Source organism: Cebus imitator, unplaced genomic scaffold (genome assembly GCF_001604975.1).
Source record: "Cebus imitator isolate Cc_AM_T3 unplaced genomic scaffold, Cebus_imitator-1.0 Scaffold0, whole genome shotgun sequence".
Lineage (NCBI taxonomy): Eukaryota > Metazoa > Chordata > Mammalia > Primates > Cebidae > Cebus > Cebus imitator.
Window position 1 is genome coordinate 2,092,178 of NW_016107315.1, and position 69,093 is coordinate 2,161,270.

The 69,093-nt window shown below is 57.2% G+C and overlaps 2 protein-coding genes across 5 annotated transcripts in view; both read left to right on the forward strand.

Moving 5' to 3' along the window:
* The window catches only part of POC1A (POC1 centriolar protein A), a 78,636-nt gene extending 62,667 nt beyond the window's left edge, over positions 1-15,969 (forward strand). For all 4 annotated transcript variants that reach the window (XM_017545568.2, XM_017545704.2, XM_017545649.2 and 1 more), the window contains one exon: positions 15,233-15,969. In XM_017545568.2, coding sequence (XP_017401057.1) covers positions 15,233-15,331 — 99 coding nt within the window. In that variant the 3' untranslated portion in view covers positions 15,332-15,969. The remainder of the gene's footprint in view (positions 1-15,232) is intronic.
* Positions 15,970-35,112: 19,143 nt separating this feature from the next.
* Positions 35,113-41,548, forward strand: DUSP7 (dual specificity phosphatase 7). Its single transcript, XM_017545827.2, has 3 exons — positions 35,113-35,817; positions 37,280-37,714; positions 40,608-41,548. Exons 1-3 carry the CDS (start codon positions 35,301-35,303, stop codon positions 40,913-40,915), a joined length of 1,260 nt encoding a protein of 419 aa, XP_017401316.1. The 5' UTR covers positions 35,113-35,300; the 3' UTR covers positions 40,916-41,548.
* Positions 41,549-69,093: the final 27,545 nt, after the last annotated feature.

Genomic DNA, 69,093 nt, shown 5'->3' on the forward strand with positions numbered 1-69,093 from the left:
AAGCACAGCAGTGGGTGATGTTTTCTGGGGAGCAGTATGGGAAAGGACCGGGACAGGCTGGTGGCACCGGAATGACAGGAGTGGGCATTCCATAGTCTCCATACCGCTGGACTAAAGTCCCAGGAAAGCTTTTGAGTTGCCAGTGAGACTCTAGTGCCTGGCTAGGCAGGAGGATAAGAGAGGTGAGAAATAAGTCATTCCCCAACCCCAGCAAGGAGGAGGACACAGGAGGTGACAGAGGCACTGGGGTGCACACAGACGCTGTTAAAAATCAGGCATGGGTCATAGGGCCCATTAGATTAGAGCTTTGAACCTGGACCTAGGCAACAGGGGCCAAGATGGAAGCTCTTCAAAGATGTGTATTGTACTTCCTGTGACAGCCGTTTTTTGAATGTAGTTATTGTAATGGTTTTTAGGGAACATGTATTTTCTAACAACGGAATTGAAGATTTTCTTAGGAGGACCTTTTGTTCCTCAAGCTCCCTATGGGAATTCTCAGGAGCTGCTAGGCCTGAGGTCAGGAGCGTGGGCATCATGTACTGTGAGCTTTCTGCCCCACTGAAAGATGGCACACTGGTCCCTCAAGGTTCAAGGCCCCTGCTGTGAACGTGTCCTGAGACCCACCCCTCCCCTGTCCCCTCTGGAGAGAGCACACGCCTGTCCTGTGGCTGCCCTGGGGTCACTCACCTGCTGGGCCTGCCTCAAGTCTTCTGAGAAAGTTGGCTTAAGCCCAGAGGCCCAAGGGGTCCAAAGGAAAACCCAGACCAGGAGTCAGAAGCTGCAGCTGTTCAGACCCAGCACTGCCTCTTTTTGACTTTCCACCGAGGGGAGATTTTAAGCACTGCCCCTCTGTCTGTCTATCCCATGGGGTGGGCAGCAGAGGTCAGCCTCTTGAGGGGTGGGGGGTGCAGTACTTCCCCAGGGACCTTGTTTCATCTGCCTGCCCCCAGGCCAGGCTGCTCGTTTCTGAGCACCCCTAGAGGACTCCAGGCTGGACCCCAAGGCTGCGAGGCCCACCTGCTCAGGAATGAGCGCTCAGTGTGTGTGCAGGCAGAGGCCCTGGCCCTGACCCTGGTGCTCTTGGGGGTGCTGCCAGGTGATCTAGTGGTCTTTTTCACAGATGTCGGAAAACTTGCCAGTGAGCAGGGAGAGGCTATTTCCACAAATAGCACTGCTGTGGAGCTCACCTCCATGCTGGCTCCGTGGCTTCCTTCATAGACCCTCAAGAGACCAGAGGGCTGCTGTACAGTGCTTGGCTGTCCTCAGGAGTAACAGAGGTTCCGGTGGTGTCTGGAAGTTGCAGAGCCCCTGGGTCTTCCATAGGGCAGGGGGGTGGAACTCGGAGGTGTGGACAGTGACCCAGGAGCTGGGGAGGCTGCTGTGAGGGGGCCCGGTGCAGGCCCGACACGTGGCTTGGTGGTTTTGCCTCAGAAGCCCACAGCAAAGTTATTTTTGACTCCAGTTTCACGTCTTGCTGCTTTTTAAAAATACCGAGCCATGAAATTCCTGCTCCAACTGTTTTTTTATGGCACCCAGTGTTTCAGGCTGGCCACAGCAATGCTGTGATGTCACGTTCCAGTTCCTGTGACTCATGGAGGCTGCTGGGCTCTGGGACTTGAAATGCATGCAGTGGGGAGCAGGCAGGGAGCAGGCCCGCCAGCCCTGCTGGTTTGGGTCTCTTTGGCGTTTGATTTTCTTAAATGTTCAAGTCATTGCGTTTTGCTGTCCTAACTCAGCAAGGCCAAGGAATTTTGCCTGTTTGCTTTGGGAATAGACAGTGGCCTTATTTGCTTCAAGATACCTTAAACCTGTTGTCCCCCACCCCATGGTGGTCCTGGAAGTTCCTGTTTGACGGGCTGCTCAGGTGAGGCATCTGGTGCCACACTGGCGGGGAAGGTGGCAGTACTTGGCCCTGATGTGGGCCAAGCTGCCTCACCACTCTCAGGGGTTGTCTCTATCCCTCTTTCCTGGGAGGGCCTGCTGTTGCTTATGGAAACAGACCCCCAGTTTTATAGTTTCACCCTTTTCCCTGGGGATCAGTCCTCCCACATGCGCCAGACAGAATTTGCTGGGAGAGTGTAGCGTGAAAGTCATCCGGTGCATCTTCCCATGATCCCAGAAAGGCATATGCAGCCCTCCTGACACTGCTCCCACTTGCAGGTAGGGCCATAAGGGTGGTGGTGGGTTGTTTCTGCAAGATGGGTCCCCTCTCTGCGTCAGCACCTCTAGCCAGCTCACCTACTTGGTCCAGAGTGGATGTGGCCACCCTCCTTGTTGTGGACCTGCATGGCTGCCCCTTGGGCCAGAGTCATACTCAGGACAGGCTGAACTTCTGTGTAGGGGTTGGGAAACAAGAGGCTTGTTCTCCTTCTGGTAAGAGGCTACTTCCTGGGGGACAAGGGACTCAAGACTGACTGGTGTGTGCCAGGGACACACTTGGTAGCAGAGGGACTGGGGGAAATGTCTGTCTGGGCCCCTGGCCTTTCCCCAGCCCTGTTACTATTTTTGGCATTTTGCCCAAAGGCACCTCTGGCTTTGCAAATATGGAAGGACGGGGAGCCTGCATCTTCCCCAAGTCGCCAGTCAGGGCCAGTACCCTGCCTCCCTCATGGCATGCAGCCTGTGAGCAGCACTCAAAAACGGGCAAGCTCATGTTTGTAGGGTGACTGGATGGCAACTCCCTTGGGAGTCTGGCAGAAAACTCTTGTTTTCCATCTTCTATCCCGTCTGCAGTTGCAGCAGAAAGCACCCCCTTCTCAAAGAGGATGCAGATTGAAGGCCCCTGCCTGCCAGATGGGCTCGGCAGTGGCTGTGGCTACCCCTGGGGCCTGGGAATGTTCATGGTTAGTTGTATGAGATTTCTTCTGTGAAGCTCTGAGCAGGCCTGGAGATGGGGGAGAGCTGGGAGATGGCGGGCAGGAATGGCTAGGGGAGAGCAGAGGCTGGGAGCAGGGAGAGAGGCCCATGCAGAAACATCTCATTCGGGCTGAATCTAGGCTTGCTCTGAGAGGAGGAAGGGAGGGGACTCCAGGTGATTTGCTCTTGCTCCTCTAGGACTTGAGGGCCCTCCAAGGAAAGGCCAAACACAGGCCGCAAGAAAGGGGCCTGTGAGTGTTATGACAGGAGCCCCAAACTGGCCTGCATGGCTCTGAGATTAAGCAAGCCACAGCCTTGTTCATCACAGCTGACCCCGTGGCCACTTGGTGCTTTCCTGAATGAAGCACCACCACAGCAGGGCCAGGAAGGGTTGCAGTTGGGCTTGCTGCTTCCTCCCTGGCACTCTGTAAAGGACTCTGATCCAGGCCTGTACTATGGGTACAGACCCTCATCATGCCCACAGTGGCCATGGCTGAAGAAGCAGAGGAAGCCATGAACTTAAGCACGGCATTTGGGAAGCAATCATGTGCCCCCTGCCCTTCTGATCTGGGCCCAGCCAGTGGCTCCAGAAAACCCGCCAAGATGATTGGCCAGGTTTCCCCACGTGGATCGGTGGATGCTTGGCAGGACGAGGGAGGCTTGAGACTCCATCCCTGGTGGCTTATGCCCTTCTTCCTCCCAGAGGTGGTCTTGCTGGGTAGTAGCTGCAGCCCAACTTGCCATGCTATACTGAGACTTCCAGGCCTCCAGCAAGCTATCAAGCTGTCTCTCTGGCTTAGAATGATCATGTTTTACTGAGTTTTGGGAAAGTAGTTGACTAACTATATGGATTGTTAGAAAAGTCAGTCTCTGAAGAAATGGGATGCAGAAGGCGGCCAAGGCCAAGGTCCACACCCCATGCTCAGCCCTGTTTGGACTCACCCTGAAGTCAGAGTCCAGCAGAGTCTATGGCCAAGCATGACTGCTGTCCTACACCTTGGGGCCTATCTCTGTCAGACACTTGGCTTCCCTGGTGGCCTGTACATGGCTGGCAGAGATGTGCTTGAACCCGCCCCAGTGTCAGTGGGGCTGTGGCTCAGGTCTTCCCTTCAGGTGTGAGCAGCACCCCCATGGGTCCCAGGAGCACCCAGTTTTATGAATGGTCTGAATGGACCCACTTTTTATAGCTTCTCCTTTTGGGGGAAACAGTGATATGGAAAAGAGAGCTGTGTTCACTTAAAAGAAGTTGCTGTAAAACCATGAGGAAGATAAATAGCTAAGATTCTTTAATCTGGTGGCTAATCCACTAGGAGAAAATAGTGTTTCATATACTTCCCGAAGAGAGCTAATCTTCACTAGAGGTGGGGGCTGGGGGACATAAAACCGTCAGAGAAATCCTATATCCCTGAGATAATGTGAAACAGAACCACGGATTGTAGGCTCAAGGGACCGAAAGCTCATTCTCTGCTGTTTGCAGCAGACTGTGGGGTTAGGGGGAGTTGCTGAACGCAGAGAGATTGGGAGGAATTTTTTAGAAATTGTTTTTTGTGAATTGGCTGTGTGTGATCCTGGGCCTGTTAGCACACCAGACATCAGCACGAGAGGGGAGCTCCATTCCTTCCCCTCTGAGGTCCAGGCTTTGGAACTTTTAGTCATCATCAGACCAGGACCGAACTGGGAAGGGGAGGGAACTGGGCTGCTTCCTTGACTCCCGCCCCGACTTCCTGCCAAAGCAATGAGGCTTCCTCCCTCCCAAGACTAGCTGTTGGGGGCTGGCCCCTCCTACCTGCTCGCCCCCCTCTCCCTCTCCCACTATCCCTTCAAGTCCACCAGGTCCAAGGCCCACGCTGGGGTGAGTGTTCCTCACAAGTTGGGCGGGCCCATCCTCAGATTAGGGCTGCCCTTTGGCCTGGAGGACCTGGGCTGGCAGGTCCTCAGTGTGCACCGACTGTGTGCCAGGTGCTGTCTAGGAGCAGGAAGACAGTCATGAGCAAGAATAGACAACAACTTCTGTCCTCGTGGCACTGGCACTCAGACTGACTGATGTCCACAGGCTGCTCCGGGGGCATTGTTTGTACCCTCTGACATGAAGGCCTCTGAGCTGCAGACCATTAGGTGCTGGGTGGTGGCTGGGGCCGGGAGGCAGAGCCTTGGGTGGTGCAAAGGGCTGGGCTTAGACCAGCAGGCCTTGTGCGCAGAGGGCTAGGCTGGCCACTCTGGCCCCCCAGTCACTGCTGACGTGGTAGCAGGCTGGCCAGGGCATCACTAGCAAGGCAGGGCCCTGAGTGTGCACACACGCAGGGGTACACCAAGTGACAAAGCTGGAGTTGGGAGGAGACAGCGCAGAGCGAGGGTAGGCACTGGGGCCCGGCAGCCCTGCTTTGTTTTGATAGCTCACGAGACCCCACAGCAAAGAGATTCCCTTTTTATTGCATCTGTTTTAGATCTTCAGAATCTGAGTGAAGTCAAAACCATGCTATAGTGGAGATTAATTCCATATTTTCCATCTTTGCAATGAAGCCAAAGGAAACTTAGACATTTAGTGCAGCACAGAGGAGACCAGGGGTGCTGAGTCAATGGCCAGCCCAGGACATTTGCCCGGCCTGCCGCAAGTGTCCTCAGTGGTGTGACTGGGTGACTGCACCCTCTCCCTGAGACTCAGAGCAGCTGGGGCCACCCTTCCTCTGGCCCAGTTATCTGGCTCCTGTGTTGGTGTGGAGGAGACTGGAGAACTCCAGCCCCACCAGGGAGGCCTCCTGGGGGACCCCAGATCAACCACAACCTGGGAAATGATTAAAAGGAGCTTTCCATCACAGGAGAGCTTTAAGAATCAGCCAGACCACCACTGAGGTGCATCAGTGGCTCAAATCTGACCACATCTGTGCCCATGGCTGCCCATGGCTCCCCAAACATCCCAGAGCTCAGCCAGGGCAATGGCTAGGGGAGTCATGTTCCTCATAGTGCATGCCTGTGCCCAGCCAGACAGAGCAGGTGCTACATGTGTATTAGTTATTAATGTGACCATTGCCATGACTATGAGAGAGGTGTTTTACAGACCAGGAAACCAAAGCCCTGAGTCAGATAACTTGCCCAAGGCTGCTCGGCGAGTTAGTGGTTAAGTTTACCTTTGAGCCCAGGCCATATAGCTAAGGAGTCTGCGTGCTTACCACGTGCGACAAAGGTTCCCCACTGGGAGTCCCTCAGTGGCATTTTCCAAGGGTCTACACCCATGAGGGGAGGAAGGCAGGTATCCGAGCACTGGGGCCAGGGCAAGGAGGCTCCTGGGGTAGGAGAGTGGGCAGGCCCTGAATAGGCGGGGTTGGGCAGGGAAGGCAGTATCGATGGTCAGCACAGGGCCTGGAGGGCCACAGAAATGCCATGCCTCGGTCTGGCCTTTATCCCTAAGCTCTTGGGTAGGAGAGGGGCACAGAGAAGCAATGAGGAGGCAGAGGGTAAAGGGTGTCCCAGGAGTAGGGCAAGGGGAGTCACCAGGAAGCCTAGGTCCAAGGATGGGGACTGAGGAGCAGGCAGGAGGGGCACCTGAGCCCTGCCTGGGAAGCCCTAGTGCAGAAGGAGCCCAGCTGGGATGGGGGAGGGGGGCCTGCCCGAGTCTGGCAAGGACAATTCTCTTACCATGGTACCCTGATCAGCCCAGTGTGGCTACCAGGGGGGCCTGGGACAGTGTGGCCCTGTGTGCTCACCCTCCTACAGCCTCTCCCAGGCTTCACCCAGCTACTGCCTCTACCTTCTCTCCATCAGTGCGGCTTCCCATCTTGTCCCATTAGCCGCTGATGCCCCATCTCCTGGCCCCCCTGCAAGCCTGCCAGCCCCGGACAGTTGCAGCTCCCCAGCCCAGGCAGAGAGTTTGGTGGGACACATTGCTGGATGTTGGCTCTGCCTCCATCCATCAGTCTGGCCCAACCACCCTGTCCACCTCCACACCACCTGTCTTCTAGCTCAGAGGAGGCTCCCATAGGAACCAGTACTACGCACCCAGGAAGGCCCCAGGTACCAGCACCCAGGGCTCTGCTAAGAGTAGGATGTGGACATGGGGAAGGGCCCTGGCCAGGGTGAGCAGGAGGCCCTGGGAAGACGGGCTGCCCCAGAGCTGGGGGGCAGGGGGATAGAGTGGGGAAACCTCAAGTGAGGCCTGCACTTGGGGAAGTATTTTTAAGGATCTGGCCACCCTTGTTCTTTCCTGCCCCCAAGATGTTCTTTGCTGTCAATAGTGGTGGAGTAGCTTTCCCCCAGCCTAGACGGGACTGTGGCTGCACCAGTGCTCGGAAGCCCCCAAGAGCTAGGGTCCCTTGTTTGCTGTCTGTGATGGGTGTTGACAGATGTGTGGGAGTGAATGATGTTGTTGGCTACCCTTGAGGAGGGTCGTGAGCGTCCCACAGCTCCTCAGTTTTGGAGGCACTTCCCCACCATGTTTGCACATGAGTGCATGAGGGAGGCCTTCAGCAAAGGTGGTGACGACCATGGCCCTGGGAGGAGGAGCAGCTGCTGGAAGGGACCTGTCCCTAAGGGTGTGCCCTTGGTTTGTGCTCTGAAGTACCAGTCCATTCCCTTCTGTTTCATGGCCTGTGGGACCACGTGGCTGTGGTCAGTTCCTAGGCCGAGCCTCCTCTCCCAGAGTTTATTCTGGAACCAGTGCTCTACAAACTGGCCGCAGGCACATGGGATCAGCATCCTCCCTGGCTGTGGCTGCTCAGACCCGTGAGCCTGGTGAGGCAGTGCGAGGGAGTGGAGGCTTCTCTGTTCCCTTTCGTTTTGAGCTGAGGGCCCTTGGGCCCATATCTCTTCCCTGCTCAACCTCTTTAGGACAAGCACACTGGCCTCCTGACAGTTCCAAGAGTGTGTCTCAGGGCCTTAGCACCTGCTGCACCTAGTACTTGGAAAGCACTCGCACCAGCCCATCTGTTGTTTTCTCCCAGAGGCCTTCCTGTCAGAGCTGGTGCTCTCTTTCCCAGGCCAGGCAGCCCTGGCATCAGCCCCCTAGCAGGTGAACTGTGTCAGGGGCCTGACTCCACCTGGAGCTCAGTCCCAGGGGGGCAGACACACATTCTGCTCCCGTTCCCCTTGTCCTCTCACCAAACAGTGAAAAGGGAATGAAGAGGCCTTGAAAGGAAATAGAAAGAACTGGGAGAAAAGCACTAAGAAGAAAATGCAGGACAAGCCCACCTCAAGAGGAAACCAGGCCAGGGAGAAAAAGAGGCTGGGGCTGAAAGAGGGGGAGGTCACAGCAGGAGAAAGGAAGGACAAAGGAAAAGCCCGCACAGGCCAGGGAGAGTGCTGGGGTGTAACTAGACCTGGGGGGAGAAGGTGGGCGTGAGGAACTGTACGTCACTCCACAGGGGGTCGGGCACAGCCAGAGTTGCATCTGTCCTTGTTTGCTCTGTTTCACCATGTCCAAGGGTGGGGCGGACCCTCTCAGGGAGCACTAGACTATTGCCTCCTCTGTTCCTGTCCAGAGAAGAACTCTTCCTGCACTTCTGCAGAGCCCATGGGAGCGTCACACCGCCCATGCCCCTCACCAGCTGAGGGGTCATGCAGATGCCCCTCTGGCCTCTCTTGATGCTCCAGGTGCCCGAGTCCCCATCACACACCTCGGAGGAGCTAAGGCGCTCCCCTCCGCCACCTCGGAGGCTAGCAGAGCTACATAAACCCAGGCTCTGTCCCAGGCAGGAAACCTGAACTGGTCAGTTTGGGTCATCGGTGGGTGTGGAGGATGATGTGGCATCTGGCTCAACTGTTCCGATCTTGGAGCCCAGTGGGTCCCATAGCAGGCTTTCAGCAGACACCTAATAACTCCGTCAGTAGAGAATGATGTGTCTGAGGTAGTGAGGTGCAGAGTGGGGGTGTCTGTTGAAATGTCCCCAGTGTTCCTCTTCTCCTTGGAGTTGGGGGCGCAGGTGCCAGACATGTCTCTGAGGACTTGTATTTCAGTGCAACTGCTTTGGGCATCACTACAATTTTTAGGGGGCTAAAAATAAAAGCCTGTCACTTTAAAATCAGTTCTTTTTATACCACGCTCAGAAGGCCCTTTAAGGTGTTACATAAAACGTCTTACACGTCTCGAACTGTGAGGGAGAGAAGATACACTCGCCCTCTGAATGTTGCCCCAACGGGACAGATCACAGTGTCTTCTCTTCCCTGAGCAGGAAAATTAGGATTCAAATAGGATGCCATTGTTCAGCCTCTCCCAGGGGGATGATTTGCCTTGGAGAGCTCAGGCAGATGAATCATGGCTGGAAGCCCTACTGCCTGGCCTGAGCTTCTAGACCCAGTGTCCAGCCCAAGCTGGCTGGTCACCGTGTTCTTGATTTTGGTCCCCAGCATCTCAGCATCCTCCCTGTTGGGTCACCTAGGTTGGGCAGTCCCTCCTTCGTCCCCACTGAGGAGCTTTCCAGGGGGGTTCAACCCATCGCTGACATCACCCTGGGACTTGGCAGGGCCCTTGGCTCACCTGCACTGGACTCTGCTTTCCAGCCTGCAGGGGCCTTGAGGGTCCACTGCTCTCCTCAACCCCTCCTTCCCTCCCTGCCCACTGGCTGCCCCCCGTAGTGAGGATTCTCAGTAGTGCAAGTCTCAAAAATACAGAGCGACTCTGCTGCTGACTCAGGCCTCTCAGACCACCCCATGCCTGCCAGGCTCTCTCAGCTCTCTTGGGGGTCCTCACACTCAGGCTGTGCAGTCTGGAGCCCGTCTCTGCCTCTCCTGCAGGGCCGGTCCTTGTCTTGTGTTCTTGGCCTTGCAGCACATCTCCTCCTCTCTCAGACCCCTATCTAACTCATCACCAGGTGCAGGTGCTTTGTTCTTTGTGGCTATCTCTGGTTCTGTCCACTTTCCTTCTTGGCTTCCCCTGACCCCAGTCCAAGCCACTGTCATCCTCTCACGTTCTCTCTTGCCTGCACCTCACCTTCCCACAGTCATGCAGCCACTCCCAGACCGTCCCCAGCAGCAGCCAGAGGGGTCTCACATCCCTTCAGCCTAGTGGCTCCCAGCACCCTTCTACCTCTCTGAGGGTGAAGATGAAGCTGCCAGGCATGGCCTGCAGGGCCCAGCCCCATCTCCTGCCTCTCCTGAGGCCCCCTCTTCTCGCTCCAGCGCATGCGCCTCCTTTGATCCATCCCTCCCTTTCATTACCTTCGCAGCCAGCTCAGGGCCTTCGTGCACACTGTTCCTTGGGTCCTGATACTCTTCCTGCCCCTCTTGCCCTCTCCTCCCCAGTGCATCCCACTGTCTATGCGCCTGTGTAGCATCTGCCTCGTTGAACTGGGGTGTAGCCTGTGGGTCCAGCTGAGCCTGTGTGGCTAGGTGCAGGCCAGCATGGGGAGGTGCTTGGTGAGGGTCTGAGTGAGGGAAGAGCAAGGGCAAGGGTCAGCAGATTTAAACAGTAAAGATTCTAGGCTTTGTGGGCCAAACAACCTCTGTCACCACTACTCAGCCTGCCGTTGTACCCAGAAGGCAGCCAGAGACCATATGGAAGCCAGTGGGCATGTCCATAAAACCTTATTTGCAGCTGTAGTTTGCCAACCCTTGGTCTAGAGAAACAACAGAACATGACAACATTCGATGGCAAACAAGTGATATGAAAGTCAAGGTTTTTTGAGAAGGGTCATGGCTTCCCAGAAATTACCGGTAACAGAGTAGGAAAAGGTGGTTCAGAAATGAGCTCCCTGGTGAACCTCGGGCAGATGTGACTTCGAAGATAAAACTTCTGGAGCCCTGCTGGCCATACCCCATGAGGCTTCCTGACACTGGCCCTGAGGGCCTTGACCTGGGAGGTGGACAGTACTGGGTGAGGAGTGACAGTGCCCAGGCCATAGGGTGCTCACTCTGGCTTCCTGTCACTCCGATTTGGGAGGGAGGCACCTTGTTTACAAGTGAACCTTGTCTTTGAGGGATGGGGCACCCAGCAGTGACCCAGGTGAGTTCCACAGCATGTTTTGGGACTGCTCACTTAATGCTGCAGTGGCACAAAGCCCGCTGGAAGAAGGCGTTGACAGTGAAGCCACTGGGGCAGTTTCTTGTTGCGCGTCCAGTAGGAGGTTCCTGTCAGTGTGTCCTTTCGGTTCCTATAACATTGAGTTTTCATGACTCAGGTGAATTATTCTTATGACCTTTGTCATAATTTCAAACCCGAATGTTTAGCCAGGTAAGAGACTGCTTTTCAGGGGGAGGTGACATGTGAGGCCCGACAGTGTGAAGGGGTGAGTGACCCTGGGGGCTATCTATGGCCACTGTGGCTGAGGTAAGAACTTCTGCTCATTTAATTCAGAGCAGCTAGGCCCAGGCAGCCTAAACCAGGATAGCAGGTGCCACTGGGTAAGGACAGGGATCCCTGAGTCTCTCCTCAGGCTGCCTGGGTTTGGGCATCAGGGCTGGAAGTGGGGTGGGACACCAGCAGGCCTCTCCTTTGACATTCTTGACAGGGACAGAGCCAAGATGCACACTGCTCTGTGCCTTAGCGTGCACACTGCAGCCAGGCCACCTGGGTTCATCAGCCTAGGCTTGGCACTGATAAGCTGTGTGACTTTCGGCAAGTTACTTAATATCACTGTGCATCAGTTTCTTCATCTGCAAAATGGGGATAATGAAAGCTCCTACCCTGAAAGGTTGTTGAAGTTTTTAGCACAACACGAGTGCTCCGTGAAAGTCAGCTGCCAAGAGAAGCCTGTGGAGCAGAGGGTGTCAAGAATCATCAGGGAGAACCCCCCTGAGCCCAGTCCCAGGACCTCCTACTGGGTTCCCTTATGTCAAAGCCCCACACCCCAACTACACAGAGACTTATGAATCATTCCAGGGCAGCACCGGGTCCGGGCAGAGAGAATGAGCTGCCTGGTTCCTCGTTGGCAAATGAGGTTGGCAAACAGAAGGGACCGCATCGTAGGGGAGTTGGACTCCAGCATGAGGAAGTTTTGGGAGATGGGCCATCTTTCCTGGCCACTTTGCCCAGGCCGGCCACCCCCAGCAGTCAGAGCCCTGGACTCCTCAACCCCTTCTTCAGGTTCCCTTTACCCTGCCCCAAAGCCAGAAGCCATGGACACTTGTATCAGGCAAAGCAGTTTCCCTTGTTGACGCCTGGCACCCGACCCGGCCTGTACCTCTTTGGGGACTTTCTGAAGCTCTGGGACCAGACCTCTGGCTCCTGCTCCTCTGTACAGAGCAGGGTGAGAGGCAGGGTGATCAAGGAGCTGTTGGGAAGGTCAGTGCTCATTTGCCCTTGAAAGTCCTGGCTGCCAGGCTGTGGAGTGTGGACCCAAGGAGGCTGCAGAGCGCTCCTCCTCACCCTCCAGGGTAGGTGTGACCATGTCTCCAGCCTGGCGAGGACAGGTGCTGTGTAGGAGGAAAATTCCTGGGGTGGATAGAGCACGAGGCCAGGAGAGCAGCCTCCTTAGCTGGGCTTCGCTGGGGGTTGGGTCAGTGGGCAGCAGGAGGGAACAGCAGCGGCCTGTGCACACTGAGGTGGCATGTATTTTCTGAACCTTGGTATGGGGATGTCCTTACTTTTTGTTCTGAACCAACAGGTAAAGGTCACACATGTTCTGAACAAGGTCACGTGATGTGGCTCCAAACCAGTCCATGCCAGGGATGCCCCCCATGTACCCCTTCTGCTGTCTCAGATGCTCTGCCCTCCTCCCACAGCCCCAGTGCAGCTGGGGAAGCACAGTGGTACTGTGGTGGCCTGTCCTGGCTGCTGTGGGCCTGTGGTCCAGACAGACTCCCTGCAGGTGGCCTGCCAGCCCTCCTGCCTGTGTGTGCCACCAGCCCTGAATGTGTCTCCACTTTGCCACTTGGATGCCCATTGAGGCATTTCCATCACGGGGGAACCCCTTCCTTCCCCTTGTAGGGGGAAGGCACAGCAACAACATCTGAGAGCAGCAGTTCCATGTTGCACTTTCCATGAGGAGTCACCATTTTCTGTGAAAATGAGGCCCTATGCTTTATTAAGAAAATTTGAATTTTAAGAAAAATATAAAAATATTTAAGAAAGTAGGATTTTTTTTTAACTACGTGGAGCAGAGAATGCCAGACAGCATTCTAATGTACAGAAATCCAGAACGCATCCTGCTCTCCCAGGCCTCCTCCTGCTCAAAGTGGGCGTGGCTGGGATCACGTGCTGAGAAGGGCCTGGTAGACTTCTCCCTGATGGTGGCCACCACCCGGCACCTTGGCAGAGGAACAGGGGAAGCTGAGACCAAACACAGAGACGACAGGGCTCCTCTGAAGCTAGGCTGGAGGGGGAGAAGCGGGGGAGGTGCTGCCTTGAGGGGTGTCGGGGCTCGTAAAAGCCTGTTTGTCTACTGTGCTGTGAAGTGATCCTCAGAGCTCTGAGAGGAAGGCCTCAGCCGGGCCAGTACCCTTCATGCAGGGGCTGGTTGTGAAACAGGTGATGCTTCACTGTTGAAAGAATTTAATATAGACAGTCTAGTGGTCACATTGCTACTGAGCTGAAGTATGGGCCCCCTATGGAACTCAGTGGAGGCCCCGGTATTGATGTTGCCCAGCACCTCACCCACATTTTCTGGGCCCACTATCTCCACGATTGGAAATTGGGTTCCTGTGAAAAGTTTGAAAAAAAAATAAAGGCAGAAGAGGAAAAACAGGCTCTTCTGCTGTGGCCTTTAGTGTAGGGCCATCGGAAAAAGTCTGGATGAAGAATGCTTTTGGCTCTGCAAGTTTCACAGCAGCCAGTGGAAACTTCCAGGAATGCTGTCCCAGGCCAGCTGGGGGCCATTTCCGCCACCACTTTTACAAGCTGCACACACCCCCACTGCCCCCGGCTGGCTGGCCAGCACAGGGGGAATGTGAGGGTCTCTTTCAGCTTAGCTCTGCTTCTCAGGGTGCAGTTCGTGTTCCATGGGTAGCAATTTCTCCAGGCTCTGTCCAGTGACAGAGGGATCAGAGCCATCATAGCCCTGATTGGCTCATTTAGAAGGGGCCAGCCACCAGGCAGAGCACCCTTCATGGCAGCTGACATCCGTGCAGGACGCTGCAAGAGTTTATAGCAGGCTTAGAGAGGAAACTCCCTCCTGAAATGTTTCAGTGTTTTATTAAATGTATGAAGGAAAAGTTTCCTTTCCACTGGACCAAGGCATAGGCCTTCATGGAGCCTCAGGGAAGGGGGCGAAACCTCTTGGGGAAGCGCATGGGTGACATTAATCTGGCCCTCCTGATGCCTGTGGGCTGCATGGTGCAGGAGTTGAGGCAGCCATCCTCACAGTGGGCTCGTCCAGTGGCCAGTGGGGGCCTGGTATACAGTAGGCACTCAGCCAGCCCTAAAGAGGGAAGTGAAATGATGGCAGAGGCGTCCTGACCAGCATGGTCTAACCTACACAAGTGATGAGTGGGGCAAGCACGCAGGCTCCCAGACAGTGCTGTCCCTCTGCTGATACTCTGTCCAAAGCCAGAGGAGGAGAGCAGCTTTCCCCAGCCTGTCTGGGAGCTATGTCTGCAAGACGGGCCCTGGTCCATGAAGCACACACAGCTCCAGCGGCTGGGGGCTTTTGGCAGGCCAGGCAGCCAGGTCCACAGGTGAGCCATTGTGCTGGGTGTGTAAGAGAGGCCAGGAGAGCAAGGACCCCGCCTCAGGAAGGCAGCATGATGACAAGCATGGTCAGAGTGGCCAACAGGGTTGAGCTGAACAACTGCTGGGCTGCTGAGTTACCTCGGCCATTAGCTTGGCGTTGTCCTTTGCCCTGGGAGGAGAAAGTGGGCTCAGGGAGATGGAGTTGTCACTGACCTGTGATTGCCCTGGGCTGAACTCCCAGATGACATATCCTAAAGTAGCGTTGGTTGAACTTGAACAGTCAGAGACCCTCCTGGGGATCAGGGGACTCACCTCTCTGCCTTTGTCGCCTGCCAGCCTTGGAGGCTCTTCCAGGTGTGAGGGGAAGGACCCAAGTAGAGTGCTGTCATTTGTGGGTGCAGTTTTCTCACCTCTGGATTGGAGGTGGTTGATGGTCTCTAGTTGTTTATGGACAGAGCCTGGCTTAGACAAGAAGCTGGTTTTGGTCCAGAACTCCATTGTAAATGCCAGGCCACTAGTGCAGGGGATTACTGACCCCTTAGTTCTCTTGGGAAATAACCAAAGGCTGTGGGACCTGCCATCTAGTTTCCCTAACTGTGTCCCTACCCCCTGCCCACAAACATCAGAGATTAGCCATCCAGAGCCTGGAGGAGCAGACATAAAGGCAAGGGCTGTCCCAGTAGCACCAGAGACAAGGGGCCTGACAGAATCCCTAGGTGGAAAGAGCCAACTATTGGCATTTGGGCAGTGGCTGAGGCAGCCAAGTGGCAACTGGCCAAAGGGGTCCCTGGGGCAGCCTGGTGGCCCCTCTGTGTTCTGACCCAACCACTATTTATTTTGCAGACAGTCTCCATCCTGGAGCAGCGGTTGACACTGACAGAAGACAAGCTGAAGCAGTGTCTGGAGAACCAGCAGCTAATCATGCAGAGAACGACACCGTGATCAGGGGAGCAAGAATCAGGAGCTCGGTCGATTTGGGGGGTGGCAGGCCAGGGATTTGTACTGTGGGACTTGGGTAAATAAAGGGGACTGAACTCTGTGGGAATCACATCCATACTGGAGGCCTGGATTTTGCAGTTCTGCCCTCCACCTTGCCATCTGCACCAGGAGGCTCTCCACGTCGTGGTCCTGGCAGCCAGAGGTCCCCCATGGGTCGGGCTCACACACAAATGATGCTTCAGACCCGACTGAGAGGGCCACATTTTGCCTAATGTAAAGGAGCCACTTGAAAATGCCTGCTTCCTCAGGGTCCTGAGAATGTGGCTCCCCTCTGGAGGAGGCGGACCCACAATGCCTTGATTTTGACTCATCATTTGGACATGTGACTGGCTTTTTGCACACCTGGCATGGCATAGAAATTGATTGCACATTGGTTGGATAAGGCAGGGGTTTTCTCTAAATCTGACTAAAGGCCCAAAGTAGGCCCATCTGAGTCACGTGGTCCAGTAACAAGCCCTCTCAAGTGGGTGGTGGCTTTGCAGTGGCCCTGGTTTCTGTTTCACACGTGTTCACTGGAGCCAGGTGGCCTCCTCCTTGTGTGAGGGCAAAGGAATCTGAAAATTAAACCTGACTTCATTGCACTTGTTTCAGGAGTGGCTTATGCTGGGTGAGACTTAATCAATCTTCCCATCCCCAGGGCCCAAACAGAGAATGAGAATGGTGAGTTGGGAGAGCCTCCGCCAGGATCACCTCTGAGGCCAGGATACCCCTGTTTGCAGCTATTTGGGGTGTTAGGGCAGCCAGAGCCCCTGCATGCCACCCACCTCCCTCTGGCTGGCCCCCACTGGCTGCTTCTGTTGGGACTCAGGTACTCACGTGTCCATTGTCTCCTGAGGGCTTCCATAGGCTCCGACCTCTGCACCTGTGCTGAGGAAGCCAGGGCTAGTGTTTTCCCTGTGTCTGTGTGTCGTCCATGCCTTCTGTCTTCGGCTTCTTGGGGCTCAGCCAGCCAGGGAGGTCTTTCCTCAAACACACCTGCCCTGCCCTGGGGAATGGAGGATGGTATTAGATCTTCCCAGGAGCTGTCAGGACCACTTTCCTCTGAGAAAGCAGAGCCTGCATGTCTAAGAGCTTGGACTGACAAGGGGGCAGCTGTGATGAGACTTGATGAACAACAAGAACGGGGACGCTGCCTGTCTGGCCTACACTGGGAGCTGCCTGTTGCCAGCTGTGTGACCTCAGCATTGTGACCTAACTTCTCCAAATCTCAGGTTCTTACTGTGTGAAGTGGTGGTGATGCCCACTCCTCTGGTTACAAGGTATGTGATGCACTGTGCCCAGTGCAGAGAGGTGCTCAAGAGAAGCCCATCACTCCCCATCCCCACCAGTCCCACTGGATTGACCGGGCCTGCTGTCAATGCCATACTCCCCTGTGCTGTCGATGGGAAGATGCTGCTGGCTCAGGGTGCTCTGATGGCTGCTGGGACCCGCTGCTTTTCTCCCATGCGGCCCTGCCGGTGTGTGGAAGAGCCTGGCAAGCAAGTCTCTCAGCTACCTCAGGAGGCTTTGAAGGAGAGTCTGGGCAACTGGAGGTCAGTCTGCTCAGAGGAGGGGCAACTTGTGGGGCCAGTAGTGTTGGTTCCCTCCTGTGCCAGCCCTTCTACCACTGGACCAGTACTAGGCTGCCTGTTGTGGCTTCCAGACCTGGGCTGCACACGTGGAGACTCTGATGATTTGAGCAGCCAGCCCAGGGAAAGGTTATCTCCAAAGACAGATAATGGTCCCTCGCTGGGGGCAGCAGGACATGCGCAGGGTCTCCAGAGCATTGTGTGGCAGCTCTTGCTCTCAGGCCAGACCAACATTGCCATCACCCCTGTCTTCAGTTTACACCAGGATGAAGTTTGGAATCTCTGAAATCTACCTTTTTCTGCTGGAGGACGTGTGGAGTTGAGGGAGGTGGTCTTAGGGGTAGTGGTGTGGTATTTATTCCCAACTGCTGATGCCAGTGGAAGCTCCACTGGTTATTAGATGTAAGCGATCAGGAGGGAGGACTCGCCCCCACAAACTTCTTGTATGATTTTGGCATGCCCTGGGACAGCCTAACATGGGCTGTCCAGATGGAGACAGGCCAGAGCCAGGGCCAGCTTGGATAGGCCATGCTCAAGCTCCACGGACTGCCGGAGGGCTCTGCTACAGTGGTCCAGGTCCCCACCCCTCCCTTGATGGAGCCACCAGCCAGACCTGGAATTTGGGGTCAGGATGTTCTTCTTGGAATGCTGCTCTTTAAAACAGCACAGGCCGGGCGCGGTGGCTGTATCCCAGCCTTTGGCCTGTAATCTCAGTACTTCAGGAGGCCGAGGTGGCCAGATCACTTGAGGCCAGGAGTTCACCACCAGCCCGGCCAATGTGGTGAAACCCCAAGTCTACTAAAAATACAAAAATTAGCCAGGCTTAGTGGCTCATGCCTGTAACCCCAGCTATTTGGGAGGCTGAGGCAGGAGAATCACTTGAACCTGGGAGTCGGAGATTGCAGTGAGCCAAGATCATGCCACTGGACTCCAGCCTAGGGGACAGAGTGAGTCTCCATCTCAAAAGAATTGTAAAAAGCTGGGCGTGGTGGCTCACGCCTGTAACCCCAGCACTTTGGGAGACCAAGACAGGCGATCACGAGGTCAGGAGTTTGAGACCAGCCTGGCCAGTATGGTGAAACCCTGTCTCTACTAAAAATACAAAAAAAAATTAGCTGGGTGTGGTGGTGCGCACCTGTAGTCCCAGCTACTTGGGAGGCTGAGACAGAAGAATCGCCTGAACCTGGGAGGCAGATATTGCAGTGAGCTGAGATCATACCACTGCACACCAGCCTGGGTGACAGAGTGAGAATCTGCCTCAAAAAAAAAAAGTACAGAGCAACTGCCTCCACAAAGCCAGGGGGTCAGTTTGTATTAGCATGCTGAGGGCAGAGCTGGGGTTGGGATAGGCACTAAAGCTCTCACTTGGGGGCTAAGTTCTTCCTGAGTTCTTTTTGCTCATGGGGGGCTTGACTCCGGAGCTCACTGCTCTGAGAATCTAGGGGAAGGGAAACAGGGGTCCTAGGTAGCTGTGACTGCTGTAGACACTGTCCCTCTAGCCTCAGTTCTGTATCCCCACCCCCTCCCCATGGAGATGCTGCAGAACCCCTGAGCTGCACACCACACTGCCTGGGAGTGTAGGGCCCTCACAGGCGGCGAGGAGTGTGGGGCCTGGGTGGGCTTGAGGTGGCTTGGCGAGGTGTGGGGGCCACATGATGGAGCCTTTCTTGTGGAATCTCCCCAAGCGACACTGCCAGCCCTACCCGATGGCTCCCCTGTAGCTGGGGCTGCTACTGATCCCCCACTCTTGCTGCCAAGTACAAAAGCAGCCCTTCTGGAAATGCAAATGCCTCAGCTCAGCCGTCATCTCTCCTAATTTTGGATTTGGTAACTGAGCTCTCAGAAAACCAAATTGCAGGAACCTCTTTTTTGTTAGGAAGATGAAGTTAGGTTAGCATTTCTTTTTGTCAGTTAAGTGCATATCAGCAGCAATTCCCCATTGATCGCCTCCCCAACCCCTTCATGCCCTAATTTTCCCTATGTGAAATAAAAGAATAGATGTCTGATTTAAACTGCAGTCTGCTGCCTACCATTGCCCAGTTTCTATGGGTTCCAGGGATGAACGTGTACTTCCTGCTGGAGAAGCTGAGGGGTGGCTGGGATGACCAAGGCTGGCAACTCCCAGATGGAAGCCACTGAGTCCAGCCCCGGCCTGTGGCAAGCCTTCCCACCTCTCACCCGAGTCACCACGCCCTGGGAGCCCCTAACAATCTGTATCAAGGGGTCACCACCCACTTCGGAGACTCAGGTAGCACACACCAGCCTGCTATGGGAACTCGGCCATCTTGCCACCCAGCACAGTCCTTGGCCCTCTGTCCTGCGATTTGATTGCCACAGTATCATCATTTCTCAGTGGTGGTGGTGGAGACAGGGCTCTGTGGGGCAAGGGCAGAGTCGTGAGGTCAGGAGGCCCCCGACCCATGGCCCAGGTCCAAACCCTGGCTCTCGCCAACTAGTTCTGTGACCGTTTTGGGGCCTCTCTGCAATAGTACTTGTCTCATTGGGCACTCACTACAGTGGCTGGTGCAAGCAAGTGTGGACAGTGTGTGACCATTGATGTTATCCTGCCACCAGCCTAGCGGGTCAGGCCTCAGGCCCCTTCCCTGGAACTTGGCCCCATGTGCCAGTGGGGATGGGGGGGGGCTCGTGGTCCCAGGGTCCCTCTGTCTGTAATGTTAGGTGGCTGGAGTTCTCATCTCTTGATCCCATGGCCCCTGCCATGAGTGTCCCAGTGGTAAGAAGGGATTGGGCCCCTCTCCACCTGAGGTGGCATGCACTCTAAGGCTACCTCTTCTGCTGTTACTAAGGCCACTTCTGGGGAGAGCACAGGCTTGGGGGTGGGTGTTTGTGACTGCCCCAAATCCTGGAAGCCCAGCTCGCTGAGCAAGTGAGGGCATGGTGAGTCACACTGGCCTGTCGCCCCAGTGCCCTGTCATTAACCTCATTTCCGAAATGATTTGCTGGAGATGGGCCCCTGATGGCTCCAACTTTAATTGTTATGTGGCTGTTTAAGGGGGAGCAGAATCCCCCTGGAGAACCCTCAGGAGTTCTCTCCTTACCACCCCTGCTCCGCCCGCCCAGGCTGCTGATGAAACCACACGCGCTAAGGCAGCAGTGGCAGGCCAGGTGGTCCTGGTGCCCTGGGCCATGGCTCCACTTCCGGTAAGCATTGCTGCCCTGGAACAGGGCCTCTTCCTGTTGCCTGATAGGCTCAGCCTGCCCCAGCCAGGCCGCCCTGGCACCCTGGGCTCCCTTACTTGGACACTGTGGGGAGTACCTCCCTAGAAGATCCAACCTGCCTCCATGGCCCCCACGGCCATGCTCAAGACAAGGCTGGAGCCAGCCCAGAGAGCCTGCGGGAGTCATTAGGAAGCGTGTCCTGTGCCAGCCCCTCCTTCTGCCAGGAGCTACTCCTGTGGAAACACTCTCCCAAGAACCTATTTATAGAGCAAGGCCAGCAGTGTTTTCACTTTAGGTGAGGCCACCTAGAGCCTCGTCTGCCTGGAGCGTTGCTTGCAGCAGAAACTCCTGCCCCTGCTGGCTCTCTCCTGCCACCCATGACAAATCAGAATGCTGCTAGGAGGAACCTTGGCAGGAGAGGAAGTGATGTCTTCCTACAGCTTCCTTTTCTCAGCCCTAAGCTTCTCTTAGGCACCAGCGTGTGTTCCCGAAAGTGGGACTTTGGCATCTTTTGTGGGTACCCAGTGGGCAGAGGCCTGGCCTGCAGAAGCCAAGGTCCATGCTGAGCAGTGTCACTCAGCCGCACGTACTGACGCCTGCCCTTGTCCGTCTCCATGCTTCCCAGCTTGGCATCTGGGCTCAACTTGGGAGTCAGGACTGACTTTAGAGCTGTGGGTGGCCCTGAGGAGCTGGGCCCACATTTATCCAGCCTGTGTTGTCCTCCTGGTCTCCGGCCTGGCCGAGGGCACATGTGCCCTGCAGATGCCTTACCCACCTGGCATCTTCTTCCAGACCTCTGCCCTCCCTGGCTAGGCTCAGCTGGGGTCCTTGCCTTGACCTGGAGATCTCTCTAGAACCATCCAGCTCCCTTAGAAGTTCCCATGGTGCCTACTCCACCTCTGCACTGAGCCCCTCAAACTCTGACCCCAGCCACAGCCACCCCAAAGCATGTCCTCGTGCCCACAGTTGGAATAGGAGTGCTGGTCATGCTCTCCAGGGCCGTCACATCCCCTCTCCACCTCAGCTTAGGTCCCAGAACCTCCCTTCTAAGACAACTTGCTCTGGATTTGTTCCTCAGAAGCCTGTGAAACTTGGAGCAAGAGAAGCAATGTAATGAGTCCTCCCTGGCCCTCCGGGCAGCAGCACTCACGCGCCTGCTAACTGGAAACAGAAGGTGCTTTCTGTTGCAGAGGCTGCGATGGTCCGTATCTAGGCTGCTGCCCTGAGCCTTCTTGGCTGGAACTGTGAAGCTGACGTGTGCTCCAGGGCTGCCCCTGGTTCTTGGGGTGGTGTCCAGCTCCCCAAGTAATTATGGTGTGCCCAGGAGCAGGGCCACTGTGAGACCCCACAAAAATGACCGTGGCCCTTTAAGAGGTATCCCAAAATCTCCTGTTGGGGATAAATGCTTCTGGTTTAGGGGAGTCTCAGTTCCATGGTCCCCTCTGGTGGGGGATAGAAGCCTCAGGCTGGGGCAGGTCCGGTGAGCATTCCTGTAGCCGCCCCACCTTCAGGCCTCCCCACCTCTCAGGCTATTTGGAGTGAGACCCTTAAGGAGCCATGACCTGCTGAGATGTCACCTGCTCACTTCCCACCTGTCTCCCGCTTCTGCCCCCAGCCCACCTCATCTGTTCTCAACACAGTAGCCAGAGTCTGCTGAGATGCAAGAGTAAAAAGTAAGACACTTACAAGAGAGCTCGTGCCACCCCTGCTCAACCTCCCGGGCAGTTCCCAGCCTCCTCCAAGCACAGGCCACAGGAGTGATCCCCACAGCTGAGGCCTCGTCGGTTTTGCCCACCCCTACCCCCTATTTCTTGCCCTCCTGCCCTCATTCTCCTCCAGCCACACCTGCCTCCTCACTCTTCCTTGGACACGTCAGGCACTTTCCAGCCCCAGGGCCTTTGTACCCGCTGTTTCTGCTGCTGGGAATACTCTGACTTCACCTCTCTGTGCTTTGGCCTCCTCATCCATAACATGGGGTGAGAGCAAAAGGCACTTCCTAAGACTGTGGGGAAGACTTGCTGAGACAACTGCAGCCTGGCATTGTCCCTGCCGGGCTGCAATCGGCGGCGGAGGGAGATAGGTGGGAATGGGGGCTGACTACCAGCGGGCTACAAGGCCCACTCTAGGCTCACCCTCAGCTTCTCGGCTGGCCCAACCTGGGGCTCAACCAGTGCTCATGGGAGTAGGAGCTGTTGTGCCCCATAAGGCCCTTAGACTTTGCTTAGTAACTGCCATGGGTCTCGCTCACTGGACACCCCCACCCCACATGCCCACATGACTCCTGCACAGCCTTTGCCTATTGAGGCTTGAAACCACCAGGCCAAACCAGGTGCCTTGTCCAGCCTCACAGGACAGAGTGCGAGAGTGGGGCAGCCTCCCTGCCAGTTGCTGGCTGAGAGGGGCAGAGGGATGGAGGGGTCAGTGGCCTCATGGTGCTAGGGCCTCTCAGGTAGGGTGCAGGTGGCTGGCTGGATTCGAGTGTGCATCTCACTGTTGGCTGGCCGACGAGATGGGCGGCACTTTCTCATGCCCCTACAGACCTTCCACCCCACCTGGTTCTATCCTGGCCCCGCAAGTGGCTCAGCCAGCAGAGCCAGGGATTTGGGCTTTTTCTATCTGAAGGAGAGGACTGGGCCTCTTAAGGGGCCTCTCCCACCACTCCCGCAGCAGACCACTGGCCTGGGGCCTCCTGCAGGGGCCTGTGTGCCTGGCAGCCAACCTCGATGGGGATGAGCACCAGAACTCCTGGGGATGAAGTCTTCCCCTCCTCCCACCTCCCACTCCCCTCCACGCTCTCCCTTCCTCCTCCACAAACACATGTTTCCAATCCCCTCTCAGGCCCCCTCTCCCCTCCCCAGCCCCTTCCCATTTCCTCTCCGAGGCATCCACCAGCATGTGGAACTCATTAGGAGACCCTCAGGGCTCGTAACCCAACTCTGGCCCGGGTTTGGGGAGGGGGCCCTGTCCGCAGCCCCCATGCTGAGCCACAGCGGCTTCCCCACATCTGGCCTCTGTCTGGCCCCATGCAGTCACAGGCTGGAGAGCACAAGGAGCCAGCCGGTGCTGGTGGAGGAAGCGTGGCCAGACTGCCTGCTCACCTCACTCCTCTCCTCTCCAGCAGCATCCCAGTGCCTGGTGAGGCATCCTAGGCCCCAGCAGCCAGGACAGGGTGGCTTCTGATCCCACCAGGGCCGCTGGACCTGCATGTGAAAAGCAGACCCCAGGCTGGGCGTGGTGGCTCACGCCTGTACTCTCAGCACTTTGGGAGGTCGAGGTGGGCGGACTGCCTGAGCTCAGGAGTTCAAGAGCAGCCTGGGCAACGATAAAACCCCATGTCTACTAAAAATACAAAAATTAGCCGGGGATGGCAGTGCATGCCTGTAGTCCCAGCTACTTGGGAGGCTGAGGCAGGAGAATCACTTGAACCTGGGAGGAGGAGGTTGCAGTGAGCTGAGATCGCACCACTGCACTCCAGCCTGGGTGACAGAGCGAAACTCTGTCTCCAAAAAAAAAGAAAAAGAAAAGTAGACCCCAGAGCCACTCGAGCAGGCCCCAACAGTATGGAGTTCTTGAGTGATGAACTCAGTGGTCCTCAGCTTCCCATCTGGAAAACAAGAAGGGAAGTCCAGGAGAGAATGTGGTATGTAAAACAGCCACCAAGCAACAGAGGGCCACACCCTCCCTGGAGGACACGGTGAAGGCCCTGTTCCATGGGCCATTAGTGGAGGTTATGCAAAAAAACTGGACAAAGTAAAGACAGCTATGTCCTTGAAGGACTTGTCAGAGCCTTTAATACGCTCCCATGCAGCGCAGCTGGGCCATAGAGTTGACGGGGCTTCCAGACATCTGTCTACATGGCCCTTTTTATTGCAGCATACCTGGCGGGCCTGGAATTCTACAGAACCAACTCTAGAAAATGCTACAGGAAGAGGGAGGAGGCAGTAAGGATGCGTTAAAACCTCACAGCAGGAAAAGCTCCCTGAGGGTCCCATTAGGAATTGTTACCTGCTGTGTCTGAGCAAAGGGTAGGAATTGATGGGGGTGACAGCGAAGGATGGGTGAGCAAGATCCAGTAGGGGCTGGTGTGGCCAAGACCTGGAGGTAGGACCTTACTGAGCCAGCTGGGTCCTGGTGACCCAGAGTTTCTCCCTATGCTGGTGTTTCTTCCCCATGAGCAAACAGGCAGGTGAGTGGGCTGGCATGGGTGCAGAGGCCGGCAGGCAGGGCCTTCCCCAGGAGATGGATGGGACCTGCATGGGCAGGCCCAGGGTGTTGGGAGTGTCCATGTTACCCTCCCACTGCGATATCAGCCTCGGCATGGGCAGCCCCTGGCTCTAGGCTCAGAGAGCTCTTTTGTCTCCATTTCCCTCCCTATGGGGGCCAGCCCCTCTGCTCACAACCCCCACTGCCCACGCTCCCTGGCGCAGCAGCTCACAGGCCCCCTCCCATCTCTCTGCTCCATTGGGCTTCCCACATGGAGTCCTTGCCTACCCTTGAGTCCTCTCCCTACTTTCTGGGAACAAGAGGGTTGAGCAGAAGGCCGGGCCAGGCCCTTCGCATAGCTCCTCTCCTACCTCGCAGCAGTTTTGCGTGCTAGACTGAAGCCCCATTTTAGAGACCAGCAGTCCCCAACCTTTTTGGCACTGGGGACCAGTTTTGTGGAAGACAATTTTTCCAAGGACTTGGGTTGGGGGCATGGTCTCAGGATGAAACTGTTCCACCTCAGATCATAGGCAGTCGATTCTCATATGAAGCGTGCAACCTAGATTCCTCTCATGCGCAGTCCACAGTCGGGTTCCTGCTCCTGTGAGAATCTAACGCGCCGCTGATCTGCTAGGAGGCGGAGCTCAGGCCGTACTCCACAGCCCGGAACTTGGGGACTCGTTATAGAGGAAGAAACTGAGGCTTGGAGAGGAGAGGCCAGTGGTGGTCAAGACCAGAACCAAGTGTCTTGATCAGGCTCCCCATCACCACCCCAACCCAATCTTACCCCTGCCTTGCCCCAACACACATGGCACACTCACACCTGGGTCGCCTGAGGGCCACCTAGAGGCTGTCCTGCTATGCCTGGCAAAGGGCCTGCCAGGTGGTCAACACTGACCTTCTCTGGCACAGGTGGGTCAGGCCAAGGCCACTCCTGCTGCCCAAAGGGCATAGGGGTAGTTGAGGGTCCATACCCCGCCACTTAGGACAAAGAGGCCTTTCCTTTCCCTCTGCTGGGCCCAACCTTCCTGGCTGCGCCATGCTTCCTGAGAGTTAGGGGAGGCAGAAGGTACTGCCCTACTTTATAGATGGAGAGATTGAGGCCCAGGGGCTGGGGCACTGCAGAGGCCCCCAAGTGTAGAACAGGTGGCAGCACTGTTTCCCCAGCTCCACAGGTGCCAGCTCCCTCGGGCTTTTTCTTTTTCCTGGGAGCACTAAGTCTGGGTGGTGTCCATGGCTTAGGGAATCCAGCTACCCCCCAGCCTGAGTTCTTGGGCTGGGCCTGGGGAATGTGGGCTGGCTGATGCTTCGGGGTCTCTGCGGAAGGCTCCAGCTCCAGCCAAATGCCTCCCAACACTCCTCAGCCCACCAGCTCTGGGCTCTCCACTGCCCCTAGGGCTCAGGTTAGAGGGCTGTCCTGTTGGAGATGGGTGTCAGGGCAGTGCCGTCCTCTGCTGGGAGACTACATAAGCCATGGGGAGGGGTGGGGAGGTAGGCAGGGGCCCAGGCAGAGTAGGCCCTGATCCCACCTGTCTCCACCCTGGAGGGCCCCACTAGGAGCTCTGAGAGTCAGAGCAATTGAACCCCTCTTCCTTCCTCACTCCTCCCTCCTCCCTCCTTCTTCCTCTCTCCTCCCTCCTCCCCTCCCAGAGGGCCTGGTCTTTTTAGGAAGGGAGTTGTTCAAATCTTGGGGCATGTGCCCCTGTGGTCGGAGTCAGGCTGGGTGGGACCAGGCCAGGAAGGGGAGTCCCCAGACTATTTCCTGCTGCCGCCTACCTGGGAACAGCCCACATCCAGGTCCCGGCAGGCAGCTGGCCAGCTGAATCATGTGAAAGGGCGCTGGACTATCAGGCCTCAAGTCAGCAACCCTGCACCTGGGCCAGGCCAGCTGGCTCCCAGGCCATTTCCCAGCTTCGCCGTGGTCACCCTCACTGTCACCATCAATGCTCATAGGAAGGATTCCTGAAAAACGGGGCTGCGTGGGCAGGCAGGGAGGGGACCAGACAGGCCCAGGCAGCAGGCAGATGTTAATGAGGCAATTAGGCCTAGCAGCTACAGAGAGACCTGCCCACCCGAGGCAGGCACAGCCCAGGCCCCTGGCACATCCGCCCACTTGGTGCCCTGGGAACTCCTGGCCTCTTTTGCCTTCCCTGCCTCAAAGGTTGGACTATCTTCACTGTCAGGAACCTCCCACTGCCAGCTCTCCCAGGCAAAACACCATAGGCTGGTTTGGCAAAGACAGAACCAGGGCAACCCGCAGCCCCATCCCTGCTTCTTACCGTTGCTCTGGCTGAGCAAATACCTGCCCGAGATGTCCTCTCCCCTCCCAATCCCCTGCTCAAACTACCTGGGCTCCAGGCCCTTCTTGGCAGAGGTGGCCTTCTAAGGATCAGAAACTTTGAGCAGGGGGACCAGGGTGCCATGGTGGCCAGGTGGGCATGCAGCTAAGGATTCCTGCTCCTGCAAAGCCCTGGCTCCCATTCCTCAGGCTCCGAGGTGGGCTTATGCGGTGCTGCCCACAAGCTCTGCAGTGTTCATGCAAGGCAGGGCGAGAGATCATCCCAGGGCAGAGGTGCTGAGGATCGTGGGGAAGGGTGCGAGAGGCTAGGGTGTAGGTGTAGCCCTCACCTGTGGCTTCGGGCAGGGAGCTCAGTCCACCTGGGCTTATCTAAGTCCTTTCCCCTTCTCCTCTGCCTGCCTCTGAGGCCGGAGGACATCAGATGCAGCACACCTAATTTCCCCGGGCTGTTAAGTGGCTTCTCCTGGCTTTCTAGGGATGACCTCAGTGTCCGCGGATGGGGTGCCCAGGTAAGTCAGAGCCCCTGACTCAGCCCAGCCCTTCCTCCAGGCTTGAAGTGGGGTGGCAGGGATGAGTGTAGGACTAGAACCCAGGCTTGGGACCCCAGGGACCCTTAGGTCCATAAAGAGGTGGGAATTTGGCCTCATTCTGTGGAGGCTGGAGGAGCTACACCTGGGTGGGGGAATTGAGGGCTATGGTCCAAGGCCCCTCCCTTCCTGGCAGGGAGCCCTCTGGCTCCCGAGACTCTCACTGAGTGATTCCGGGCAGGTCATATGGGATAGGCAGAGGCCGAAGAAGGGAACAGCAGTGAGAGGCTTCTGGAACCATTGAGTGTGGCAAGGGAGGGCCAAACATGTTTTGTTTTGTTTGTGGGTTTTGTTTGCTTTGGTTTTTTGAGACAGGTTCTCACTTTGTCACCTGGGCTGAAGTACAGTGGCATGATCATGGCTCACTACAGCCTCTGCTCTTCAGGCTCAAGAGATCCTACCACCCGGCATCCTAAGCTGGGACTACAGGCATACACCACCACACCCAGCTAATTTTTACATATTTTTTGTAGAGATGGGGTTTTGCCATGTTGCCCAGGCTGGTCTCGAACTCCTGAGCTCAAGCAATCCACCTGCCTCAGCCTCCCAAAGTGCTGAGATTATAGGTGTGAGCCACCGTGCCTGGCCCCAAACACGTTTTAAAGTACAGGACCATGTGCTCATAGCTGACAACAGAGAAGAGTCTAGAAGTAGGCCAGGGTTCCAGTTCTGGCTCCACCACTTCCCAGGTGCCCACTGTGGCCCTAAGAGGATGAGTGGGTTTGGCAGACAGAAGAAGAAGGTAGTCAAGGGCGAGAGCTGACAGACAAGGGTTTCGGCAGGGGGACCAATAAGGGCAGAGGCGCCGCAGAGGGAGCCCGGGGTGGGGGCCGCTGGGGAATCCACAAGGAGGAGAGGAGGGTGGGGAGATGTCACAGAGCAGAGTGTGCATCCTATGCAGAGTGTAGACTCTATGCCAGCGGCAGCAGGAGGCCGTGGGGGAGGGGAGGCTGCCTCCACCTTCTCGAAAGATCCCTCTGGCTGCTGTGTGGGGAGTGGCTGTCGAGATGGAGGCACAGGCCTGGGGAGGAGGTGGGGGAGGAGGTTCAGGGGACAAGGGGGAGGACCTGGGCTGTGTGGTGGTGGCCAGATGGCTTCTGAAATTGAGTCCTGGGATGGATTAACCATCTCTGCCATGAAAGTGGAAAAGGCGTTTGGTAGCACAAATGCTGTGTGGAAGACAGAGCTCTTCTCTTCATGGGCGTGCACAGCGGCCCGTTGTCCCAGTCTGTCTCCCACCCTGCCAGCGCTGGGCCTCCCCAGAGATGGGAAAGAGCTGGCAGAGCAGGGACTCCCTGTGGACTATACTTGAGCCTGGAGGAGACTGGAGCCACAGTGAGAGCAAGCTGGGACCCCTGGGCTGCTCTAGGTTTTTAATCTGGGCCCAGCCCCCTGCCACCGCTTGATTTGTGGCCATGGGCCTCCGTTTCTCCATTTGTCAAATGGGTTGGCAGTGCTCCCAGGGCTGATGCAAAGCCTGGGTTCGAGGCCAGAAGGGAAGATGATTTGAGACAGTTGGGAGCGTGCAAGCCCAGGAAGCCCACGACGGCCTGTGTGGGAACTCATCACTGGGAGCCTGAGGCGGGCATCCACCCTCCCTGCAGACTGTCCTTCCCTCTTGCCCGTGTTTATGTGTTTCCTTCCCATCACCTGGGCCACCATGACTCACCCCAGGCCCGGTGGGTGAGTGAGTAACTGGCTGGGGCTGGAGCCAGGGCCTTGGGCAAGACACTTCCCTTCCTGGGCCTCAGCTTTCCTATCTGTAGAACGGCCAGACAAGTCCTGCTCTGCTCACCCCACTGGGGAATCCGGGGTGAATACAGGCTGAGAATGTGAAAGCAAGAGGCTGCAATGGAGTGGGGACAAAGCAGGGTGTGGCTTTTCTTCGGAAACGGAAACCAGGCCCTCTTGACATCAGTCCCAACTTAGCTCCAAGCAGAGCTTTAAATGCTCACTTGTCTAGGCTCACCAGCCCAGCAGATCCCCATTGCACTGAGGGGGGCCCCATGCCTGAGAGAGCTTGGAGTGGAGGGCAGGGTGGGGCCCAGGACCTTGGTGACCTCATGGGAGATGGGACTTCGATGATGAAAGGGAGGCTAACCTAGAGGAAGAAGCCACAGAGGTGAAGCCCCATCCTAGATCCTACAGTCTGAAGTGCCCTTAAATGGGTAGAGGGTAGAAAATGCTCGACTTGGCCCAATGCGGTGACTCATGCCTGTAATTGCAGCATTCTGGGAAGCTGAGGACAGAGGATTGCTTGAGCCCAGGGGTTCGAGGCTGCTGTGAACTGTGGCCGAGACACTGTACTCCAGCCTGGGTGACATAGCAAAAAAATAATAATAAAAATAAAACAAAATGAAGTAAAACACTGGGCCCCACACTAAAGGATTAGGAGAAAAAGCAGACTGTTGAGGTTAGGCAGGGAAGGCCTCCTGAGGCTGTGGCCCCTGAGAAGCTGCAGGGGATTTCAGACAGTGGGGGCATGCAATGAGGACACATGTGGAGGCAGGGACACTGTATCTGGCGCACAGTGTAGGGAGCAAGCAGGAGGAAGTCAGGACACGCTGAGCTGGTGGTGGGGACAGGGGGAGATAAATAGCTTTTAGCTTTCTTGCCTATGACAATCGGCTGGTCACGCCTGCTTAGAAGGGTTTTGAGATGAGGGCATGGCTCAGCAAGAAAATGTGCTGTGGATGACTAGTAATGTCTCCCAGGGACAAAGCATGGTAGAGTGGTAGATGTGTGTCCTCTGTTTTCCATCCTTGGGCTGGCTCCATGGGCTGTGATTGGAAAGGCACATCCTCAAGTGAGTGGCCCCAGGGACTCCATGTGGAGAGGTTGGCCAAGGGTTTGCTCTGTCACTGCTGGGTGGGGAGCTCTGAGAGTGAGAATTTATGTTGGTCTGTACCATCTGAGCCCCCACTTCACTGTCCTGCACATTCCCTGGCATGGGGCAGGTGCTGAGAAAATGAGAATGAACAAGGAGTGGGAGGCTCCCCTCTTGGCTGGGCTCTCTCCTCTCTCCCCACTTTGCCTTCTCCAAGCAGCCTTGAGGATTCCCCACAGATCTCCCAGACCCTTGCTTCCTTCCTGCCATGTCTTGTGCTCTGATCATCCTGGGCGTGACGTTCTTTTCTGCCAGGGCTACTTGCTCCTCCAGGCCCTGCACTCTCACCAGGTCTGTCCTGCACACCTGGGCAGGAGAGGGGGCAGATGAATAGGCACGTGGCTCCCCCACCCTAGAGCTGTCCCAGCTTTCCCACACTACACTGCCATCACCCAGGGCCTGGCAGGCCCATGCTGGAGAGGCAGGGATGGACCCCTCTTCCATCCAGAACCTGTTGCTACAGAAATACCAGCAGCGGCCTAGGGCAATGTGAGCCTAAGTGACTAGAGGGCTGAGGGGAGAGGAGCGTGGACCCCGCCAGCCTGGTAACCACCCCTCTGGAGGACATGTCTGTGGGCATCCCTCCAAGAGGAGTGGTGAGACCCCAGACGTGGGTCTGGGTGTGTGTGTGTGTGTGTGTGTGTGTGTGTGTGTGTACATACAACAGAGTATGTGTGCATGTGTATTTCGTATTTCTGCACACATGCATAGGTCCATATCTCTGTATTTCTGTAGATGCACTTATGTGCCCATGAGCATATGTGGTTATATGGGTAGGTCTATGTGTGTTGTGCCTGTGTTGTGTGTATCCTTACATGTATATGTGTATGTGTGCAGCCAGGAGCTCTGTACAGGGCAGAGGAGTTGCCAGCCCTTCACAGTCTTCTCCTGGCCTGGTTTAGATGTTGCTGTCTGAACCCCAGCCCAGGCGGGCACCCCACTAAGGGTTGGGGAAGAAGCTCAAGGGCGAGCAGAGCAAGTCTAGGTCTCAGCAGGCCTCCACTGGAGCACCTCTCCAGCCTCAAGTTCAAGGGCGAGCAGAGCAAGTCTAGGTCTCAGCAGGCCTCCACTGGGGCACCTCTCCAGCCTCGTGGAGGTGCTCTGCGCAGAGGCTGGCTTGGTCTCCAGCAGCAGGCACCACAGACTGGAGTGCCTGGCCCTTGCTCAGATCCTGCTCATTCCTTACAGTGGGATGTGGGACAGACCCATAGCAGAAAGCCACCTCCTTAGGACCAGGAGGGCAAGGAGCTGACCCTACCCTCACCTCGGCCTGTCCATTAGAACCATGGTGGCCCATCTCTAAGAAATCCATGGACACCAGTGGGAAAAGGAAAATCTATTTCTTAGGCATTTGGACTGTTCCTGATGACACAGCTCCTTGGTCACCCAGCCACATGAATATGTGTTTTGGGGGGAGGGGGTGCACACTAGCTCACATCTGCTCTTAGGGACCCTCAGCTACTCCCAGAGGAACAGCAAAGAGCCATGAAACACCCTACCATGGCGAGGCCTTGCGCTGCCAGGAAGGCCCCTTCTCTGTGTGGTTCTGGGGTTGGATGTGTGCAGACAGGGAAGGCAGCTCCAGACGTGCCTTGTGGGTTCGGGCCTGGAAGCTGGCTAAACGTGATGAGAAGGGATGGCAGGAGGAGGAGCAGGCCTGAGGGAGGGCAGACTCACCCCTGGGTGTTCCAGGTGACAAGTGTGGTGTGGTGGTGGATGATGGCGGGTGGACCGTGACTGATAGGAGCAAAGATGGGCTGAGGAGGGGACAGGGGTCCTTGGAGCATGCAGCAGGGAAGCTAATCTGGGCCTGGATGATCAGAGGAGGCCTCTGTGCTCAGCGACTCTGAGCTGGGATCAGAAGGCAGGCAAAGGCTGACGGTGATAACTGTCCAGGCAGGGAGGACACCTGTGCCAAGGCCTGGGCTGTGTGGGAATGAGGGATAGCCCTGAGGGTTCAACTGTGTCCCACCTGCACTTCCCCTTCCCCTCCCGAAACCAGCTCATCCCCAGGGACAGACCTTTTCTGGCAGCCTCTTTCCCACTCCCCCACTCTGCCCCTCAGGGAGACCCTAGTGAGCTGGGCACCCCTCCTGGGGGCTGCAGGTGAGGGAAGGCCTGAACCCCAAAGGCAGGAAAGACCATATTTCTAAAGAGGAAGCATGATTCCAAGGCCTTGCCTTGGAATCACCCAGGGCACCAGGTTCCTGCCAGGAAAGACCCTCTCCCTTGAGGGAAGCCTATAGCTGCCGGGCAAGGCCCCGGACAGGGACAGCTCTGGTCTCTTGCCAGAAGTGACCACAGGTGGATTCCTGCCCTGCTGTGGGCCTTTTAAGTCTAAGATTGAAGGTTCTTCCCTCCAGTGAGAACCAAGGCTTAGGGCCTTTCCTCCAACCAACCTGCCTGGTGGGGGCCCAGGGTCCCACTGGCACCTCACGGGCCCTGGCTAATTTTCCTGCCAACCCTTTGCTTCCTGTCACTCCCTCCCCTCGTTCTCCCTGTTCTGCACTCATCCAAATCTGCCTCTCTTTATCTCCCTGTTGGAGGACGCCCTCTCCTCCTGCTGCGTGAGCTTTTCCAATTCCACACATTCTCACAGATCTTTCCTTCAGGATGTGTGCCCCGCTAGAGGAGTCTAGAGGGAGAGAGACAGGAGTCACTGCAGGCTAATGTGAGGGATAGCAGGGCCCCTTTCCTCTCTCTGGGGTAGTTCTTCCTCATGCTTGGGCAGTAGAGGCTGGGGAGGGGGGTGGTTGAGAGGAGGTTCCCATTTCAGCTGTTCCCTCGCTAGTGAGAGCAATGGCCCATTCCTCACCAGGCGCTCAGAAGTGAGTATGCCTCAGCATCATGGGACACACACCCAGTCTCATTTGAGGACAGCGTAAGCCTCCTGTTAATGTGACTCTGGCCCGCCCCACAGGGATGTCACCCTTATTGGGCATTTGACACCTTCTTGAGCTACCATGGACCCATCTGGGGAGGGTCCATGACCAGTCTCTCCCCTAGAGAAAGAGGGGTCCCTGCTCATCTTGTGGTGGGCCTGGGGAAGCACTCAGACCGGCAGCCAACCCCGTGGTGGAGCAGAGGGGAGAGACAGCAGGCCTGAGTGGGAGACGGCGGTTCCACTGTTGTTGCTCCAGCTCCAGGCAGTCTGGTGCTCAGGAGGCCCTCGACAAGGCTTGCTGAGTGAATGGAGCACTGCTCAGCAGCTCACTCTCCCCTGGGAGTTTGTTCAGGCCTCTTTTCTAAGTGCTGCCTCCCTCCCTCACATGCAGCATCCAGCCTGCCAGCCAAGGGCCCTGGCCTCAGATCACATCCTCCCAGCCGGATGGATTCGAGGCCCAGAGGAAAGAACTGTACTCAGGTCACATGTCACATCTTTAAGTGGCAGGACAGAATCTGGGTCTTGGCCTCTTGGGCCCTGGGAGCTCTTTCCATAGGCCCAGTACTCCCAGGACAACGCTGGGCGGAGAGCTGCTTCTCCTTTCATCTCTGTGAGCACCCAAACACTGCTAAGACCACCTCTGGCTGCACTGCTGTGGCCTGAGAGTGTGACTGTGGGAGAGACCCCTGCTCCTTTGGGACACAGCCCTGTGGTCCAGGATGAAACCCTTTAGGAAGACTATCCCTTGCTTGAAAGACTGGGGCGAGGGCTGCTTCTGAACCACCGCTTTACGTGCTTTCTGGTCGGAGGTTACCGGAAAGCTCAAATCCTCGGGGTTCCAGAGGCCCTCCCTCAAGCCCCACAGCTCCCCCACAGCAAGGGATGGGGGAAAAGTGTCTCAGAGCCGACCAGCCTCGGGCGGAGTAGGCGGGGCTCAGCCCCAAGGAGGGAGGGGCACCCCGCTAGGCAAAGGAATGGACCAGATGGACGGCGGGGCCCAGTCGCGAGCTCCCACCCTGGCTCTGCAGGGAAAGCACGGCAGGTCCCGCGCAAGCGCGCCGCCTGCGTCGAGACGCTTTGTTCTAGCGCTACCTGCGGGTCCATTCACCTCCGCTGCCCCGCCTGCCAGCTAGTGGACACACGGCTGGCGGAGGCCCCGCCCACTTCCCCGCGCTGGGTGGAACCCCCGGCGGGCCCTGCCTCCCTCCGCCACCGCCTCTTTCGGCCAGGATTGGCTATCTGCGTGGCAGGTGCCCGCCTACCGCGGAAATTGATTGGTCCATTGAGAGGGAGGCAGGGGAAGGAAAGCTGATTATAAAGGAGCATCCCCCTCCCACCCGACCCATGGAAAAGTCACGTGGCGCTTCGCTGGGCGCCTGTCACCACCCTGCTTGTAAAGCTTTCTTAAAGGGCTCGTGTTCCCTTCCAAGAGCTGGTCCTTAACAGGATTTCTCCACCCCTGCCCACGGAAGGTGACACGGCCCTGAGTTTTCCTACCCCGCCAGTCACCCAGGTCCTGATTTCCCGTCAGGCCTGCTGGGGTGAGACGCTTCCCCCAGGTCTGGAACCTGTGACCGTCAGGGGGACGATGAGGTCGCCTGAAACAGAGACCGCCTAGCACAGTGCGTGGCACGTAGTAGGCGTTCAATTCCCATTTGTTGAATGAACTCGATGACAGAATGAATGAATGGGGATGACAGGCGGAAGAAGGAGAAGTTGCTCAGCTGGACAGCCCCACCATCACGCCCCGTCCCGGGGTAACTCTGCTCCTGTGAATGTAGGGTGGGGGTGCCAGTCATAGGACACCCCCAGGGCCGCTCTTCCCGTAGTGCCCAGAAGAGCTTGGGAGCACGCGCAGAATGAACCCGTGAAGGCGTCTGGGCCGGGCCCCCTAGGCGAACTGCAGTCAGCTCTGGGCTAGTCCAGGGAGCGACGGTACGGAGAAGCTGTAGAGGAGGGCCCCGCCGCGGGTCTCCGGGCGCACTGGCCACAAGTGCGCCAGCGTACCCTGTGGGGAGGGGCGGTGGAGGCGCTGCGCCTTTAAGTCCGGGCGCCGGCCCCGCGGCCCCGCCCCTCGGAGAACGCCTCGGCGCGCGGCCGCCGGAGCCGCCGTTTAATTGGGGCTGTCAGGCCGCGGTGCGCGCGGAGGGCCGGGCGGGCGGGACGGAGGCCGGCAGGCCGGGGCAGCGGGCGTGCAGCTCGGCGGGAGGCGGGCGCCCGGAGACGCGGCTGGGGCCCGCGCGGCCGGGGCGCCGTCCCAGGGCAGGGCTGCCCGGCCCCGGCCCCGGGCCGCCCGCGCTCCCCATGAAAAACCAGCTCCGCGGCCCCACAGCGCGGGCGCACATGTCGACTTCGGGGGCGGCGGCGGCTGGGGGCACCCGGGCGGGGTCCGAGCCCGGTGCGGGGTCGGGGTCCAGCGCAGGCACCGGGGCGGGCGCGGCGACGGGAGCAGGGGCCATGCCCTGCAAGAGCGCCGAGTGGCTGCAGGAGGAGCTGGAGGCGCGCGGCGGCGCGTCCCTGCTGCTGCTGGACTGCCGGCCGCACGAGCTCTTCGAGTCGTCGCACATCGAGACGGCCATCAACCTGGCCATCCCGGGCCTCATGTTGCGCCGTTTGCGCAAGGGCAACCTGCCCATCCGCTCCATCATCCCCAACCACGCCGACAAGGAGCGCTTCGCCACGCGCTGCAAGGCGGCCACCGTGCTGCTCTACGACGAGGCCACGGCCGAGTGGCAGCCCGAGCCCGGCGCTCCCGCCTCGGTGCTTGGCCTGCTCCTGCAGAAGCTGCGCGACGACGGCTGCCAGGCCTACTACCTCCAAGGTGAGGGCAGCACCGAGACTCCTTACGGGAGCGGGGGCCCCCTATGGCTCCCTGACGCCCCCCTTGGAGGCTCTTTCCTCTCTACTCGCTCGGCCTGCCCCGTTGGGCGCCACGTCGTCCCCAGCCCGCGTCCGCCCTCCTGGAGCCCGGTCCCCACCGTGTGGGTTTGGCAGGAGCGGGGCTCCCTCTGCGCCCCCTTTCTTGGCCCGATTCGAGTGGGTGGAACAAACTTTTCCCTGCCTGGGGTTTCCTTTTTTTCCTGTTGATGGGGCGACAGTAGCACCCAGGCTCCAGTGGAGCCCCTCAGAAGAGGGAGGCGCCACCTCCCGGAACCCTAAAAGCGGCAGGGCGTCCAAGTCCAGCCTGGAATTCTTGTTTCTGGAAGGCCAGGATCAGGAAGGGCACCTTTCATAGCACCATCCTCATCTCCAGCGCGTGGAGACCATATGGGTTGGGGTCTCCTGGATCCGAGAATTGCTCTTTACACCAGAGGATTGCCGCCTCTGGGAGGCGCTTGGGGCAGCGTATGGGCAGGGTCCACGGCTCTGGCCCGGATCTCTCTGGAACTCCAGGTCCCCAGCCTGATGCCCCAGAGCTTGCCGAAGGGAGAGGCAGCACCGGGGGGCGAGTGGCTGAGGCCGGTGTTTCCAATTAACATTCCAAAATGGCCTCTTGCTGGCAGCGGGGCAGGAGGGGAGGGGAGGCCTGCGGCACCCTCGGGCGCAGGGCCCATGCCTCGCTCCAAGGCGCTCCCTATTTTTCCTGTCCCTGTATAGCCCCAGTGGCCCTCCCCTGCTGCAGGTCCAAAGCTGGGGGGCCTTGTGTTCTAAGGGAGTGCTCTAGAGAAGTGGGGCCAGGACCCCCTTCAGGAACCTGCCCCTGCTGGGGAAAGGGGCCAGCCAATACCCTCCCACTACCCTCCCCAGCTGTAGTTTTGGGGCTGGGCAACTACTAGACTCCCCTCCAGGAAGCCCAGGACCTCTCTGCCTCTAGCTAACCCAGATGTGGCTCTGGCACCTGTGGTATCATCTGTAAGAGGAGTTTGCCAACCCAGAGGTGCTGGCTAAGATGAGGTTGTCTGCTTTCCTTTACCACTTATCTGTTACTGAACACCCATGGGTGCTATGTGTATGTGGGAGCTGCAGAAGAGGAATTAACTGGGGCCTGTCCTCAAGTGCCCTATAGCTGGTGGCATGGCTGGGGGACCTGAAGTGTTATGGGTACGGGTTTGGAGTCCAGGCACATCACTTCACCTCCTGGGACCTCAGTTTCTGTGAAGTGGTCATGGTTTAGATGGAGAGAACACAAGAGAGAGCACATGGGTAACATGCTTGGCGTGGCCTATGCTGACCATTGGTGTGGTGGTGCTTGGTATGGGGAGTCCTGCCCATCCCTGGTCTTGTGCAGCCCATCTGGGCTCTCACCAGTCTCTCACCCAGGCCTTGTCTAACCCCGGCCACAGGTGGTTTCAACAAGTTTCAGACAGAGTACTCTGAGCACTGCGAGACCAATGTGGACAGCTCTTCCTCGCCGAGCAGCTCACCACCCACCTCAGTGCTGGGCCTGGGGGGCCTGCGTATCAGCTCTGACTGCTCCGACGGCGAGTCGGACCGAGAGCTGCCCAGCAGTGCCACCGAGTCGGACGGCAGCCCTGTGCCATCCAGCCAACCAGCCTTCCCTGTCCAGATCCTGCCCTACCTCTACCTCGGCTGCGCCAAGGACTCCACCAACCTGGACGTGCTCGGCAAGTACGGCATCAAGTATATCCTCAATGTCACACCCAACCTGCCCAACGCCTTCGAGCACGGCGGCGAGTTCACCTACAAGCAGATCCCCATCTCTGACCACTGGAGCCAGAACCTCTCCCAGTTCTTCCCTGAGGCCATCAGCTTCATTGGTAGGTGTTGTGTGCTGGGCAGAGTGGGTGGGTGTATCAAGGTGTAGCAGGACTCTGGGTGGCGCCCCCACCTGACTGGGTATCTCTGGGCCTGTTGAGACCTGTGTGTGCCCTGCGTGTGCCAGCGTGTGCCCGTGGGTGTACCCATGCCTACTGTGAGTCACTGAGTCCCTTGGGCCCCTCTACCTGTTGGGGCCTGAGCAGCCTCCTGAGACCTGAGCTCCCCCCAGCTGGCAGCACCTCTTGGGCTCTCTGCTGCCCAGCTTGTGTTTCCCTGGCGTCGATGTTGTTTCGAGCTTAGCAAGCTGAAACATCACAGCGCACAGACCTCCCACGGGTCTCACTTGCTCTGCATCACACCTCAGCACACGTGTCTTTCCAGGATGGGGCTGTCACAGTGCCTCTTTGGGCTTTAATGTGTACCTAAGAGGGCTGAAAGGGAGCCCTGGAGCCAGAGGCACACCCCAAACAGGCAGCCATTGAAATGTGGTGACCGCTAGCTTGGTCAGGCTCCAGATGCTCTCTGTAGCCTGTAGGGCTCGCTTGGAGTGTAGGGAGGAGTGTAAGAGAAGGTGGGGAGTAGAGAAAGGCCTCCTCCAGAGCAGTGTGTCCTGCTGTCTGGCTTATAGCCCTTTGAGTCCCTGTGTCCCCAGCCTCAGCTGACTTGGGTTCCCCACTGCCTTCTCCTTGGCCAGCTGGAGGCTGTGAGACTGCAGTTCATCTCCCCTGGCCCAGGGTGCAAGGAAGGGGCACGGGGGTTCAGGATGAATGTAAATGCTAGGTCTCTGAGCCTGGTGACCCAGTGTTTCTGCCCAGCCTCCAGTGGCAAGGTGTGGGGGTGGCCTGGGCTGTCTTTTCCCGATGGCGGCTATGTCCAGTGGAGGGCGTTTTGGTGTCGGTTGGGCTGGGCTAGCTTTAACAACAGGAAGTGGGAGGCTTCCCCGCCTCATCCGCTTACTGGGAACCAAAAGTAGGTGCCTGGCTGGGAGGAAGGAAGGAAGCTGAGGCCTGGGGGAGGGGCTGCCTGGAGCTTCCCAGCTCTACCACCCTCCACTCCCCCACCCCCCCACCCCCCTCCCTGGGGGCCAAGAGGGCTATGGGTGCTGCCTCAGCATTTGAACTCGCCCAGCGAGGGAGGGGAGTAGAAGGAAGCGGGCTTCTCCAGGCTGAGCCTGGCTGGTGGGTACCTTTATCCTTCCTGAAGGCCCCTCCCCATCTGGGTAGATGGACCTTTTTCCTCATTTGACAAGTGAAGGGAGTGAGGCCCAGAAATCCCTTAGGAGTCAGTGGGACAGGATCAGTCACCAGCCACACCCGGAAAAGGCCAAAAATAAAGCCAGCAGAGACAGACTCTCTCTGGATCACCTGGAGGTGGGTTTGGAGGCTGGGCGTTCCTCACATCCTGGTGTTACCACTGGAAACTTGTCCCAGCACCCCCGTCTCCCACCCCCAATCTCAAGGTCAGACCACACAGCTCCAAGTGAAGCTGCAACATCTGTCTCCTCCCCTGATGACCCTGCCCCAGTGCCTTAGCCATGGGGCCCCCTGTCAGTCCCTGCGTCTGGATGAAGCACTTCCTGTATGCTTAATTCTTGGTACCCCTGGTTGGGCAGAGATGGGGAGAGGAGGCTCTGTCAGGACAAAGGCAAAGAACAGTGGGTGAGCCTGTGTGTCATCTTGTAGCAAGGCATTGATTGAGTGCTAGCTGTGTGCCTGGCTCCTGGAGGGTTCAGAGTCAGAGTGGTGGGGAGGTCAAGGACCCCATGGCTGCCTCTTGTGAATCTATGTCCCTGGCACAGCTATGGCACACAGAGAGGCAGCTGCCCCAGGGTCCAGGAGAGATTATAAGACTGAGTTGTTCGGTAGCTCAGCCAGTATTTATTGAGCTTCTACTATGTGTCAGCCAAAGGAGTCTGAGGGTGGCACTGGGGGAAGCTGGAAGGGTTGGAGGGGGAGCTGGGAGGGTTGGAGGGGGAGCTGGGAGGGTTGGAGGGGGAGGCTAGGAGGGTTGGAGGGGAAGGGGAGAGGAAGGGTCTGCATTCAGTTGGCTGTGGTAGGAGGTGTCACTGGCACATGGGCCTGCTATGGAAGGTCTAGCAAGCAGGCAGGGGTGGGCCCCATTTAAGCACACCTCACTTACGAAGCTCCGTCACAAGTGATAGCATGGCCATTGTCCTAGTCCCTATATCTTCAGGAGCTGGGGTTAAGACTGTGGGGACTAGCTGGGCAGAGGGCAGAGTGAAGCGCAGGACCAAGCCACCTACTTCCTTCCAGAGGAGCCTCCCTCAGGCCGCTTTCCTGGGAGACTCTCAAGGACAACCCACAGGAGCAGCTCCAGGAGAACCAGACCAGCCCTCAGTCCCAGGTCAAGGCCTGGCAGCAGCGGGTGCTGAGCTAGGAGGAGCCTCTGTGTGGCCTTGTGCTTGTCACTTTGTCTCTGGGTCTGTTTTCTCGTTGATAAAATGGGCTTACTGGCTATGGTGCAGATGACTCAAGAGGATGCAGGTGCCACCATGGCAGCAGTCGCAATGCACATGGTGGTGGTAGGACTAGCCGTGATCACAGGTGTTACAGTAGTTCATGTTTGGTGATCCCTCACTTGCCTCAGGTTCTTAGGAGACCACTGTGCATAAATAGGCCCCTTTGATAGATGAGGAAACTGAGACAAACTGGGTATCTAGTGCATTGGGGCTAAAGTATGCAGAGCCTCCACAGCAGTGCTGCTGACCTCTATTTCAAGTTGCTGCCCTACCCACACTGGGCTTGGCCAGGTCCCTTGGGGGTCAGGCAAGACCAGCCAGTGACTATGCTGCCGTCTGTGCCCCACCTGCCCACCCATGTGAGAAGGCTCCTTGAAGGAGGCCCCTCCCTGACCCATGCTGATGTGTTTCAGACGAAGCCCGCTCCAAGAAGTGTGGTGTCCTGGTGCACTGCCTGGCAGGCATCAGCCGCTCAGTGACGGTCACTGTGGCCTATCTCATGCAGAAGATGAACCTGTCACTCAACGACGCCTACGACTTTGTCAAGAGGAAAAAGTCCAACATCTCGCCCAACTTCAACTTCATGGGGCAGCTGCTGGACTTTGAGCGGACGCTGGGGCTAAGCAGCCCATGCGACAACCACGCGCCCAGTGAGCAGCTCTACTTCTCCACGCCCGCCAACCACAACCTGTTCCCACTCAACACGCTGGAGTCCACGTGAGGCCTGGTGCACGGGGGGCATGGCACCAGGCCCCTTCTTGGCCCTCCGTGGGGCCAGGTGGAAGAGCCCAAGCCTGCCGCCTCTGGCCTGAGGAACCCCCAGGATGTCGCCTGTGCCCAGAGGCCCAGGCTGATCGGTGTGTCGGAGCGCCCCTCACCATCCTTGGGGGCGGGGTCCGCAGGCAAGATCTCCCTCTGCAGGGCTTGCTGGAGAGGCCTCGGCTCTCAGACACGTGGCTTTGGGCGTCCACCAGGGCCTCATGTTGTCCCAGGACGCTCCTTTCTGCTGATGGCCCAGCCAGTTTGGCTGTTTTTTAAAGACACATCCACGGACCTGAGTTTACTTTTTACTTTTGGCAGGTAAATCCAAGCTCCCTGGAGCACAAAGAGTGTTTGAGCTCTTCTTGATTTTTCTTTTCTTTTTTTTTAACAAAAAAGTGTTATTTTCAGGCTACATGCAACAGTGGATTGTATAACCCAGTATTTCATCCCCTTCTTGATCCTGCGAGAGAGAGAAGTGTTCTCAGTTTTGTTTTTCGTTCAGTTTCAAAAAGCAAGTATCGTGTTTGTTTTTTAATGGAAAAGACAGACCCCCATGTTGACCTTGACCAAATGCGTTTTGCACATGTGTGAAGCCTCTGTTTCCTCAGCGGGCCCTTCTTGAAGGGGTGGCTTACTGCTCTTCAGGTATCGGGACCCCCAGTCGTGCCACCTCCCACCCTTGGCCCAGTCTGACTTGGCCCTGCATTTGCCTGTGATGCCTGCTGCAAGTTCTGATTGGTGGGCTGGATGGTGGTCTTTGCATTTTCTGCCCTCTCATCCATCCCTCTGGTGGTCCCTGCAGACCTCCCTGAGGCAGAAGGTGGGGAACCTGGGGCTGTGCCACTGTCCCACTGGAGGTGGGCCGCAGGGGGCTGCCAGGCAGTAGCATTGCCCTCTGGGCTCAGCCTCTAAGAGGGCCTGGGCTCTGAGCCCTTCTGTATACTTAGCTACTACTCCTGTCTGTCTGTCTGGCGCTGTCTCTCTCTCTCTCCTTCTCTCTCTCTCTTTTTCTTTCTCCCCCCCTCCCTCCTCTCTTGTAACTGGGAGTAGAGGCCCAGTGGCTGGGGAGAGCTCAGGTGGTGGGGCCCAGCCCTCCCTCCAGGTTCTTCCCTCTCCCTAGCTGTCGCTTTGGTCTGGCTGCCACTCCCAGCCCCTTTGTCCTCGTGGAAGCTTGCCCCGCCCTCATCTTGCCCATGCCTTCTACTGCCAGGAGACTTGCACCCATTTCAACCCTCAGGCAGGGGCAAGTGGGGCAAGGATGGACCAGCAGAAGAGGGGTGAGGCTCTGTCCACCTCCCCCGCCTCCACAGAACAAAGCCACGGATTCCGTTATCTTCCTCCAGTTTTGTTCCTTCTCCAGCCTCAGTTCTACCAGGTGTCAGGACTGCATGGGGGCCTGGGGCAGGGAGAGCGATCGGGCCAGGGTCCCTGACAGAGCAGCACTCAGCATGTGAGTGAGGCCGCGGAAACTCTGCCCCACTGCTTCTTACCTCACAGGGGTGGTTTTCAGGGATTCTTTAGGGCAGTAGATTAAAATCTTGCCACAGTTGAGAAATTGACAACAAGCTTCCATGCTGTACATGGTTCTTTTTCTCTCTTTTATTTTTAAAAAGAAAACCCAGAAAGATGCACCAGGTTTGTGTAAATGAGGGTGTGCCAGAAGGTGGCCAGTTTTGCTTTATGATCTTATGAAGGAAGATTTGTGACCCTACATATATATATATACACACACATACATATATATATCCCGAACCAGCAACGGGACTTTGTTTATATTGCAAATAAATATTATTTTTTCTTTAAAATGAGTCGTGTCCAGTAAGGGTTTTGGGCCTGGGAAGGAGAGGAAGGAGTGCTGTCGACCGGCATCCTAGTGCCTGCTCTGTGCGAGGCATTGGCCTGGTCCTCCCTGGGGTCTGCTAGGCACTTGGTTAGACCAATCAAGGTGCCCCGCAGATGGGAAGGAGCTGCCAAGGTTTCTGGCTGAAGCTGGGGCAGGTGGCATTTCCCAGCCCTTAGGCACTGGCAGACAGAGGCATCAGGGCTTTCTCTTGGGCTTCTGCTGAAATCAGGGCTTGGAGAGGTTTTATGGACCAAGTTCACACAACTGAGCCCAGACTCGCCCTTCATTGCCCAAGGCTGTCTGCTCGTGCATTGCCCAGATTGCAGCCCCCAAGACCCTGACCCTTTCTGTTGCTGCTGCGTGGGCGAGAGAGGGGAATCTGCATTTAACCCTGCCCCTGCAGGTCCTGGGATGTCAGTGGGACTGAATCGTGGGCAGTGAGCAGGTCAGCCCTTTGCTTCTTAAGGGCTGGGTGGCTTTGGACAGGTCCCTTAGCCCCCCAGCCTCAGTATCCATCTCTGAAGTTGGGTTGATTGCACCCAGTTCCTAAGTGCTTTTCAGCTTTGTGGCATGACAAGCACATGGTTGGCCTCAGCTCAGAGGGAGGAAACAGCCGTGCTCAGGCTTGCACAGGGAACTGTGAGCATCGGCCTCCATCCAGGCTCCCCTGGTGGTGGGGTCTAAGCAAGGCCCTGGGCTGGAGCAGGAAGGAGACCTGGAGAAGGATGGTGACCACAGCCTGGGGAAGTCAGGCCCCCAGTGGGCAACAAGCCCTGTGTGACAGATTAGGAAATGAAGCCTCCAGAGTGGCTTAGGTCTCCCTTTCCTCTGGCTGGATCAGGTGAGCCCCAGTCAAGGACATAAGCCTGGAAGCTGACTCAGTTTCCTCATTTCTGCCATTCCCCAGCTCTATCCCTTCAGCAGACTGATGAGCACTGAGCTGAACCCAGGTAGAATGTGGGTGGGCAGGGCGGGGAGGGTGAGGGCAGCTCAGCCTGGGACTTGCCCTGTTGGGGTGTCCAGGCTGTCCTTCTCTTCCCTCCCTCATCTCTGCTCTTCAGTTTTTCTGCACCAGAACGCAGTCACAACCATCACTCGCTGCCTGTGGCAAGGGGTGGAGGGCAGGTTCTGCCCGCTGTGGGACCTGGGTGCAAATCCCAGCTGTGTGACTCCAGTCCCTCAGCTCTCCCCTGAAATACTCCCATCTGGAGCGTGGAAGAATCCTGCCACTCATCCGGCAGTCCTGTGTGGGTGGGAGGGGACAAGGGGGTGGTGCTGCTGTTGCTCCCCGGCTCCCTCCGGGCCCTGTTCCTTCTGTGCCAGGGGCAGGCAAGGGGGTGGGGGCCTGAGCAGGCAGAGACTGGGCCTTTGTTCCCTCTTGCTGTCCTCGCCCAGGCCTGGGGAAGCCCGAGGGTGCTGGGCTGGGGGCTGGGCCCTTGACAAGCCGAGTAAGTGCCTGGCAGTGCCAGCGTGCCCAAGCACAGGACCCGGTGGGGGTGGGAGTGGCAGCCGCCTCCTGAGCGGGCTCTTCAGACCAAGGACTGGGAGTGCCTGAAGAGGGCCAGCCCCGTCACTTAGCCCTGTGCACTCTGGGGCCAGTAGTCTCTCTGACCACGTGTCCTCATTACCTGTAGCAACTCCTACCTTAGCACTGGGCCTGGCTAAGTTTCCCTGCTTGGGGAAGGAGGGCCAGGTCATGGCTGAGTGGCTGGGCCCTGGGTCCTTGCTCTGTGACCTTGGGCTGGGCCACGCTTACAGGACTGAGGTTCCCCACCCCGAGTTTCGGGCTCCCGTCTCATGGCTCCTGGTCCTGAGCGCCTCTTACCCCACCCTGGTTCCGCCGTGCTCTCCCCGGCAGGCCCTGCTTCCTCCAGGCCATCTGTGGCTGAGGCCCTCGGTGCCGCCGCCCTGTGCTCCTGGACACTTGGCTCTGTAGGGGTGCGCCTGCTTCATCTCTGTCCCCAGTCCTATTGCTCTCCTGAGCCACTTTGCCTCCTTGGTCCCTGTTTCTGCCTCTGTCTTAGCCCGGGCCCCAGGGACCTCATCCACTTCTTAGCCGCTTAGTGTTCTCATGGGAGGAGGATCCGGGACACTTACTCACTTGCACATTCACCCAGCAGCCATTTCCTGTGCCGGCCGGGCAGTCCCAGGGAGGGAACATGCCCGAGGGAAGCTTGGTGATGTCACGAGGGGTGGCAGGATAATGGGGCCCTCAACTTGTCCTCTGATAATGAAACAAGTGCAATGTGAGGACTGACTCAGGCTGGTCCAAGGCAGCACTTGGAGCGCTGTGGAGCGGCCACCTTGAAGGGGTTCCGACGAGGAGACCACAGGAGAGATGAACCTTTCCCTAGGGTGGTCCTGCTCTGAGCCTGGGAGCGGGAGAGGGCCCTGCTCTGCCTGCCACCCCCACAGGGCCCCTCCCCAGAGGGCAGTCACGCCTCGTGAATGGAGCAGGGTAGTGGTGGGCGGCAAGCCTGCGCTGGAGCCTGACCCTCCCCGCTGTTGCCCCTGTGCTGCGCACCTGGGCCAACACCATGACTGCACTGTACCTCCCTCTGTGTCAGCATGGATGTGTCTGGGACACCAACACCTATCCCCAGACCCTTGGCAGAAGCCAAAGGACCTGATGTGGGAGCCAGCTTTCTCTTGAGGGAGCACATTAGCATGCTGACCTCTGGGTGCCCCGGTCCTTGATGTCTTTACCCCTGCTTGTTCTGGGCCCCGCCAGGACACAGTGCTCGCACCTGACTCCTGAGACCCAGCAGACCTGAGCGCTCTGGGAAGGCTCAGAATCACTCTGCTCCTGAGCCCGGTGCGGATGGGGAAGGTGAGGTTTGCAAAGAGGTTTGCCTCATAGAGAGAGGCAAGTTAGAGGCTGGGCACCCCCCTGCTGCCCTGAGGCTTCACACACACACACACACACACGCACACACACACACACACACACACACACACACACACGCATACACACACGGCATCACCATCCTCTGACTAGACAAGCCCATGCAGGTCTCACAGCAATGGAGGCGCCCTGCCTCTGACTGTAGCCTCCTCTCATCAAGGTGTGTCCTGGGTGAAGTCATCCCTTTCCAGGAATGGCCATTAAAGACTATCATTAGCGACTCTTAGAGGCCTCAGCCCCATTGTCTGTGGCTGGGTCAGATGAGCCCCGACAGGTGACCATGATGCAGACTCCGGCCCTTGCTAGAACCCCTGTTGCCCAGGCAGCCAGCCCCCTACCCAGGGCTATCCGGTGGCACACCTCCAAGGGCCACTGTCTGCTGTGTAGCTTCTGGGCGTGTGTGGGGTCTCCACACACCTCCCTTCCTCCGCGCCCTCACCTCTTCCTCTGCCTCAAGGCTACAGGCAGAGGAAAAGCTGCAGTGCCCTTCCGCAGGATGTGGGGGGCCAGGGAGGAGTCTCTTTAGGGGGCAGGGGAGCCCCTAGAGGGCTTCAGGCACAGGGCCATCAGGGTCAGGCTGTCACAAAGAAGTTCTAGTTGCTGCGTGGAGAACAGCCTAAAGGGCAAGCGCACAGGCCAGGAGACAGAGGAGGCTGGGGCAGTCGTTCAGGGTGGGGCAGGAGGGCTGGAGAGGGTTCGAGAAGGATCCTGCAGACCAGCAGGACTTGGGCCGCATGGGAATGGAGACCGCTGGTGTGAGCAGAGGGTCCCAGCTTGTCTGACACCGCATCCACAGTCTGAAAGCCAGCCGCTGTGCCGCACAGAAGGACGCAGTTTAGCTGGGGCATGCATGGGCCCACGGGACCCTGAGCCCCACTCACCTCCCCTGAGGGGAGCTTGCCCCACCCTCACTGTGCAGCCACATGCTGAGCACCCAGGGAGGACCAGGGGGCCCCAAGATCCTCATGCATGCTGGGAACTCCCCCAGGACAGCACAGCGCTGATGGCCAGTCTCAGAGCCTCGGTTTCCTCATCTTCACAGTGGGGATAAGAATTGCTGATTCAAGAAGACACAGCAGGATAAAGGTCTGTTGCTCAGATAGACCTAGGGAACAGGAGCCCAGGTGAGTTCATTCAGCTGTGGCCTCCTGACCCACCCCTGAGGACGGGTGCCTCCCAATCTAGCCATTGCCAATTTGCGATTTGCGGTGTGATCTCGGACAAGCCTCCCCCTCCATTCAGTCCTCAAAGTCCCCAATTCCACTGACGAGAGACAGAATAATGACCCTGAGGGAGCTGGCCCTCAAATTCAGCACTGTACTCCTTTGAGCCTACCTCTGGTCCCCCAGTTCGCATGCCCAGAACCTAGTTCACTCCTCTCTCCACAGAACCTGGCATGGGGGCTCCCCATGGGGGAACTACAGGGGCAAAAGCCCAGACCACACTTTTCCCCAGGCCCCTGGTGCCAGGTCCCTGCAGCCCTATTTATTCCCTGGCTGCTGGACACCACTGATCCTCCCTCCCTGGTTGCTGGGACTCAGGTAGTCTCACCAGCACCTCTGGGCAGGGAGTGTGGGTGTGGTTCTTCCACATCTCAGATTCTTTCCTTGGGCCTCATGCCCAGAAGTGGCATTTCTGGGACAAACACCTGTGCTCCATTTCTCCAGACTGGCTTCTGAAAGGAAAGCAGAGTTGTTTGTCTTTTACATTCAGCTGTTACTGTTGCTGATTTAGAGAAGCCACGTGTTGGCAGTGCCAGGCACACGGCAGGGGCCCAGGAAGGCACCGGGGGCTGAATCATTCCTCTGCGTGAGCTCCTGCTATGGCTACCCCTCATGCCTGGCCCTGCCTGGGAGCCGTTCTGATGTAGTCAGTTGCCTGGAAGTTCAAATTGCAGTGAGGGCCATAATAATAAAAACACAGCCATGGCCCCTGTTCTGGGCCAGGTGTCCTGCAAGCTTTATATGATGAACTCACTTTACCTCCCCAGCAGCCCTCGGAGGGAGGTGCTGGATTATCCCTCATGGACAGATGAGGAAGCCAAGACAGAAAGCCGTAAAGCCATGTGTCAGGAAGGGGTCCCACTGGGGTCTGGCACAGACCCCCTCCCCTCCCTCCCTCTTTCCTTCCCTCCCTTTTCTCTTTCTCTGTCTCTCTTCTTTCTTTCTTTTTTTTCTGACAGAGTCTCACTCTTGTCACCCAGGCTGGAATGCAATGGCATGATCTCGGCTCACTGCAACCTCTGCCTCCCAGGTTCAAGAGATTCTCCCGCCTCAGCCTCCCTGAGGAGCTGGGATTACAGGCATGAGCCACCACACCAATTTTTGTATTTTTTGTAGAGATGAGATGGAGTTTCACCATGTTGGCCAAGTTGGTCTTGAACTCCTGACCTCAAGAGATCCACCTGCCTGGGCCTCCCAAAGTGCTAGGATTACAGGTGTGAACCACTGTGCCCAGCCTGTCTGCTCTTTGCCTGAGTTTAGCTCACATGTCTCCTCCTCCAGGAAGCCTTCCCTCACCTTGCCCCCAGCTGGGGTTCTGGTGCCTCCCCTGGCTCCCATGCCCTCCATGCAGGCCCATCCCTGGAGGTCTTGGTGGCCACGGTGCTGTGTCCAGCTGGACATCATCAGCAGCCCTGGCCATATGTCTGGGGCACCTCTGGGAACTTACCTAGCTCTGAGTGTCAGGCCTGTGTGACTTGTGCACAAAGAGGTGTTGCACGCGGCCCTGGAGTATCTGCCTCACTGTGTCCCTCACATGCCCCAGTGTGACTGACTGCATCTGCCCAGGCCTTTGGTGGTGCTCAGGAGCTGGGGCTGGTGCCTCTGCACCTCTGACCAGGCCTCCTGCCTCTGCAGCCGTGTTCACTGCTCCTGTGCCCACCATGACCGCCTGCCCTCCCCTCTGTCAGGTTCCAGACAGAGAAGGGTCTGGCAGCTCCTGTTTATAAATATCTGCCACTGCCACAGCTAAGTGGAGGGGTCTGGAGGCCACACTAATTGATTAATTAAACCCTTTCGGTTAATTAGCTCTGTCCCTCCAGGGAAAAAAGTCTAGAGCTGGAGCCAGAGCCTCCTCTGGGCTGGGGGAGGGTCTAATTAGCCTGGGTCAGGCTGAGCCTGATGCCAGCTGCTGGGGGCAGTGGAGAGCCCAAGAGGAGAGTAGTTCTGGGCACTGAAGCCAGTGGGCCACCTAGGGCGGCGAGAAGGAGACTCACTTCAGCCCAGACCAGCCACTCCTGACCAGCCACTCCTGACCACCCCCGCCCTGAGGCCAGAGGCAGTGGGACCCGGAGGAGGGAAAATGTGTGCTCAAGGGGGCAAAAGGGTGGAGGCTGGATCTGGGAAGGTCTTGACTGTGATCTGTGTTCCTGCACAGGGGCCAAAAGAGGATCCAGACGGGCCCCCAGCCCCGGCTGCTGCAGCGCAGGGAAGGCCTTGAATGACACACGAGAGCTTGGAATTTCTCTGGACGTGGCATGGCAGGTTTGAAGCTAGGGTGGGATCCAATTCAGTTTTGGTTTCAGAAAAGTCTCACGGGGGACAGCTACTCAGGGGAGAATGGATTGAAGGGGAGTGAGGAATGAAGGCTTGGAGAAGCGGCCTCGGTTTTCCAGAGAGAATGGAGGTCCGTCATGTCTGGGGTCTGGTGGGGAGTGAGGTCTAGTCTGGGCATCAGCGTACTAGCTTGTGCCGAATGGCCCAGGGCCACCCAGTTCCCTTCTCTGGCCCTGTCTCCCTCCATCCACAAGGTGCCAGGGTTGGGGGATGGGAGTGGGGAGATGTTCCTGAAGCCGCAGCCTCAGGATGTGACGGTCACTGCCATGTTTCCTTGTCCCAGGATAAAGCACCTTCTTTACCCCCCATACCCCAGCTGTCCTTGGTACTGGCAGGTGTCTGACCTAGCAGCATTCACATATATGTAGTGTACCCCATTTGTGATGTATTGCAGAAAGGAGGAAAGAAGGGAAGGGAGGGGGACACCGTGGTGGGGGAGGGATACCTGTGCCCAAGCTGGCCCTGGCCCTGGCCCTGGGAGGAACTGGCCATGGGTAGGAGCAGGGAGCCCAGGACACCCCGACTGGCCACAGGCAGCAGGCAGGGCTGCAGTGCTGGCATGAAGCCTGCTCTGGGCTGGTCCTCCAGCTCCCTGAGTGGTTGCCCAAGTGGGAACAATGACCCTTTCACGTCACGCCTCCTCCAGTCACAGCAACTTTGGCGCCGCAGGACAAAGGGGCCATTTCATCATTGTCGGGCTGGATCAACAGCCCGCCCGCTTGAGCCCTGCTGCCCCCACCCAGCCGGGCCCGGGAAGGGAGGCTGAGTGCCCAGCCTGGCCAGAGCCTGGGACAGTCTCCTATCTGGCCCAGCCACAACCGTCCCAGGACACTCCTCACTTCCCTCACCTTTGCCTTTTGGGCTCACTGCTGGCCTTCTGTGACGACACCTGGCTCTGTTCTACTCTTTCCCCTCCCGCAGCCTTGGTCTTCCCATCTATGGAAAGGGGGCTCGGAGAGATGGGCCCCCGGCTCCGATCAAGTCTGTGACTCTCAGGTGTAAGCCTTTTACTTGTACTCCCTGCCCCCAGCCAGCCCTCGTCCCCAAGAGGGAACATTGAAGTGGGATGGGGCAATGCCTCCTTGGGGAGGGGGTCCCTGGCCCATGGGGAACAGAAAATAAAAAGGGCATTGTGGTCTGAGTCCTTGCCAGGCCCATGCCCAGCCTTTTGTTGCCAGTGACTTTCCATGATGTGAGCTAGCCCAAGGCTATCTTTGCTCACTTTTGGGCTAGCCTGAGCCCTCCACGGATACTAGTCTGTACAGAGGCCCAGGGGGACAAGGCTCTACCCAGGGTAGACTCTCCCCCATGTCCAGCCCCACCTCCTGCCTTCATTAGGGACTAGGGGTTTGGGACCCTGAGCTCCACGCTTCCTCCCTTCTCCATGTGGCCTGGGTTTGCTGGGGGCTTCCTAGCGGAGAGAGGAGTGGGAGGCCTTGTCTTGCTCTTGATGAAGAGATGCCAATCTGGGACCAAGACAGAAACTGCACCTCTCACCCTGCATGGTCAGAGCTGGGTCAGGAAAAATGGCTGAGAATCCAGCCATTGGGGACACAAGCAACATCCTCAGAAACAGGAGCTGTGGGACAGGCTGGTGGCCTCGTGGAGGGTGTTCACAGCCTTGGGCCTGCAGACGGCAATAGTGCTGATAACTCATCACCCAGGGGTGCACAGGGAAGCTCCATTTGCAGAGCCCCATGGGATGCAGATGACTCTGTCAAGGCCGATGGGCCTGGGGCTCACCCTGGGCCTTTGTGCAGCACAGGTCATCCAGGCATCCGTCTTGAGAAGGCTCTGCTGCCTGGGCCTGGATTGCCCCTGATGCTCAGCCAAGCAGACTCGACCCTGGTGGGCTCTTTCTAACTCAGGAGTGGACTCTTGATGTTGGGGAGGGGGATGCCAGGGGCACCTGGGTTCCAAAGTCTTCCCCACTTTCCAGATGAGAATCCCGAGGCTCAGAGAGGTCCAGTGACCATCGAAACCACACAGCAGGTGGGGGCAGAACAGAGACTCAGCAACTGGGTCAGGATGAAGCTGGAGTCAGGCTGGTCACCAGAGGGGCGTGGTCTCAGGGTGACACCCCTGGGCACTGGGCAGTACACGGCCACTGAGGGCAGAGATGGCTGCATGGATGTGGGAGACTGGCCGGGCCAGGCCTGCTCTGCAGTCCCTCCAGCTGCCCATCCCTGCAGCCATGGTCACTGCCAGGTCGGCAGCACTACACACACACTGCCCATTTGCCCTGCCTCACTTCCTCTGACTAAGGCTAAAGACTCACCCCTTCAGGGACTTGAGCCCTGGCACTTGTTGGCAGGAAATGCCCAGCCCAGCCTCCCTAGAGCCTGTCTGCCCTGGCACCCTCTCTCTGGGTTCCTTGGCGGAGGCTACCAGGAGCACGTGGTGGAGGTGGGGCTGCTACCCTGGTTTGAGGGTGCTGGGCTTAGTCTGGACCAACATGAGGCAGTCGGGGGTAGAAGTGGGTGATCTCTTGCCCAGACCTGGCCAATGGCCCCTCTGTCCCAGCTGCCAGTCTTGCTGACAGCTTAGCCTAAAATCCTTGGTGCCTAAAGCCTCCTTGAGACTAGTCAAGGAGGAAGAAGGCCTGGGCTCTGAGCCCATTTTCAAACTCCTTCAGTTCCAAGGTAGCCCCTGAACTGTGTCCATCCAAGGAACAGAGAGGTTGAGGCTACCCCAAGATGTCTAGGAGAGAAGTGGGAGTCTGGCCTCATGACACTGGGGGTTGCCTCCTCTGGGATCCCTGGATGATCTGTGGCAGCTGCCATCAGGAGTGGTGGGAGAAGGGACGGGGCTTCAGGCAACTTTTGGATCCAGGGTGGGGCCACAGCTCCAACATAGCCAGCTCCAGCCTCTGCTCTAGGTTCAGGCCCTGCGGTGGCCAGCACCTGGCTGAGCTGGGCTGTGCTAGGCAGAGGAGGCTGCGGGGCCTGAGGGTGAAGCACAGTTGGCCTGAGTGTTGCTCAGCCGGCGGGGCCAGGAGGCTGAGCTCTGAATTCTGACTCCAGCTCTGCTCCAGAAGGACTGTGGGCCCGCAGTCAGGTCCCTGGCCTTTCTGGGCCTCAGTCCCCCATCTGCACACTGGCTGGACTCCTGCAGAGGGCTACTCGCAGTCTAGACACTCCAAGTTCTTGTATCTTACCTGCTAAACAGAACACACCAGCAGGCCCTCAACACTCACCCTGCCTGTCCTGAGGGTTTCTAGGAGGGGATCCTGCTCTGTCCTCAGACCCTGTCCTCCCGTGAAGAGGCACTCTGACAAAGGTACAATGATGTTCTGATGGCAAGGCTAGTGGGACTGTAGCTGGAGCAGGTGATAGGGTCCTCGAAGAGGTGGGGAGACCTGGCCTTAAAAGGCCAGCCTAGTAGACCTTATTCCACACTTACATTGCAATCTACGCTGAAAATTTTTTTGCCACTCAGACAATATAACACTGGGGTGCTGAAAATGCATTGGTGGGCCTGGGATAGGCAGAAAGCCCATTGCAGCCCAGCCCCTCCTCCCACCTTCCCCCAGCCCGGCAGCCTCCACGCCTGAACCTTCTGAGCACCTCCGTCTCTATAGGTGTCACTCCACTGGCACCCGGGGTGAGTAGTCAGTAGGTGATCTAGCCCTCCCATCTCTGGGGCTCAGCTGCCACCTTTACGCAGTAAGGGCATCTCCCACTCAAGGGCTGTGGTGAGGATCAGAGACCTCCAATGAACAAAAACTCTGAAAACCACCCGTAATCCCAGCGCTTTGGAAGACTGAAGTGGAAAGATCACCTGAGCTCAGGGGTTCGAGCCCGGCCTGGGCATCATAGTGAGACTTCATCTCTACAAAAACAAAAACCAAAAAATTAGCCAGGTGTGACGGCCCCTCTAAAGTAGCCCTAGCTACTCTAGAGGCTGAGGTGGGAGAATCCTTTGCGCCTGGGAGGTGGAGGCCACAGATCTATGATTGCAAAACTGCACTCCAGCCTGGGCAACCAACACAGCAAAATCTTGTCTAAAAGAAAAAAAAAAAATGCGGCCAGGCACGGTGGTTCACACCTGTAATCCCAGCATTTTGGGAGGCCGAGGCAGGCGGATCACCTGAGGTCAGGAGTTTGAGACCAGCTTGGCCAACATGGTGAAACCATGTCTCTATAAAAAAAAATACAAAAATTTAGCCAGGTGTGGTGGTTGGCGCCTGTAATCCCAGCTACTCGGGTGGCCTAGTGGGGAGAATCGCTTGAACCCAGGAGGTGGAGGTTGCAGTGAGCCGAGATTGCCCCACTGCATTCCAGCCTAGGCGATAGAGTGAGACTCCATCTCAAAAAAAAAAAAAAAAAAAAAGGTGGGCATCATATATGGCAGTATTCCAGTGGGGTGAGCTCTCCACAGCTGAGAGTCTGGCTTTGAGTCAGACTGCTTTCCAGTCTCACCCTCAGAAGGTCTCAGCTGTATGCCCCTGGGCAGGGCACTTCCCTTCTCTGAGCCTCAATTAAATGGGGAGCATAAAGGGACCTGTCTCATCAGGTGTGGGGGAACTTGTCTGAACCACCAGGCCCTGGGGGATGAAAGCAGCTGGTATTGGGCTGTGCCTGCTGGGGGATGGGAGCAGTAGAGCCCAGGCACCTCTCAGTGCCCCGAGGCCTCTGAGCTGGGGGTGGGTTCAGGTGCCTCCCGATGCTCGGAGAAGAGCCCTGGGGATGCACCTTCAGGGGCTGTCTAAGCAACCATAGTGGAGGATGGGGGGATAGAAATGCTGCCTTGCAGATGGGGGACACCATCTGGTGCCCCTGCAGGTGGCTGGAAGGAGCAGGATGCTGGGCCACTCTGCCCTGGCACTGGGTCTCAGGGAATAGAGGGCAGAGAGAGACGCAGGGGTCAGGCCCAGAAGGAAGGTGGCCTCAGGCATCTTTCTTCTGGCAGCAGGGCTCTGTGAATGCTGCAGTCTGAGCCTGACCCTGGGCTGGGGGTGTCCTAGGACTCCAGCCAGTGCCCAGTGGGCTCAGCCATGCTTCCCCTCCCAGAAGAACTCTCCCTCCCAAGCACCCGGGCCAGCAGTAACCACTGCGTCAAGCTGAAGACTTCGCAGAAGTGCTTCTAACTCCTTCACCAGGTTCCTACCAGACTCTGAGTGTGGAGACGGAAGCCCAGAGAAATTTAGTGACTTAGAATATAAGGGAGGGGACCCCAAAGCCCCAGCCCTTGGCTAGACAGGCAGGCTGGAATGAGGATGCTCGGTCCTGGGGTCAGGCCCAGCCCTAGAGAGCCATAGAGACAAGGCCACCCTGAGGCCCATCTTTCCTGACTCCCTCCTGTCCCCAGCTGGCTGCCTCCTGCAGGGGCTGGCATCGTGTCTTCCAGCAAGCCGCCCAGCCCCAGGCTGAGTTAAATGCCTTCGCTGTGCCCACCACCCTGTCCTGGTGCTGTGGGGCTTGTTTGTCTATGGGAACACCCTTCTGGCCTTCGAGGCCAGAGCGGGCTCACCCACTCCTATGTTCCCATGGAGGGAGCAAGGGAAGCCCGGGAACGGGGCCATGAGGCAGCGGCGTGGGCCGTGATGTCACAGCAGGTCCTTTTATCCTAGGGAAGCTCAGGCGGCCTCGTCCCAGGCCACAGGTATGACTGATCTTCTGGAGTGGGGGTGGGATGGCGTCTCAGCTCTCCTTGGCTGCCTGGTAACCCAAGGGTGGGGGATCTGGAGCTGCTTTTGGCAGGCCATTTGGCAACTTGAATCAAAAGGCCTAAAAATATGCACAGCCTTTAACCCAGCAATCCCATTCCTTGGAATCTGCCCTAAGAAAATCACAGCTTGAAGGAAGGGAAAAGTGGCACGGTGAGCCTCTAACTCGTTCTGCGATGCCAGGTTCACACTGGACCCGGCGGCTGTTGTCTAGCCTCCCGCAGTGAGGTTGTTTCCTCCCATTGGATCATGCCCATCATGCTCCCCAAAGAATGCAGCCCACTGTGCCTAGGCCACTACCCAGGCCTGTGTCACACATCAATGGGCCTTCCGTGTCCATCCTCCACCTTTCTGGGACTGAGGCTTCTCTCTGCCCAAACATGGGCATCCTAGAGGCCCCCTCCTCCAGCGAGTCGTTCAGATTTCATCCATGGGCATTTTGCACCCTGTGTGCCCCCCAGGTGGATGTCTTTGGAGGCCTCTTTCCTCCTTATGTGTATGATGGGGCTCCACTCTCCATAGAGCTGTTTTACCACTTCCTGCTGAATTCCAAGAGTCTCTGGGGGGTGTGAGACTGGGCTGCTGTACTTCCCTAGGGGGACAGGGACGGGGTGGGCACCGTAACAGCACACCTGACTGGTCAGCCTCATGCTCCCCCTCTTTGGCTGTTCCCAGCCTCAACATAGCATAGCCTGGGATGGATGCCTGGACACAGGCAAGGCCTCCCTCTTCCCCTCCCTCTCTAGGCCCTGGGGAGTTGGAGGGCTGGACGGGCCTTCAGGGGGTTCTTCCCCCTGCCTCCAGCCTCTGCTGCCTACAAAGTCTATTCTTTCCACAGGAAGTGAGTGGAACCTCTGCCCCGTGTTCCCTGTAAGTTCAAGAGACAGAGGTGGCTGGCTGCAGTGGCTCATGCTTGTAATCCCAGCATTTTAGGAGGCCAAGGAGAAGGACTGCTTGAAACCAGGAGTTTGAGACCAGCCTGGGCAATATGGCGAGACCCCATCTCTACAAAAAATTTACAAATTAGCCAGGCATTGGCTGGGCACAGTGGTTCACGCCTGTAATCCCAGCACTTTGGGAGGCTGAGGTAGGTGGATCATGAGGTCAGGAGTTCGAGACCATCCTGGCCAACATGGGAAAACCCCATCTCTACAAAAAATACAAAAATTAGCTGGGTGCGGTGGCATATGCCTGTGATCCCAGCTACTCCGGAGGCTGAGGCAGGAGAATCACTTGAACCCGGGAGGTGGAGGTTGCAGTGAACCGAGATCACCCCACTGCGCTCCAGCCTGGCTACAGAGCGAGACTTTGGCTAAAAATAAAGAAATGAAATAACCAGGCATGGTGGTGTGCACCTGCTCAGGGGGCTGAGGTGGGAGGATCATTTGGGCCCAGGAGTTTGAGGCTGCTGTGAGCTATGATCCTACCACTGCACTCCAGCTTGGAAGAGAGAGTGAAACCTTGTCTAAAAAAAAAAAATAGAAAAGAAAAGGAAAAGAGAGTGAGTGAGAAACAGAGAAACACAGGCTGCTGGGCAAGGAGCGCAGCCTAGGGAGAAGGTAGTTATCCGTTCAGCACTGCGCGCCACCCTGGGCCACTTAAGTTGTGCCATCAAGGAAGAGGAACCTGCATGGTTTAGCCCCTCCTGTGTACCAGGCTCTGTTCTAGCACACACCACCTTATTTCATCCTCATGGGAAGGGATTATTCTCCCCATCTTTCAGGCAATGAAACCGGGATGTACCGGGAGTTTCAGGCACGCAGCCAAGGAACTCAGCTATAATCCCACAAACAGTGATGGGTGGGGAAGCCCTTGAAGGCATGAGAACAGGGAGAGGGGCATAGGCCAGGGGGAGGCCCCGGAGGGACTCTGCGCCTGCCCTCCTGAGACCTTGCAAGGTTACTCATGCTGCCACAGCAGGTGCTAGCGGTGTCTGCTCTGGCCTTTCCCAGCCACACAGGCCCAGGCCCGGCTTATCCCCCACAGCCTCTGCTGCAGCCTCAGGATGTGCCTGGAATTCCAAAGCTGAGCCGCAGAGACCATCTGCCCGGAGCCTAGCTGGCTCCAGGCAAGGCCGGGTTGGTCTCTTCACACTGCATGAGGTGCTGTGGCCTCCGGGGTCCCCACACAAGAAAAGGAGAGTGAATTAACCTACGGCCACCTGCTTCTGCCCCCACCGCACCCCACCCCAGGACCTGGGAGAATGGTGCTGGGAGCAGCAGAAGCTCCTGCAGAGCCCTCAGCCCCTTTCTGCAAGCTGGCAGCTGTCCAGCCACCCACTAGGGCTCAGAGCCCTGTCCAGAGGGCTGAATGCAGAGCCAGGCAGGCATGCCTGAGACTTCTCGCCTGGTGTTCTGTGGGCTCAGACAAAGCACCCTGTGCAAAACGGGCTGCCCTCCACTGAGGGCCACAGACGCCCTCCCCATGGGCTGAGCAGGCCATCACAGTGGAGTTAAGCCTGCAGGTATAGGGCGAGCCTGGGTTGGAGCCCCAGCTCTGCCACTTACAGTTGTGTAACCTTGGGCACATCGCTAGCCCTGCTAAGCTCCAGAATCCTCATTAGGAAAATGGGGAGTGCGAGACCAGAACCCCTGAGGTTTAGGTGGGGCAGTGCGGGGCCTGGAGTGATCAGGAGAGCACTGTCTCCGTTTGGTGAGGCCTTGCTCTGTGCAAGCTCTGCACGAAGCCTTTTGTATGCTTTCATCCTCATGGAAAGAAATTTTTCTCCCCATCTTTCAGGCAGTGAAACTGGGGCGTACAATGCATCTTCACAAATATCCCACGAGCTACACCTATTCTCCAGATGTGTGCGGCATTCTCTGCTTCTTACAGATGAAGAAACTGAGGCTCTGCAAGGCTAAGGCACATCCTGCGGTCGGGAAGGGGGGATGGAGTTAGGGAAGCTCTTTACGGGGCAGCCTGTTGCAGCTATGGGCTGAGGGCAGGAATGTGGTATGGGGCTGAACAGCGTGATGTGTCATGTATGTGGCTGGTGCCACTGAGGACTCCTCCTCGGGACCTCTGCAGAGAGGTGGGAGCAAGCAGGGTAAAAGAAGAGAGGAAGGAAGGAGGAGGAAGCTGCCGGAGAGGGCAGAGCCAAGGCCCCCAGACTGTCGTGGACCCGCCAGGACACCATGCCCTAGACCTGGGCCCAGCCCACCAGTCCCTTCCTCACAGCCAGGCAGGCAGTGAGGCCCAGGCCTAGAGAGAGAGACTTGGAGGGTCCCCGCGGGGGGGTTGGGAGGGGTCTGTGTATGTGCAGGCATGCAGACATGTGGCAGTGTGGTCTTGAGGAACAACACCCTCTGCTCTTGCTCCGCGGCAGACACTGGCTGAGCTCAGCTTCCCAGCACTCCCTCATTTAACTTCATTCTCGTGAGCCTGGGAGATTTGCGCAATTATTTACCTCCATTTTGCAGATGAGGAGCTGAGGCCCAGGGGAGTTGAAATTCCTGCCCACAGTCACAGAGCACCCAAAACCCCAATACACAGATGCACACTCAGAGGGACCGAGACATGCCACTCGGCTGTCTCACTGCTCACCAGCACGCTCCTTGAAAGGAGGTCTGTGACGGCTGAATCCTTCATGGCAAATCCTGGGAAACTGGAGATGTTCATGGCGGGTCTTTGCATAGGACCCCAGTGAGGCAGACATGGAAGCTGGCATAGAAGGCGACGCTAGCTGGTTGTTGGGGGAAAGGCAGCTGCAGCTGGCATCAATTAATCCCACTTACGCAACACAGTGTCAGAGATAAAAACCGGGGGCGGGCACAGTGGCTCACACCTGTGATCCCCGTACTCTGGGAGACCAAGGCAGGACCTGTCTGTGGGTACCCTCCAGTGAGCATGTAGCAGGGTGTCCCAACTGCTCCCCAAGCCACCTAGCTTTGTTTTTGTTTTTTTGAGGCAGGGTCTTACTCTGTCATCCAAGCTGGAGTGCAGTGGTGTGATCATGGCTCACTGCAGCCCAGAACTCAAGCAATCCTTCCACCTCAGCTTCCAGAGTAGCTGGGTCTGCAGGTGAGTGCCCCCATGCCCAGCTAATTTTTTGTTGCATTTTTTTGTAGAGATGAGTTCTCACTATGTTGCCCAGTCTGGTCTCGAACTTCTGACTCAGGTTATCCTCCTGCCTTGGCCCCCCAGAGTGCGGGGATCACAGGTGTGAGCCACTGTGCCCGCCCCCGGTTTTTATCTCTGACACTGTGTTGCGTAAGTGGGATTAATTGATGCCAGCTGCAGCTGCCTTTCCCCCAACAACCAGCTAGCGTCGCCTTCTATGCCAGCTTCCATGTCTGCCTCACTGGGGTCCTATGCAAAGACCCGCCATGAACATCTCCAGTTTCCCAGGATTTGCCATGAAGGATTCAGCCGTCACAGACCTCCTTTCAAGGAGCGTGCTGGTGAGCAGTGAGACAGCCGAGTGGCATGTCTCGGTCCCTCTGAGTGTGCATCTGTGTATTGGGGTTTTGGGTGCTCTGTGACTGTGGGCAGGAATTTCAACTCCCCTGGGCCTCAGCTCCTCATCTGTAAAATGGAGGTAAATAATTGCGCAAATCTCCCAGGCTCATGAGAATGAAGTTAAATGAGGGAGTGCTGGGAAGCTGAGCTCAGCCAGTGTCTGCCGCGGAGCAAGAGCAGAAGGGTGCTGTTCCCCAGGTTTCTGTTATTGTCAGTAGTGTCATCTGCCTGGTCTGGCTGGGATCCTGCAGGCAGCAACCACCCGGATCCTAAGAGTGGGAGCTTTGCTGAGAAGCATGCCTCGGCCTGGTCTCTGATTCAGGAGGACTGAAGGCTTGGGTCTCCCCTCTGGGTTAGCATGAGGTAACTCAACCCATGTCATGTGGCAAAAAAACCCTTCCACACCCTCAGGTTCTCATGAATCCAGCCTTGGGTGGAGGTGGAGGCCGTCAGCCAGATTCAGAGAAGGTCCCGCTTCAGTGTGGCAGCCTCCCAGGGGCTGGGCTGGTGGGGCTGGCACCCATCTGACGGACTGTGGGCTCCTTTCTGAGTGACCATCATGCTCCCTGCCTCTCTCCCCAGGCCCCAGGGACCTGTCCCTTCCCAGCATGGTCCAGGCAAAAGAGGACCCAGAAGCCCTCCAAAGCTGATCATGGCCAGAAAGGTCCCAGGCCCCTTAAAGGCCCCCATCCCCTGACTGCCTGCCAGATGAATTCCAAGGCTCCCCAAGTGCCCCCTCCCACCATTCATCTGGAAAATACTTTCCAGGAAAGCTCCCAACTGCTTCTGGGTTAAGTCCACTGCCCTGGACATTGAGGCACAGAAGACAGCCGGGGTTCATCCCCAAGACCGGCCCCGGCCTCCTGCAATATCTGAACATGCCAGCCCTCAGAGACCCCGACAGTGAGGGCCACAGACGTCTCCACCACAGGGTGATGGTGAGTCTGGCTCCCAGCCCAGGCCAACGGGCTCCTCGCTCCTTCACCCTCTTCCTCCTTGGCTCTGTGATTCAAGGCCTGGGCTCTTCTGGGCTTCCACAGGTGGCGCTGTCATTATTGATGGTCCTTCCTGAGAGTCCAATAGATGGTGGACAGATGTGTCCCAGGGAGCTGTCAGGACCAGTGTGTGAGGCCCCAAAGATGGGCCGGACAAACTCTAGGGGCTCAGAAAGGGGAAAGATTGTATTACTTATTTCCATGTGTTTGCATAATATTGAGTTATTAATCTGTTCAGAAAGATTTATTGAGTCCTACTTCATAAATAAGAGGTGGGGTCGCCAGAGCAGCCCAGGGTCTTCTGACAGTTTGGGGGTGACAGCTTTGAGCTGTTTTCTACCCTGTGGTTTTGTTCTGGTCTCTATGGGCACCTGAGAGACCCCAGAGGCCCCTCTGGGCAGACAGCGCTGTTCACAGGTCAGCTGAGGCTCCAAATGCAGCTCTGAGAGGCCTGTGTTCAAACCTCACTTTCTAGTGGTGTGACCTTGGGCTGGTGACCTCACCTCTCTGGGCCTTGTGTCCATCTAGAAAAGGAGGACCTGGTCCACAGGGCAGTGGGAACAGGACAGGGGCCATGCCCTACAGGCACATTGGGACACACACAATAAATGCCCCGTAATGCAGTGCCATGTGGCTTCTTCCCCGTCCAATGCTCAGAGGCTAAGGGTGGGGTCAGGACTCTGTGCCTGCTCTTTTGGACCAGAGCAGACCAAAGCCACTTCCAGGACTCAGTTTCCCCATCTGTAAAGTCTATAAATGGGTGAGACAGAATCTTAATAGGGGACCTGGCATGACACAGAATACAAAGAGGACCTACACTGCATGCCGGCTGCAGGTCCGAGTAAGCTCTGCACAGAGGGCTTTAGGGTTTACTCCGAGGTATGGCCACCCAAGGACTGTGGCCAGCAGGCATGAAGGCAGGGTGTCAGGGCCCCGGCTGCACTGGTCTAGGTGGCTTGAGGGTGGGGCCATGAGCTGCCCTTTGAATGATCCCAGGTTATCTTCTCCAGACAGCTCCTTCGGCCAGCTCTGTTCTCTGGCTACCGCTTATCTCCCTGATAGATGGTCCCACTGTCCCACAGAGGAAGAGCTGTCTGTGTCCCTCAGAGCCCTGCCTGCCTACACTGGGCACAGCTGGGTTCAGCCTTAGGCTGAGGCACATCAGCACGGCCCCTGAGATCCCGGGCCACTGACCCAAGGGTCTTACCAGGTAGGGACAGGGGCTCTGGCCCCAGGGAAGCTGGCTGGCTGCCAGTCATATTCCTGCTTAGGGCCCTTGGAGACTTTGGTCTGATGGGGAGACTCAGTCCTGGCTTGGGGAGTCTGAGGGGAAGGGGAGGCCTTGTTCCTCACAGAGCACCCCCATCCCCTGCACACCCTTACCTAGCATACCACGCAGCCTGGGTCAGAAAGACACACTGAGCTGTGCCCTGGCAGCAGGGAGGGGCTGCTCTGAGCTGTGACTCGTGCATGACCTTAGCAGGAGCTGGTTGGAGGCTGAATCCCACGGGCTGGCGGTGGAGGGATGCCCTGCCAAAGGGGAAGGCATGAGCAGGGCAGGCTGCCAGCCTGTCTCCATGGGTCCTTCTGCTCTGATAGTGGTATCACAGCTGCTTAAATGCTGGTCGCAGAGGGCGTGGGTGACGGCCCAGGCCCCCAGCAGAGGGACAGGAGGTTCCAGGGCCCCAGGTTGGCCCAAGCCCCTGAGAGCCCTGCAGGACAGGATCAGTCTCTGCTGTGTTGTAGATGGCAGCTGTGCCCAGAGAGCTCATCTCCCACAGGAGGAAATGTCTTCCTTTCCCTTTGGTCAGGTCCATTGAGCCTCTTGGCTTCAGCCTGACGGGCAAAGGCAGGGTCTGTCTGTCCACAGCCTCAGTGCCCCAGCAACACCTGGCACAGAGTTGGCACTGAAGAACTGGCTGTTGATGAGTGAACCTGGGCTACACCTGCTTTGATACCGAGTTCTTACATTCAAATGTGTTTCATTGAAAAAAATTCCTGACTCGTTTTGTGCCCAGGTGGCTCCCAACACATGGCCAGTGTCACTGCTGCAGTAGCTTCCTGGCCACCTTGGAACCAGCCACTGCCAGTGACACTGGGGCTGGCTCAGGGATGGTTACATTTTATGAGTGAGTGTAACCATCTTCACGACATCCTCAGCATGGGGGTATGGATGGACATTTTCAATACTGTTGACCTGATATCCTGACCTTAAATTACTACTAGTGAAAATACTGTTTTTTATATTTATTTACTCCATACTTGACACACACACACACACACACACACACACACACACACACACTCGCACATATTTTTATATTTTGAGGTGGAGCCTTACTCTTGTCACCCAGGCTGGAGTGCAGTGGTTGGATCTCGACTCACTGCAACATCCGCCTCTGGAGTTCAAGTGATTCTCCCACCTCGTTCTCCCAAGAAGCTGGGATTACAGGTGTGCACCACCATGCCTGACTAACTTTTGTTTGTTTGGTAGAGACAAGGTTTCATCACCAGGCTAGTCTCGAACTCCTGGCCTCAAGTCATCCGCCCAAAGTACTGGGATTACAGGTGTGAGCCACTGCGCCTGGCTTGAAGGTATATTAATTAAGCATGTGCTCCAGGGCTCATGCAGGGGATGAGGTGATGGGATACAGCAGTGACCAAGAGAACACAGCCTGCTTTCTGTAGTGGGGGCAGACACCAATCGAATAAACACACAGTGAAGGATCTCATTGCAGGTTCCATGAGGAGCAGAGCAAGGGGCTACAGGAGCAGGTGCCATGAGACCTGTCATAGTCTGGGGGCCGATCAAGTGGCCCTGAGAGAGGACTAGGATCTGAAGAGTAAGTAGGAGTTAGCAGGTGAAAAGGACAGAGAACATATTCCAAGCAGAGAGAAAAACCTAGGCAAGGGCCAGATGGCCACAGAGACCCTGAAAACCCAGGAGCATTCAGGGCAGCTGGAGTGGCGGGAGGGAGTCGAGTTCCAGGGAGGAGGCTAGAGGGTGGGTGAGATTAGGGGCACACAGTGCCTCATAGGTCCAGCGCTGGAGCACCATGGCAGGCCATGCAGAAGGAGCAGGAGGTCAGGGGTGGTTTTGAGAGGTCCCTCTCTGGCTGCTGGGTGGAAGGTGGCTTCTGTAGGATTTTACTCCGAAAAGTCTGGAGTTGATTTTGCTGGTATGGCTGGGGATGCAGGTTTTTTACTGTTCCCTGTGGGCTCCCCCGTGCCTGTCTAGACCTAGAGCTCCTGGTCCTGTCTAGGAGGGCATGGTGTGGGTTTGTGTCTAATTCATTTCTGAGGGCCCAGTGTCCGTCACAGGGTCAGACACATGGCAGGGGACAAACAGATGTATGCTGAGTGAGAAAGGTCCCTGATGGGATGCCCCGCTTGTCTGTCAATGCCCATGAAGTTGTCTGGCCCTGCCTCTCTATCCACTGGCTTGTGTCCTCAACCTGGCCAGTCCAGGCAGGAAGTGCAGGATGACAGGCCGGGGGTCCAGGAAACAGACTGTATGCCTCTCCTCACGCACACAGGCTGGCTGCCAGCTGGGGAGGCTCTAGCCTGGAACCTGCCTTGGCCATTTGGGACTATATTCCCAGGACACAGGCTGCCAGTGTCACACAGCCCGCAGAAGCCCAGGGTCCTGGCCATGCAGTCCATCCTGGCCCCAGACTCCATTTGGACCGAGGGAGTAAAGATGAAAAGTTGGGGCAGAGGGTGGGTAGAGATTAGGATGCAGAAAACCTAGGCTGGGAGCTTGAGAGGAGGAGCACCTCACTCAAGAAGGACTGTCCGACAGCTGCCGCTGGGTAAATGTACCAGGCAGTTGGTAAGCAGTGAGCTCTCTGTCTGGGGAGATATGCAAGTGAGATTAGAAGCTGGAGGATCTCCCAGTTCCTCTTTTCTGCCCCGTTGGGGATCTTCCACACCAAGCATCCTCTGCCCCATTTGCCACCCAAAAGTCATCCCTCTCCTGCCCTTGGAGCAATCACTGTGGCTGCCATGGCTATGGGGCCTCGTGGCCTCGAGGTCCCTCCCCTCCCCACATCACTCATCTCTTCTAACATGGGAGTGGGCGAGCTCAGGGAGGTGTTTTCCTTTTATTCTCTGCATTTAGCACCAAACAATAATTGCATTTATTCTCAACATCTTGAATAATTTTCTTCTAAGACAAAACCATAAAAAAGTCCCAACCCAATTAGCAAAAACAGAGGAAGCCACCTTCATTTCAGGTCACACAAAATAAAATCAGTGTCCCGTGTTTTCCTGGAAGTAAATTTAATGATTTTTCCAAAGGCCTGAGGCTGTGTGGAAGGGAAGGAGGCTCAGGGAGGCCAGTGTGAGAGATCCCAGGGAGCCCTCCAGTTGGGTTGGGCACTGGGTCCAGCCTGCTTCTGCACTGCACCCCTCACCCCTCACCCCTGCTCACAGGCCTCCTCCCTGATGAAATACAATCCTCCCAATGAGGCTGACTGACACGCCTGCCACCCCCCAATCTGGACAAACCAATGTTTTCACCCACTTCTTAATGCCCACTCCCTCACCTTCTACTCCTGGGATATTCATTCAATGCTCCTTCCTCCTATAATTGCCTTCCCCTTTCTTCCCCTCATGAAGGGCGTGTTCATTTTTGGGGTCTCAGTTTATATGCCTTTTCCTCCAGGAAGCCCTCCCTAACCTCACCAGGCATTCCCATGGCCATTTGTATACCTTCTCATTCTGTCCTGTACCTGGCACAGAGAATGTACCAAGAAAGTGTTTTCTGAATGAATGACTTCCCCCCAAAATGACCTCGGAACTTTGGTCTGGCCTTGACCGAACCATGCTGGCTCTAAGCTCATTGTCAAACTTCAGAAGGGTACAGGCTTCCCCTGAGCCCTGGATGCTGGTCTGGGACCAGGGGATCCCTGCACTAAGAGGTGGGAGGGTGTGTGTGTCCTGAATTCTTTCTGAATGTGGTCCTGTGATCTGGGAATAGACCAACTGAGAGCCCTCTCTGAACAGGAAGCAGGAAGGAGAGCCGGGCCTCTGTTCTCCCACCCAGGCTCCAATTTGGAGGAAACACAGCCTATAATTTGGAAGGCTAATTTGGTCTGGGGTTAGAAGGGAGCTCTCTGTGTGCCAAATGGTGCCATGCTTTCCCAGGGGAGGAAGTATCCCCTCCCTGGGGACCCGGGGCCTCTGCTCTCAGTTCCAGGCCACATGCTCCAGTGTGCTCCCCCTGAGGCCTAAGCTGAGTCCCCTAGAGAGTCAGGCAGTCGGTCCTCAGCCAGGGGAGAGGGAGGAGGGAGAAACCCAGGGCCAGACTCTTTGGTCACTGACTCTCTGCTCCACTGACTGACTGGTGCTCCCAGCATCAGGAAGAACCGGTGGAGGGTCCGCAAGGACCAAGGCCACCTGTGAGCATTGCCCCAGGGTGCCCCTGGCCAGTAGGTCATGCCCGTTCAGGCAGGAGCTCAGGAGAGATGCAGGTGAAATGGGAATCATAATGACCTGTTCCAAGAAGTCTCCCTCCAGCAACCCTGGCCCCAACTCCTGCCACTCCCCGAGCTCAGGCACACTGAGTCACTTAACATCCTTCCTGGCATGATGGCCGCTGTCATGCTGCTTTTCCTCCTCCCCTGGGAAGTCCTCCATGTCCACCAGACTGGTCAGGAACCACCTCCAGGCTCCTTATGTGACAGGTACCTGGCTGCCTTCCCATTGAACTAGGGGCTCTGTGAGAGTGGGTCCTGGTTGTGGTCACCTTGGTAGCCAGAACCCTGGCCAAGGTCTGGCTTAGCAGAATTAGTGATGATGGACAGGCAGGGACAGGCAGAGAGGCTGCTCCACTCACAGACATATGGCCTTGGGCAAGGCCTGGCACTTCCCTGGGCCTCAGTTTGCTTGTCTATGGGCTAGGCACACAGCAGTAGTTCAATATTGGATGAATAAGTGAGTGAGTGAATGAATGAATGAATGAATGAATAAGGAGTTGGACTAGACAGTCTCCAAACCCTGGAGCTCAAATCGTCTACAGTTTCTCCCTCCTCATTCGAGTTGCTAGTTTCTCTGCCTAGGTTTGTGTCACCAAACACTGGGGAGCAGAGAGGCCCTGGGTCAGTCAGGGCAGACAGGAGCTGCAGGGAAGCAGAAAGCTGGGATTGGGTGTCGGGTGGCAGAGTCTGGGGAGAGGCGGGGCAGAAAGACTCTTCAGAGTGAGGGGTGAAGGTGCCTATCCCTGGGCCCCGTGTTCGAAGACCCCCACCTGCCTGGGGCAGCGCACCATTCCCATGACACACCACCCCAACTCACCCACACCCCAGCGGCTTCTCTTGAAACTTCTGCTCGGCTCCAACAGTCTGTCACTGGGGCTGGTGATTCACACACTCTGCTCTTCTTTCCTCTTCCCAACTAATTATAGCTCCTGCGTGTTTTTCCCCCTGGAAAAAATGTCTTCTTTAAAAAAATATATCCCTAAGCCAGTGAAAATTAATTGGGTGAGCATCACTGTACAATTCAGACTGACTCCGAAGACAGGCAGGTCCCAGGTGTGGGGGCGTCTACTGCCCAGCAGAGGAAGGACAGGCGTGGGACGCGGGGTGCACATGGGGACAAGCAGCAGAGGCTCCGCCCAGCCCCCATCCGACTCACCATGGCTCTGGGGATCCTGAGGAATAGCCGCCACAGTGATGGTAACGAGGACTCTACCGAGTCCGACAGCGTGCTGGGCACAGTGCCAGATGCCTGCCACGTGCATTGGCATTTAACCCTCTGATGCCTGCTGAAGCTGGCCTAGGAATTGGTTCCACTCTGTAGAAGAGAAAACTGAGGCTCAGAAACTCATCCAGGGTCACACAGTCATAGTGGGGGTTGACCATGAGCCATGTGGTACTGGGAGCTAGAAGCCAGGGTCGGGGGCATGGCCAGTGGCCTGAGCAGGGGGAGGCTCACTGTCATGAGGCTCCTCAAGGGACAAGCAAGCACGTGGCCCTCTGTCTCGTCTCTCCCTCGCCTGCCTTCTGGGAATCACAGCAGCCCCCCTGGCACTGGGCCAGAGCTGAGACCACAGTGTCCCCTAAGCTCTTCACGGGGCCCAGCGTGTGGCAGTGGAAGCAGGTGTTGGAGCAAGGCATCCTGGCCCAGCAGGGAGGGTTCCAGGGTCGCAATGACAGAGAGGCAGAGATAATCAGAGACTGGACAGGAGAGAGCCAGGCAGAGCTAGAGAGGGGACAGAAGTCATCAGTCCCACTGCAGAGGCAGAGAGCGGGAGAGATGGAGACCAAACCAGAGGGACAGGCAGGCTGAGCGTGAGACCAAGGGACAAAGATGATAAAACCCAGGAAACAAGCCATGAGGGAGAAACGGAGGGCTGGCATCTAGGAGAGAGCCTGGAGAGAGGCAGCGCCAAGAAGAGAATGGGAGAAGGGAGCTGGGGGCCCAGGGCCTTCAGGCCAGGCCCTGCTGGGGAGGGCTCCTAAGAGCTGGGACAGGCAGGGGTGCTCCAGGCCTGGATTAGGTGTTGGGAACATGGTTCCTCCCGGCCTATATCAATCTAGGAAGACTGCCTGGAGAGTTACCCCAGAGCAGGAGAGTATGCAGATGTTAGGACATTAGGAGAACTGAGGGTGTGTGGAGCAGGGGGGCAGGTAGGAGGCGGCAGCCACCCTGGGCCAATCCCGGGAGAGGCTCCCCTGGAACCTGGTCTCTGAGGGTGTCCAGTCTCTCCCTACCCCAGCTCAGAGGCAAGGACCCTCCCCAGGGGCTGAGGAAAATCCAGCAGAATTAGGCCAGCTCATTCCCTGGATGGGGAAGTGAAGTCAGCCTGCAACAACCCCCCAACAGCCCAGTCCCCACCAGCCTTTAGGAAGTAAACCCCCTCTACCAGCTCCAAAGGCTGGGGCCTGTCTCCCTCCTTAGATTCCTTAAGCAGAGCCAGGTCTTCTTCAGCCTACTTCCTTTTGCCTTCTGCAGAGCCCTTGGGGCAGGGTCTGCCTCTCCCATTACCTCATGGCCAGGCCAGAGACTGTCTCTCTCCAGGCCAGGGCAGGACCCCTTTCCCAGACCCCCAGCCCACTCTGCCTTGGCAGCCCAGAAGGTGTTGACAGCCTTGCTAAGTGCAGGCAGACTGCCCTGGCTTCAGCCATCACCTCCCCCAACTTCTCAGGACACCTGACACGGCCGCTGCCTGTCCAGAGTCAGGGCTCGGTGCCCAGGATCTATTAGCCAGGCGGCTGTCGGGATTTCCGGCATGGGGGCCTCCAGGCTGACACCCCTCTCAGCCACTCTCTCATCTGGAATCTGCTGGCCAAGTCTGCACTCTTCTGGGGTCTATGTCTGGACCCCAGAGCATCTGCCATGAGAAAAGAGGACATAGCAGGGAACAGGTGGCCTTGGGTGGCCTTGAGGCCAGAAGACCAGCTCAGGCCTTGAGGATGTGGCGTTGAGCCCCAGGAATGGGGAAAGTGGCTGATGAGTCCAGACAGGAGGCTCGATCAACCCCGGAGAAGAGGGCACCCTGCAGCCTCCTCATTCTTGGCCCATGCCCCTCCATTGACACTGTGATGACCAGGACATTGGGATGGAAACGCCTCTTCCATGGGTCCCCCAAACAAATCAGGAAACCTCCTTTTGCAATGACTCATAACAGGAGGCAACACAGGATAGGCTCTGGAGTCAGGCAGCCTGGGTCCTTCCCGCTTGAGCTCTGGGGAGTTGACTGAGCCTCA

Bases quoted from the DNA above. Each gene is read 5' to 3' on its own strand.
- DUSP7 (XM_017545827.2), top strand. From the start codon at position 35,301: ATGAAAAACCAGCTCCGCGGCCCCACAGCGCGGGCGCACATGTCGACT. The intron at 35,818-37,279 runs GTGAGGGCAGCA...CCCCGGCCACAG, and splicing joins CCAGGCCTACTACCTCCAAG to GTGGTTTCAACAAGTTTCAG. The intron at 37,715-40,607 runs GTAGGTGTTGTG...GATGTGTTTCAG, and splicing joins TGAGGCCATCAGCTTCATTG to ACGAAGCCCGCTCCAAGAAG.